Source organism: Xenopus laevis, chromosome 1S (assembly GCF_017654675.1).
Source record: "Xenopus laevis strain J_2021 chromosome 1S, Xenopus_laevis_v10.1, whole genome shotgun sequence".
Classification (NCBI taxonomy): domain Eukaryota; kingdom Metazoa; phylum Chordata; class Amphibia; order Anura; family Pipidae; genus Xenopus; species Xenopus laevis.
In genome coordinates, this window is record NC_054372.1 from 192,997,627 (window position 1) to 193,069,139 (window position 71,513).

General features: G+C 41.6%; 3 protein-coding genes across 4 annotated transcripts; 2 read left to right on the forward strand and 1 right to left on the reverse strand.

The window, feature by feature from the left end:
- The first annotated feature begins 6,837 nt into the window (after positions 1-6,837).
- On the forward strand, positions 6,838-29,489 carry smad4.S (SMAD family member 4, gene 1 S homeolog). Its single transcript, XM_018244594.2, has 12 exons — positions 6,838-7,054; positions 15,086-15,406; positions 16,550-16,724; positions 17,638-17,667; positions 19,063-19,281; positions 20,230-20,346; positions 21,642-21,755; positions 22,930-22,980; positions 23,409-23,592; positions 24,297-24,465; positions 27,322-27,460; positions 29,043-29,489. The coding sequence occupies exons 2-12, from the start codon at positions 15,167-15,169 to the stop codon at positions 29,252-29,254; spliced, it is 1,650 nt and encodes a 549-aa protein (XP_018100083.1). The 5' UTR covers positions 6,838-7,054; positions 15,086-15,166; the 3' UTR covers positions 29,255-29,489.
- Positions 29,490-39,950: 10,461 nt separating this feature from the next.
- lipg.S (lipase, endothelial S homeolog) lies at positions 39,951-49,670 on the forward strand. 2 transcript variants are annotated; one of them, XR_005965129.1, is made up of 11 exons: positions 39,951-40,504; positions 44,053-44,243; positions 44,342-44,521; positions 44,712-44,823; positions 45,378-45,602; positions 45,722-45,964; positions 46,317-46,437; positions 46,575-46,793; positions 46,901-47,005; positions 47,289-47,491; positions 47,549-49,670. XR_005965129.1 is itself a non-coding variant. In XM_018244595.2 (10 exons), the coding sequence occupies exons 1-10, from the start codon at positions 40,411-40,413 to the stop codon at positions 47,299-47,301; spliced, it is 1,503 nt and encodes a 500-aa protein (XP_018100084.1). In that variant the 5' UTR covers positions 39,951-40,410; the 3' UTR covers positions 47,302-49,670. The 2 variants fall into 2 exon arrangements, 1 of the variants encoding a protein (XP_018100084.1); XM_018244595.2 differs by having other exon boundaries at positions 47,289-49,670.
- A 19,306-nt stretch (positions 49,671-68,976) lies between these two features.
- LOC121399543 lies at positions 68,977-70,099 on the reverse strand. Its single transcript, XM_041580636.1, has 3 exons — positions 69,710-70,099; positions 69,373-69,633; positions 68,977-69,283 (listed from the first exon to the last, which is right to left on the reverse strand). The coding sequence occupies exons 1-3, from the start codon at positions 70,074-70,076 to the stop codon at positions 69,042-69,044; spliced, it is 870 nt and encodes a 289-aa protein (XP_041436570.1). The 5' UTR covers positions 70,077-70,099; the 3' UTR covers positions 68,977-69,041.
- Positions 70,100-71,513: the final 1,414 nt, after the last annotated feature.

Consider the following 71,513-nt stretch of genomic DNA (forward strand, 5'->3'; position numbering starts at 1 on the left):
GGGCTGGGCAGGTGGGAGTCTATAAAATAGGAAGCTGGTAGAGAGCAGGCAGAAGAGCTCAACATGAACCAACCCACTAGAGGAGCAGCGAGGTCAACCCCACCCGCAAGTCCCGAGGGTATCGAGCCAACCCGCACATCACTACCACAGTGCCATAAAAGGGCCATGGTACTCTGGGCCAAAGTATATTGTAAAAAAAAAAAAAGATAGCATTGATTAAGGAGCCACCACTAATGCACAATTACAGCACACATCAACTTTTCATTGTGTATTTGTTTGCTATTTCCTACTTAAAATATCTCAAGTTGGTTTAAAGGATAAGTAAACCTTTAAATAAGTGAATGTAAAACTGATGAGGGGGCTATTCTAAGCACTTTTGTCATTTACATTCATTATTTTTTTTTTAATTTCAAGATATTAAGGGATACATGTACTATTAATATGAATGAATTTTGTTACAACAGCACCACCTGCTGGTCAGTTTCCCACCAGCAGTGCCGGGCCAGCCCATTCAGGAGCCCCAGGCAGCCTGGCCGGTACGATCGCCCAACATGGCTAAAAACATGCACGTGAGCGCGCAGAAGAACGCATGCACTAGGGACTAGGGACCGCGCACGCATGCGCAAAACCCCTGATTAGGGGGTAATCAAGGACGGGACAAGTGGGGCAGAGGGGCAATCAGGGACAGGACTAGGGGGTAGGAGAGATAGAGAAGGCGCCCCCTCAGCTTTGCGCCCTAGGCAGGTACCTACTCTGCCTACCCCTAATTCATTCATATTAACAGTACATGTATCCCTTAATTTCTTGGAATTAAAAGAAAATAAATAATGAATGTAAATGACAAAATAGCTAGGAATAGCTCCCTCATCAGTTTTATATTCACTTATTTTAAAGGTTTGCTTAACATTTAACATCTCCTCTGAATAAGAATCACACACTTGTGCTTAAACCATGCTTAGAATTCCAGGGTACACTGTTACATTTGATTCTTATCTTAGAAGGATTATGTTCCTGGCTCCTCTCCCACAGCCTCGCTGACGTTAGAGAATTAATGGTCCATAATCCTAGGAAACAAAATATAAAACCTGACAAGATATTCAAGATTCCTTAACATGCGCAGCTTATTAAAATTGAATGGCCTGCCTATATTTCAGCTGTCTCTGCACAGACCCACATGTGTTGTACTTACAGCAAACTGATGGACTGGCTCTGCTTGCAGCTCATAGTCAGGAAAAAGAAATGGTAGAATGTGAGCCTTGCCAAGCAATATCCTTGAAACTGTCTATATATATATATAAAATATTATTTAAATCTGGTCAGTAAAGGAGTAGTCTATTTTGGAATTCAGTTTTAATATCGTGTAGCCTGATATTCGGAGAGAATTTGCAATGGGTCATCGTTTTTTGTGAATTATTTAGCTTTTTGGTCAGCAACTGTCTGGTTGCTAGGGGCCAGTTTCCCCCAGCAACCAGGCAGTGTTTTAAAGGAGAGACTGGATGATAAATATGAAAAGGCCTGAATAGGAAGATAATAGAAAGTTAATTATTAGTAAAAAGTCATACAGTTGTAGCTCTGTTGGTGAAAATCAAGGCATGAATTAAATAATTATTGAAACCAAAATTGTAGCCTTGCGAAGCAGTATTTTTTTTTGGCTACCGGAGTCACTAACCCCCATTTGAAATCTAAATAGAGCTTCAGAAAGAAGGCACACTGGAAAGTTGCTAGGAATAAGTCATTCCTTAACATCATAAAAGGTACAGTAACTGGCACAGGTTTGACCTTGACTGTCAGAAACCGTACATTTGTCTCTTAAAGTGACATGCACTGCTTTATATTTTGTTGTAACACCTTCCATTTACTCTATGCGCCCAAGTTACTGTGACATTGTTACTGGCTCCCATTGCAGTTTAGGCTTGCCTAGGCAGCCATTGCCTCTCAGGCAGACTGAAAACAGGCTCCTTATCAGGCATCCTATTAGTTTTTATAATTCCACTAAAAGCAGGCAGATGGTCATGGCCTAGTAGTTCAAAGGGCGTTGTGTGATGTAATCAGGAATGGTAAGCTAGGGGACACTGTACTTTCCATAACAAAGAGAACGGAGTAGGTTTAGAGCAGGGGCAGCACATGGGCAGAGATTTAGTCGACCAGCGACTAATCGCCTCTTCTTTGGGGCGACAATCTCCCCGAACTGCCTTCCCCCTGCTAAAACAAAAAATCGCCTGCGGCAATGCACTCGCGGTGCTTCGATTTCCAAAGTCGCCCAAAGTTTCCTCGTGAGGCGACTTCGGAAAATGAAGTGCCGCTAGTGCCATTCAGCAGGCGATTTCGCATTCTAGCAGGCGGAAGCCGTTCAGGGGAGATTAGTCGCCCCAAAGAAGAGGCGATTAGTCGCCGGGCGACTAAATCGCCCCAAATCTCCAGGTGTGCCCTTACCCTAAAGAGAATAGTAGCCCTTTAAGTTTAAAAGGGACTATATTTCCCTTTACTGGACAATTATAGAAAATACTAGATATTTTCTTTGATAAATGCCATGTCAGAGGTCTCCATTGGGTCAGGTTCTTGTGGAATACAAGCGGGTTTCAGGATGGAAATCCTTGACCACTTGAAAGATCCACGGATAACCTGTCAGGGTATCTGAGTAAATTGCAGGCTCTATAACTAATCTCACTCTCACTCCCTTTACATTAAAAAATATATTCCCCCTAACCTGGTTGACTTGCCTCTCTAGAGGCTGGGATGAGGTTTTCCCCCTTCAGATCTGAGGAAACGCTCAAAAAGTGGGTAGGCGGGTCTGGGACTGGCATGGGTCCCAGTCCCAACTGGACCTGCAGAAGTTTCTACAGGGGTGGCCAGACTTTGTCACCTTGTGATCTACTCTTGCCACCTGATGTCCATCATGAGATCTACCTTAAAGGAGAAGGAAACCCACTGGGCCCAAACCCCTCCCCCCTCCCCTGTGTTGCCGGCCTCCCTCCTCCCCCCTGGCCTACCTGTCCCCCTGGGCAAATGCCCCTAACTTGTTACTCACCCCTCTGCGCAGGTCCTGTCCACGGAGTTTACAGTCGCCATCTTCTCCCACGCGAGTCTTCTTACTGCTTTGACCAGCATCTTCTGGCGCAGTAGGAACAGTTACCGGTACGGATCTACTGCGTATGCGCCGAATGTCACAAAGTTTTCCAATTTCACTTTGTTACTGTTCATATCAAAAGACATTAAAGGACTTTGCCTTGTTAGTTAGCTAGACAGCTTTGCGCTAGCAAGTTAGTTAGTGAGGCCCTATTGGTACCTGTTAGGAGTGCTGCATGCACTAATTGGCCATTTATTTTAGATAAACTGTTATTCAGTTTAACCAATAGTGTGTGTGTTATTACTGTATTCATAGTGGGGCCACCCGTAGGTGCGTTACCGGATCCCACTAGGTGGAGGCACTGCGCTAGTAAGTACCAGGTACCCAGTCTCTGCCCAAACCACTGCAGAGTGGCTCAGGTTTGTCCCGTGTCATCAGGTAAGCGCCACACGTGGAGTGTAACACCGACAAAGGGGTGTCGCAAGAGTTACACTTAGGCTGAAAAAAGACACACGTCCATCAAGTCAACATTTTAAGTCTATAGATAACCTGCCTAACTGCCAGTTGATCCAGAGGAAGGCAAATAACCCATCTGAAGCCTCTCCAATTTACCTCAGAGGGGGAAAAATTCCTTCCTGACTTCAAAATGCAATGGGACCAGTCCCTGGATCAACTTGTACTATGAGCTATCTCCCATAACCCTATCCAATCTTTTTAAAGTAATTTTGATGTTACTGGTCCTTTAAGTAAGAAGCCAAAAGTCTATGGGGAGGGGGGTTCTTGTAATCCTTCCAGTCCGCATAAGTGTATCTTGAGTATCATAATTGGTTTCTTGAAATAATGTGTTACCCCTCAAAATTTCTGAGTCATGCTGTATTATGAAATGTATAGGTTGTTAAGTGTCAAAGTGGTTGTGGGAGACTATTGATGTATGTCGTCCATGGAGATGGAGAAAAATTTTTGGTGTGTTGTTCTTTATTTGTAGTGGCTTCCAGCCAGTCCATATGAGATATGTGTTGTATTTTTTGTTTAGTAAGTGTGATTGATGGGGCTTCTATTGGGAGCCATTGGTGAAGTATAGCCTTGCGAGATGCTGCCACAAGTCTTTCTGCCAAATGTTTTTCCCCTTTGTCTGGAGTTGAGAAAGATGTTACAATACTGAACAATGCCCAATCTATATTTGGTTGGATCGGTTTATTCACTATATCCATCCAATAAGAGGAATGTTTGTATTTTCGGGCATCCCCACAGCCAGGGTTGCCACCTGGCCGGTATTTTACTGGCCTGGCCGGTAAAAATAATGGTTGATCCCAATGTTATTAATACAGAAAAAAAGATAAATATATAAGAAGGCCGGTATTTTTTTCCAGAAAAGGTGGCAACCCTACCCACAGCATATGCAGGAGATCTGCTTTTGGGGCCGAGCATCGAGTACATTTATCTGAGGGGAGATTTTGAAACGTTTGTCAGGTGTAAGATAGGAGTTGTGGAAGAGTTATAGGGCCATTTCTTGATTCCTGCTTGTTGGCAATAGTTTCATAATGTGTATGTGAGATTTGAAAATATCTGTTTTCGCTATTTGCGGTGTAATAGACGTCCATTGAAATGGGGAGTCTATCTTTATAGTTGTCCGTATTATGTTGCATATTTGTGCGGTTGTGTGTCGTGTTTGTTATGACTCCTGTATCCTTTATTTTGTAAATTGTATTTCTTGCAAAATGTAGTATTTGCATACAAAGGAAAGTGTGTGGGCTTGTGAAAGGGAATTTTTACTTTAGTTTTGCTAGTGAGAGTAGTTCAAGGCGTTCAAACATTGCATAGCCCTTTTTCTTGCCAGATATGTATAATTCAGTTTGATATTCCTATGGGAAATCCCCTATTTGCTTGCCATGTTAAATATGTAAGTGTTGTAAGGGAAGACAATGTTTAAAGGATAAGTAAACCTTTAAAATAAGCAAATGTTAAATTGATGAGGGGGCTATTCTATGTACTTTTGTCATTTACATTCATTGTTTATTTTCTTTTAATTCCAAGATATTAAGGGATACATGTGCTGTTAATATGAATGAATTTTGTTACAACAGCGCCACCTGCTGGTCAGTTTCCCACCAGTCTGACCACCAAGTAGTCAAGGAAGTTGTCAGGAGAAAGAAAGAGGCTGCTCTGATGTTCTTCTTCTTAGGAATAAAATTATAAAATCTTTCCTAAGCAGAAGAACATCAGAGCAGCCTCTTTCTTTCTCCTGACAACTTCCTTGACTACAGGTGGCACTACAGGTGGCGCTGTTGTAACAAAATTCATTCATATTAAAGGGATACTGTCATGGGAGAAACATTTTTTTTCAAAAATCAGTTAATAGTGCTGCTCCAGCAGAATTCTGCACTGAAATCCATTTCTCAAAAGAGCAAACAGACTTTTTTAAATTCAATTTCAAATCTGACATGGGGCTAGACATATTGTCAATTTCCCAGTTGCCCCAAGTCATGTGACTTGTGCTCTGATAAACTTCAATCACTCTTTACTGCTGTACTGCAAGTTGGAGTGATATCACCCCCCTCCCTTTCCCCCCCCCCCAGCAGCCAAACAAAAGAACAATGGGATGGTAACCAGATAGCAGCTCCCTAACACAAGATAACAGCTGCCTGGTAGATCTAAGAATAACACTCAATAGTTAAATCCAAGTCCCATTGAGACACATTCAGTTACATTGAGAAGGAAAAACAGCAGCCTGCCAGAAAGCTTTTCTCTCCTAAAGTGCAGGCACAAGTCACATGACCAGGGGCAGCTGGGAAATTGACAAAATGTCTAGCCCCATGTCAGTTTTCAAAATTGAATATAAAAAAATCGGTTTGCTCTTTTGAGAAATGGATTTCAGTGCAGAATTCTGCTGGAGTAGCTCTATTAACTGATGTGTTTTGAAAAAACATGTTTTCCGATGACAGGATCACTTTAACAGTACATGTATCCCTTACTGTACGGCATATTCTAGATGGGGCCTTACCAGTGCTCTATACAGTGGGACCCCCTCCTCCCGTGAATCTCTGTCCCATTTAATACAAGTCAAGACCTTATTTGCCCTTGATGCTGCTGACTGGCATTGCTTGCTACAGACAAGTTTATTATCTACAAGGACTCCAAGCTCCGTCTCCATTATGGATTTGCCTAGTGTAGTCCCATTAAGGGTATAAGTGGATATTATTACATCCCAGGTTCATGACCACTACTTTTCAGAAAAGGCGACAATCCATTGTGCGACGCTTGATTTCTCCTCCCTGGCTATCTCCTATAAGGAAGGCAGGGAGGAGGAGGAATCGAGCGCAAAACGATGGATCGCCTTTTCTGAAGAGGAGCGCAAGCGGAGTTTCGGTAAGTTACTTCTTAATAAAGACTTTTATACATTCTAAAGTACTTTTATACATTCTAAAGTTTCAATTGTCTTGGTGTTTCTTTTTCAATGTTTCCTAAGGAATTTTTTTCTTTATGTTACTGGTCCTTTAACGGTGATATGGAGTGGGCGGGATCTGGAGATGAGGCTTGGGGTGGGCCCAGTGATTTCTAATGGCGGCCCAGCCCCGGGTACTAGGGAAAGTCTGGTAACGCTTTAGTGGAAGCCCTGCCTGTATCATTTAGTAAGGAGAGATCCGCTACACTGTCACTTCTCCCACAATGCAGCACTACGTCACTCCTTATGTCCCGCCCATTGACGCACGATTCCTTTAATGCCACGCCTCTTTCTGGTACAGTCACGCCTCTTTCCCAAACCAGCTTTTTCCCTTTCTCCTTGCTGCCTCGCCTCCTACTTCCCGCTACACGTCGGCCCCACCCACCTCAGTGCCCCGGATGTAGGCTCAATCGCTGCTGCTGTTGTTGCTGGTGCGCACGCGCGGCCTGTATCTGGGGCTTCTTGTTGTCCGCGGCCTGGGCCGCTGTGGAGCGGGCAGGGGAGGTTGTCGGAAGCAACGGAGGTTTTACTTCACTTTCAATTCGGTAAGGCAATGGGCGGGAAGAAAGATTATGCTGAGGGTTTAGGCCGCAGTCGCCTGGGAGTGTAGTAGTCGGGCCGTGTGAGGAGTATCTGCCCTGCCGCCTGAGGATGGGGAGCGGACGAGCTCCAGGGACACACACACTCCCCAGTCAGTGCATTTGCCTAGTCTTCCCTCCCGAGAACCCATTCTACTTCCTGCTTCAGAGAGACTGATGGGAGTTGTAGTTGAGCAGCCCCTATACAGGAAGCCGTGATACATGCAGCAGGCTGAGAGAGAGAGACTCATGGGAGTTGTAGTTAGAAGCCACAGCCTCTAGTTATTTTCCATCTCCCGCAGCCTTTGCAGAGTGGCACTTAAATGAATGGAGACTGTTATTGCTTGATTGCAAGCTCCCAGGCCAAGGCTGCTCCTGACTGTGGGGTTCAATTCTTTTTGTTATGGCCATTTAAAATGTGATCTAATGCCTTTATTTTCCTATTCAATAACCTTTCTTGTTTCAGATACTTAAAGTGGTAGTTCACCTCTAATTTGACTTTTAGGGCAGAGACACATGCAGCTATTTCTGGAGATTAATTTCCCAGCAACAAATCGCTTCCTCTTAGGGCGACTAATCTCCCCCAACTGCCTCCCGCCGGCTAGAATCTAAATCACCAGCGGGCTGGCACTCTGATCACTTTGGCTTTCCCAAGTCGCCTGAAGTTTCCGCGTGAGGCAACTTCGGACGACTTTGGAAAATGAAGCGCTCAGAGTGCCATTCTAACGGCGATTTACATTCTAGCCTGTGGGAGGCAGTTCGGGAAGATTAGTCGCCCGAAGAAGAAGTGATTTGTCGCTGGGAGATTAATCTCCCGAAATAGCAGCTGCCCTTCTAGTCTCTGCCCTTCTAAGCAACTTTGTTGCCATAATTTTTTTCTTTGTTTGCCTTTTTCCTCTGACTCTATCCAGCTATTAAAAGGGGTCACTGACCCCCATCTAAAAACAAATGCTCTGTAAGGGCAGAGAAACAAGTAGAGATTCGGGGAGATTAGTCGCCCAGCGGGAAGGCAGTTAGGGGAGATTAATCACCCAAAGAAGAGGCGATATTAAGTGACTGAATCTCCACGTGTGTCTCTGCCCTAAGGCTACTAATGTATTGTTATTTTTACTTTTTAATCACTCCTTTATATTCAGGCTTTCGCCTATTTGTATTCTTCTCTTATTCAAATCAATGCATGGTAGCTGGGGTCATTTAGACCCTAGTAACCAGATTACGGAAATTACAAACTGATGAGCTACTGATTAAAAAGCTAAATAACTTAAAAAAAAACACAAATAATAAAAACCTAATGCAAATAGAATATCAATCTTTACATCATACTAAAAGTTAACGTAAATGTGAAGAACCCCTTTAATCACAGCCAAAAAAAATCAGGCATGGCAACTGCAATCCCCGCTGTGTCACTTTCAGTTTATGTATTGGGGTGCTGGGTGGGTTTGGGAACGGGGTACTGTGCAGGGAATCGATGACTATCATGGTTTTACTTCCCCTTTAAAAATAAATGTGAGAAACATTGGTCCATTTCACTGCTCTTCTCGCATAGGGCGGCTTCCTAGCAACCAGTTATATGTTTTACTGTTAGACTGGATATGGTGAGTAGTTTTTATATGACGTACGAGTTCTCTTGCTACAATGTAACAGTTCATTTCCCTCCAAACTTGTTGCTCTGCTTCTGCTACATTGTTTCAGGGGACAGAGGCAACAGAGAATATAAACAGCCAGACAAATAGTGCTTTTAAAATTTTTCCTGATAACTTCTAATCTAAAGACTGTTTTTTTGTGTTTTAATGCTACAATCTATAGTAAAAGGTAAATTATTACTATGTTTTGTAGTAAAGTTATACGATGGAGTAAGTGCTGAGGCTTTTTAAGACCCTTACTCATGTATTATAAGGGATAATGTACCCCCTACTGTAAATGATAAGGATATTAGAAGTCACTGAGGGGTTGTTCTGTGTCCATATAAAGACACAAGGCTGCAGGCTGAGTTATACAGGGAACTCTGAGTATTACTCATGTATTATAAGGTATAATGTACCCCCTACTGTAAATGATAAGGATATTAGAAGTCACTGAGGGGTTGTTCTGTGACCATATAAAGGCACAAGGCTGCAGGCTGAGTTATACAGGGAACTCTTGAGTATCACTCGTGTATTATAAGGGATAATGTACCCCCTACTGTAAATGATAAGGATATTAGAAGTCACTGAGGGGTTGTTCTGTGTCCATATAAAGACACAAGGCTGCAGGCTGAGTTATACAGGGAACTCTGAGTATCACTTGTGTATTATAAGGGATAATGTACCCCCTACTGTAAATGATAAGGATATTAGAAGTCACTGAGGGGTTGTTCTGTGACCATATAAAGGCACAAGGCTGCAGGCTGAGTTATACAGGGAACTCTTGAGTATCACTCATGTATTATAAGGGATAATGTACCCCCTACTGTAAATGATAAGGATATTAGAAGTCACTGAGTGGTTGTTCTGTGACCATATAAAGGCACAAGGCTGCAGGCTGATTTATACAGGGAACTCTGAGTATCACTCATGTATTATAAGGGATAATTTACCCCCTACTGTAAATGATAAGGATATTAGAAGTCACTGAGGGGTTGTTCTGTGACCATATAAAGGCACAAGGCTGCAGGCTGAGTTATACAGGGAACTCTGAGTATCACTGATGTATTATAAGGGATAATGTACCCCCTACTGTAAACTATATGAACATTAGAAGTTACTGAAGAGTGCCTATGAGGAACAACAGTTGTAGTAGCCGAGTGTCACTGAACCCAAAATCATTCTGTCACAAGGCAAAGATGAAGGGGACTGATGTTTGGATGGCTAGTGGTGAGACCCTTTCTGTGTCCTTAGTATGCAATGCAAGTTGCCAGTGGTAGAGATAAGGTTCAGCTTTTCGTGCACCTTAATATGTCTGCATATGAAGTGATGTTATTAGTTGATCGAATTCCGTACATAATGTTCCTTGCTGGAATTCATGATACGATTCCCCCCTAATGTGAAACATTATAGCTGGTGCACGGATTTAGTGGCGAGGACTAAGCTGTGTCGATTGACAGTAGTTCAGGAAACAGAGACATAGTCAAAGTCATATTAAATACACGCCAGCCTCATTCTTGAGATGCCAGCGGACGGTCTGTTATCTGATCTATTGTGATTAGATAATACACAATTACTATACTTCTAGGGTGGCATTGGAGACTGACTTTTTATGGGCCTTAGTGCTGTACCTTTGTTTCTTCCTTTCAATGGATATGCAAGATATGTGCTGTATCCACTACTACAGATCAAACCTTATAGGGGAACTATCACGGAAATGAAAATTTAATATAAGCTTCAGCATACTGAAATAAGAAACTTTCTAAATACAATCAATTAAATATTCTGTATTGTTTCTGAAATAATCAAGTTTATATTCACTATCCCTCTCTCAGCATCTGTTTCTCTTCATTCTGTCTTCATTCAGCAGTTGGGTGTCAGATATTAATTGACAGTTAGATCCAATATATCTTATAGGGGGGCTCCTTTTGCCTAGAAGATGTATTAGAACTCACTCTATTAAACTCACCAGACATCATGTCTCTCTACATGCAGGATTTGTGCAAAAGGCAGTTATTTTGTTAGATTTTTTTTGTGCTGGAATCAGTTATTTGAGTGAGCTCTAATAAATCTGCTGGGAAAGGAGCCCCCCTATAAGATATATTGGATCTAACTGTTAGTGAATATCTGACACCCAACTGCTGCATGAAGAGAGAATGAAGAGAAACAGATGCTGAGAGAGGGATAGTGAATATAAACTTGATTATTTCAGAAACAGTACAGAATATTTAATTGATTGTATGTATAAAGTTTCTTATATCAGTATGATGAAGCTTATATTACATTTTTATTTTGTGATAGTTCCAATTAAAAAAAAAAAGATAAGCATAAAATGCATGAAAACCATCCGTGCCTTGGCTTGATTAATGGATTCCTTCCTTTTGCTGTCTGTGCAAAGTCATGGTTTTGACAAATCTGGTCTGTAGACGGCTATAGAAAGTGGCATGTGGCTGATGGTCATATCAGACTCCCTTGGGTCCACAATCCATTAATGTATCAGATTCCATGAAAGGTTTATATTTCTTTAGTTCCATGACGCAGAATTCTTCATTAGCGACGATGCGGTATTTATATTGATCTGTATCTGGTGGTGCCAGAAGGGAAATCGTGGCAGCAGATTGTATGGGTATATGGCATCCTCCCCCCGCGGTAAAGAAAGTCTTCTGATCCAGATGAGTCTTCCTTTGCACAATTGCTTTGCCGACTCCAAACAATTTCCTCTTCTGTTATTTTTGGCATAGACCAAGCTGCAGAGTTTTCCATGTGTGTTCTGTTTGTTTACAGATGAAGGGAAGGTGAAGAATCCGCACACTCCTTTGTGAGCTTGTGGTTCTGCCAAGTGGTTGCTCATGGGCATAGCCCTTTGAAGCATCAGTGTACTATTAAAGGGGATGTAAAGGCAAAAAGATAAAATCCAATTTTTACTTTCTTTAATGAAAAAGAAATCCATCTCCAATATACTTTAGTTAAAAAAATGTCTACTGTTTTTATAATAAACCTGACTGTGTGAAGTGAAATTCCCCCTTCGTTTTACTTGCTCTAACAGCTCGGATTGGAAACTTCAGGCGGTCCCTAACTGCTCTGCAGGGAAACGATCATACTTTCAAATGGCAGGGGTGAGCCCCCGCCTTACTTCCCAAAACTCAAGCATCTTTGTTTGTTTCCCTGTAGAGCAGCCTGAAACTGTGTAGAGATTTGTATCCACAGACCCAGTGCAGTCTGTATATTCTGATCATTAATCAGTCTTGCTGTATCGGCTTCTGGCAGATATTATTTGACTTGTGCTGTTTTAAACATTTATGACAATCCCTAAGCTTAACCTGCCAACTGAAGCCCAGACCACACTGAGCATGTGCATAGTCTTGGTCTTGCAAAGATGTTTAATAAAGTTACTCCTTACTCTCCCCCCTCTGAGCAACCGTCTCTCTTCATTCTGTCTTCATACAATAGGCAGAGTCAGGTTTTGATTGACAGCTAGGTCAAGTACATCCTTTGGGGGGGGTTGCACCCTTATCCTAGGTGCTCCCTTTTTAAAATAACCGTCTCCAATGGAAATCCTGTTTCTCTGTGTTTGAGAACACGAGAGTCTGTTATTGTGTTACCTTTTGTGTGTGCTGGAGTTGGTTATTTGAGTTATTCTGCTAAGAGAGGGAGCCCCCCTAGACGTATTAGACCTACCTGTCATTTAAATGTAAAATTTTATTTAAATTTAAATGAGACCCAGACCTCCGCATGAACAGTGACAGGTTGAGGACAGTGAAATACTGAAGAGTAAATTGATTATTCTTTATAAACAGTGCAGAATTTTGAATGAATGAATTCGCTTTACTGTTTAAAGGGGAACTATTGCGAAAATGAAAATTTAATATAAGCTTCAGCATACTAAAATAAGAAGTTTTCTAAATACAAACAATTAAGTATACTGCATTGGTTCTAAAAGTATATATTCCTCTCTCCGCATCTGTTTCTCTTCATTCTCTCTTCATGCAGCAGATGGGTGTCAGATATTCATTGACCGTTAGATCCAATATATCTTATAGGGGGGGCTCTTTTTGCCTAGAAGATGTATTAGAGCTCACTCTATTAAAATCACCAGACATCATGTCTCTCTACATGCAAGGCCGTTATTTTAAATTTTGTTTGTACTGGAATCCGTTAATTTGAGTGATCTCTAATACATCTGCTATATATATCCACCCCTATAAGATATATTGAATCATTTGTCTGACACCCAACTCCTGCATGAAGACAGAAAGAGGAGAAACAGATGCTGAGAGAGGAATAGTGAATATAAACTTGATTATTTCAGAAACAATGCAGAATTTTTAATTGATTGTATTTATAAAATTTCTTATTTCAGTATGAGTATACATTTTCATCTTCATGATAGTTCCCCTTTAATGTTGACGCCAACTATGTTAAATCCTGTCAAGAAGCAGTAGTAGAATTAAAGGGCATAGTGAATAAGTATGAGACAAGCCGTGGGCACATATTGTAATCTGCTAATCTGCTCTTCTCTGGAAGTGCTAATGCTGCATTAGTGGCTAATCTATATATAATCATCTCTTTCATGTGCTTGTCTACTCGCTACCTTTTGTTTACTTCTCGTAACGTAATGGCTACTGAGCCCAGCGCTGCGACTACTGAGCATTGTAGCTGCCAAGTCTGAGGCAGATTGTTGGGGTGGTGGATGGAGCTAGTAAAGACTGCTAATTAAACTTGCTAATTATTAGGGAACAGGTGGGATAAGTGGGGAAATGGTTGAGGTGAGGCTCTTTGGTGGCAACAACTGTTTGATAGAGGAGAAGGGACGGAATGGTTCAATGGATGTGGTGTTATAATTGAGTACAGGCCTTTTACTTAAAGGGGAACTCCACACAAACACAACTTAAGCTTTTTGAAAAGTAAACATAATTTCAAGCAACTTTGCAATAAACATCCATTAAAAAATATGCAGACTTTAAATGATTTTTAATGGTTTCTGACAGTTCCCTAAGCCTAGCCCCCTGCCGCTCTGTCTGACTACTTTGCGGAGCTGTCTGACTACTGTTACTTTGTAAACAGCCATCAGCCTGCATACTCCAAACCCCACAACTCCCTGCACGCGGGTACGGAACGCATTTTAGGACATCCCCCCGCGAAATACCTGTCCTCCATGCGATGTCCTACAGCTTAGGAATGCCGCATGAGGTGCTTTAACCGTCGCTCATCCTCCAAATCTGCAGTCATACCTCCGTCCTCTACCCTCCCTTCTTAGCCTTATGAACTCAGCCCTCCGTCTTCCGCCCTTTTCCCTTAGTCCTCTGCCTTCAGCTCTCGTCCCTCCCTGCTCACCCCTCTACCCTCAGCACTTAGCCTTCCGCTTTACCTCTTCATCCCTCTGCACTTCGCCAGTATTATTATAGAGATGTTTTAAACACATTTCCACATTCTCGGACTGAAAATGCTCGTTCTCCACTTTAGGAGCTTAGAGAGAAGACTGACAGATGAGTTATGATGGGGGAGGGCGAAGTGCGGAGGGATGAACAGGTAAAGCGGAAGGCTGAGGAAAGAGGATAGAAGGCTGAGCAGGGAGGGAGGAAGACGGAGGGCTGAGGGCGGAGTTCGTATGGCTGACGGCTGAGAAGGGAGTGTAGAGGACGGAGGTATGACTGCAGATTTGGAGCATGAGTGACGGTTAAAGCACCCGATGTGGGATCCCTAAGCCGTGGACATCGCATGGAGGACCGGTATTTGGCAAGAGGATGTCCTAAAATGCGTTCCGTACACGGGATTTCAATAAGGAAAGGAACATCCCAGTGCAATGCATTGTGGGTTATGTAGTTCCTGCATGCTGTCTGTAAACTGTGGAGAAGTTGTTACAATTTGTAACATCAGTGTTTAGTCCCTCCTGCCAGGATTTCAAATGATGCAGAAAGAGAAGAAGTTAGAAACCTTTCTTCAAATCTTTCCTAAGCAGAAGAACATCAGAGCAGCCTCTTTCCTTCTCCTGACAACTTCCTTGACTACTTGGTGGTCAGACTGGTGGGAAACTGACCAGCAGGTGGCGCTGTTGTAACTAAATTCATTCATATTAACAGTACATGTATCCCTTAATATCTTGGAATTGAAAAATAAATAAATAATGAATGTAAATGACAAAAGTTCTATAGAATAGCCCCCTCATCAATTTTACATTCACTTATTTTAAAGGTTTACTTATCCTTTAAGGTAGCAATAAAATTCTAATAAAGACTGACCCTGCACTATAGCTTGTTATGGGCAGTATGTCTATTAAACAGTTCAGTAGTGCAAGGAAATAAGCATCTTTTGGGCTATTTAAAGTACAAATATGACTGCAGGAGTAGTGTGTGACAGTCTGTGTTTTATTTTAAAGAGTTGAACAAACGGTTGGAATCGTAGCATTTGTGCCCATTACAGCGTCTCCGTGGGCAGCAAACTGGATCCCACTGACAATATGTCCATCGCAAACACCCCCACGAGTAACGACGCTTGCTTGAGCATCGTGCACAGTCTGATGTGCCATCGGCAAGGAGGGGAGAGCGAGACATTTGCCAAGCGGGCCATTGAGAGCCTGGTGAAAAAGCTGAAGGAGAAGAAGGATGAACTGGATTCATTGATCACAGCCATAACCACCAACGGGGCACACCCCAGTAAATGTGTCACTATTCAGAGGACATTAGATGGGCGGCTGCAGGCAAGTTCATGGATATTAACCTTATTGGGGACGAACACAAGCACTGGGTTGTCACTGGGTGGTGAGACCTTTTCCCTGGCTTTATGTGATCCTTTCTTGGAGAAGGAAATTATAAAATTAAGCTTTATCAGAAAGGTCTATATAAATACACCAGTAAACACTCAAAGTAATGCTGCTCTGAGTCCTCTGTCAAAAGAAACATCACATTTCTTTCCTTCTATTGTGTACTCATGGGCTTCTGTATCAGACTTCCTGTTTTCAGCTTAAACCTCCAGGGCTTGGGCTTGAGCATGCTCAGTTTGCTCCTTTTTCACTCCCTCCTTCCCCCCCCCCCGGGCAGGTGCCCCTAATTTTTTACTCACCCCTCCGTGCAGATTCTCACCTCGGAGTTCACGGCAGCCATCTTCTTTCTTCGGAAGTTTAGGCGCATGCGCAGTTTGAGTAAATTTCTGCTCCCGAACCACTGCGCATTCGCCGAAAGTCCCGAAAATTTCTGAAAATTCTGAAATTTTCAACATTTTCGTGACTTTCGGCGCATACGCAGTTGTTCGGGACCAGAAATTTACTCCAACTGCACATGCACAGAAAATTACGCCAATACAGGAAGATCACCAGAAAAGAAGATGGCTGCCGTGAACTCTGAGACCAGAATCTGCACGGAGGGGTGAGTAAAAAAATTAGGGGCATTTGCCCAGGGGGGGGGGGCAGGTAGGCTGGTGGGGGGGTCTTCCCAGGGTAGGGGGTAGGTTGGTTTTTTTACGGGTTGAATTCTTCTTTAAACCTCTAGGGCTAGGGCTTGAGCAAGCTCAGTTTGATCCTCTCACCTCCTCCCCTCCCTGCTGTAATCTCAGCCCAGAGCTATGAGTGAGCAGGGAAAGACTCAGGCAGGAAGTGATGTCACAGCAAGCTAATATGGCAGCTGCTATCCTAAACAAACAGAGAGTTTCTAAAACTGTTTACTCAGGTATGGTAAAGCATTCTGCAAAATAAATATAGTGTTCTAGCTTTCACTATTGTGGCTTAATCTATTGGCAATACATTGCTTCAGTAGCTTTCCTTCTCTTTTTAATGGAACCCAGTCAGATACTAGTCTAATATCAGATATAGTATGTCCATCTCATGTTTTTTTATCCATGCTTACAGGTTGCCGGTAGAAAAGGCTTCCCGCATGTCATCTATGCACGCCTGTGGAGGTGGCCAGACCTTCACAAGAATGAACTGAAGCATGTGAAGTACTGTCAATATGCTTTTGATCTGAAATGTGACAGTGTCTGTGTGAATCCCTACCACTACGAGCGTGTCGTATCCCCTGGAATAGGTAAGAGCTGTCTTTCTGTTATATAGTACCCATATATTAGAAGTATCTCTTACTAGCCATAGTTCCCTCTGCTTTTTTAAAGGAGCAGAACACTACTTCCTGGTTTTCAGCTCTCTAACTCTGAGTTAGTAAGTGACTATAAGGGGGGCCACATGGGACATAACTGTCCACTGAGTTTGCAATTGATCCTCAGCATTCAGCTCAGATTCAAAAGCAACAGTTATGATCCATGTGGCCCTCCCTCAAGTCTCTGATTGGTTACTGCCTGATAACCAATCCGTGGAGACCAAGAGAGCTGAAAAGCAGGAAGTAGTGTTCTGGCTATTATGTTAGATATCCAGTTACTCCAGCCTTTATACGTTACATTTTTGGCTAACTAACTATATTAGATACATTTTTTATTTTGCACGGCCTATCAATTTACCCAGTTTTTATACTGAACAAGGTTTCTTCTTTTGGTCTATTAGCAAAACTATTCTAAGCACTTTTGTCAATTACATTTGTTTATTTTCTTTTAATTCCAAGATATTAAGGGATACATGTGTAGTTAATATGAATGAATTTTGTTACAACAGCGCCACCTGCTGGTCAGTTTCCCACCAGTCTGACCAATAAGGAAGAGATTTGAGAACAGTTTCTAATGCTTTTTCCTAAGCAGAAGAACATCAGATTCTTTCTCCTGACAACTTCCTTGACTACTTGGTGGTCAGACTGGTGGGAAACTAATCAGCAGGTGACGCTATTGTAACAAAATTCATCCAAATTTGAACTTTCATTTATAAAATATAAGTAAAGTTAGTTTCCTTGACAAATGCAATAGAAATTAATTTGGAATTATTTCTTTACGTGACAAGTCCTCTTTAAGGACTTGGGTAAAGGGATACTGATACTAACCCTTCTGTTTGCTTTGTAGATCTTTCGGGGCTGACGCTGCAGAGTTCTGGTAGGTAATGATTTCAGGGTTTTTTTTTTCTTCTTTTTTAATGATTTTTCTCAGTAATTGTAATTTAAGGAAACTAATGCTATACATCCTTGTTAGTGATCGCTATAATTTGTTGTGATATTTGTAGGACATAAAGAAGTGTGTTATTCTTTTACGATTACACTAGGAAAGAAACTGGATATATATGTGTAACATACTGGGAATAAAGATAGTTTGCAAGTACATGTGGATGTTGGAGGGGGTGCAACCCAAAATAGAAATGTAATGTAAGGGTGCTTATCATTATGATTGCACCGAATCCACTATTTTGGATTCGGCCAAACCCCCGAATCCTTTGCGAAAGATTTGGCCAATAACGAACCGAAATTAAGGGTGGGAACAGGAACATTTTCTGAACCGAATCTTGGATTCGGTGCATCCCTATTTATCAATAGGCCGTCCCAAAGAGCAGATTTGGCTTAGAATACTGGCACTTTTATTTAAAATGTTCTTTCCTTTTTGTTTTCTAATTGAAGCAAAAATAAAATACATTGGAACAGAGTATTTATTTTAACAGTGCTAGCATAGGTATTGTGCTGCGCCTTAAAGGATAAGTAAACCTTTAAAATAAGTGAATGTAAAATTGATGAGCGGGCTGTTCTAAGTGGTTTTGTTATTAGGCATAGAGGCGGGGCAGCTGATTACTTTCACTTTCCATTCAGCAATTCCTACATGTCACTGCTCTCCTCGCATTTCCCCTTCACTTCTCAGGCTTTATAATTGTGTAGGGCACTGCACATGGTCATTGGGTCCCCCATTCTGGTGCATACACAAGATTTTGGTAGTGATACACAATTTGTCTTAATAACAGTATACAACTTTCTCACCAGTGTTGTGCTGATTGGTTCAAGACAATCACATGTCTGTATCGTGTTCCCTGGCCACGGAACTTCCTCACAGCAACATATATGTAAAGTATTCCGACTTGTAAAGATGAATTAAAGCTTCTTTATTTTTCAAAAGTTAACCGTGCATAATGTAAGGACATTATGCACTAACTTTTGAGAAATAAAGAAGCTTTAATTCATCTTCACAAGTCCGAATACTTTACATATATGTTGTCTTAATAACAGTGTCCACAAAATGGTGCCTGCTCGCTGTAATTGTGTAATTCCAAGACTAAAGGAAACACAATTTAAATAACAAATATAGTGTAAGTAAAGTTTATTTTGCTCAACTAAATTGATAGCAAAGAATTTGGAATTATTTCTTAGGGTGACATGTCCCCTTTAATGACTTGATTGGGAGCTAACTCCATGTGTCCATAAAACGTCACACTGTAGATGATCTGTTTGTGGCTGTTAATGTTTGAAGTGTGGGTTTTTATGATTTATTTTGCATTATCCTTTGTTTTAGCCCCATCCAGCTTATTGGTAAAGGATGAATATGGCCATGACTATGCTGAAGTACAGCAGTCCATTTCTGCAGGGGACGGACATTCAATTCAGACCATTCAGCACCCACCAAGCAGCAGGTCCTCCGCTGAAACTTATAACAACCCATCCCTGCTGGCACCCAGTGAACCCAGCACACCCAATCCCACCAGTTTCTCCAGCATTCCAGTTCCATCAACAAGTAAGACCTTCCTCAGTGATGCATGGAGGCCATTGAACTACATGTAGTGTTTTCATAGCCACGTCATCTTTTTATTATTATTTATTATTATTATATATACATGGTGCCTGTGGTAGAGGAGGTCACAGGGGGGTACCAAAGTATTCGTAAAGTACAGGTATGGGACCTGTTATCCAGAAGGCTCGAGACCTGGGGGTTTCCGGATAAGGGATCTTTCTGTAGTTTGGATCTTCATACATTGAATCTACTAGATAATCATATAAACATTAAATAAACCCAATATGGTGGTTTTGCTTCCAATAAGGATTAATTATATCTTAGTTGGGATCAAGTACAGGCTACTGTTTTATTATTACACAGAAAAAGGGATTCATTTAAAAAAAAAATTTGATTATTAGTTATAATGGAGTCTATGGGAAGACGGCCTTTCTTTAATTCGGAGCTTTCGGGATAACGGTTTACTGGATATACCTCTATTATTATTTGACTGCACCAGTGTGTGTGCTATGAGGGACATTCCTCCTTTTTTATGAATAGGAAACCAGATTGAGACAAAGCAAGGTTAGGACTGCCTTGACTCTATGGGCTATATTTATCAAAGAGTGACTTTAGAGATCTCCACAGTCCTCTACAGTGAAATACTGCCACTGCCAAGAGTATTTATCAATGGGTGAAAGTGAAAATTCACCCTTTGATAAATACGCCTTTCAAAATCCCATAGAAATGAATGGAGAGTGGCAGTATTTCACTGTAGAGGACTGTGGAGATCTCTAAAGGACGCTCTTTGATAAATATACACCGTATGTGAGAGCACCATATTGGTCAAGTGTCCATATATTTGTGTTCATTGTATAAGTGCACTTAGACTGTTATACTGAGGAACAATCCATGTCCTGTCATTATGAACTGTGATTGAGTGAATATGCAACAAACATGTGTTTTCCCTAGGCCAATCAGTGAGTTTACTGGCAGCGACTCACAACGATGGACTGCTCTCCATTGCTCCTGTACCTCCACAAGGGACGCAAAATGGCTTCAGCGCTCAGCCAGCAACATATCATCATAGTAAGTGCTCTGATTGTGGTTGGTGAACTTTAAAAGGGATACTGTGATGGGGAAAATTTTCAAAACGTATCCGTTAATAGAGCTGCTCCAGCTTAATTCTGCACTGAAATCCAATTCTCAAAAGAGCAAACTGATTTTTTTTTAAATGTAATTGTGAAATCTGACATGGGGCTAGACATATTGTCAGTTTCCCAGCTGCCCGCCCCCAGTCATGTGACTTGTGCTCTGATAGACTTCAGTCACTCTTTACTGCCTTACTGTAAGTTGGAGTGATATCACCCTCCCTCATCCTCCAGCAGCCTGAACAATGATAAGGTAAGCAGATAACAGCTTGATAAAGGCTCACTTGTTTGACTTGGTAAACACATTACGAATTGGTGGTATGTAAATGCTCAAAAAAATATAATATTTAATATGTTAATATTCTTGATTCAAATTGATTGTATGAAGTAAATCTGTGGATGCATTTATATTACATAAAGAATTTTTTTTAAGAATACCACTGTGAATATGGTAATGATTGCTTTTGGAGTGTGCACGCCATCTATATCTACAATAGCATATCTGTGGCCACTTTTTGGGAGTAGTCTGGGGCTAATGTTGCTCCTCTTTCAAAAAACATTTTAATTGGAGTGCCCTCCACCCATTGTTGTTTATATAACCAGATAGCTGCTCCCTAACACAAGATAACAGCTGCCTGGTAGATCTAAGAACAGCACTCAACAGTAAAATCCAGGTCCCACTGAGACACATTCAGTTACATTGAGTAGGAGAAACAACAGCCTGCCAGAAAGCAGTTCCATCCTAAAGTGCTGGCTCTTTCTGAAAGCACATGACCAGGCAAAATGACCTGAGATGCACCTACACACCAATATTACAACTAAATACACTTGCTGGTTCAGGAATGAAATTTTATATTGTAGAGTGAATTATTTGCAGTGTAATTTTGAAATAACGACATCATAAAAATCATGACAGAATCCCTTTAACCCAATGGATTATGAGAAATCTCGTATCAGTCAGTATTATTTTTGCATTCTATAAACAAACTTGGCTGCATTTACATTTCTCTCTCATGTCGAAACACCTGAACCCACTGGCTGATGTTTTGGTTTAGCCCTATCATGCCATGATACATCGAAGTAGAGCTTTTATCTTCCATTTGTTGCATGGACACCCATCCCAGCATTATGCTGAGAGCCACACCATCTGTGAGACATATTACTTACCTATGGCAAATAGGGCAGCAATAAGCAAGGGCCAGTGTAGTAACCATCTTCTGTCTGACATTATAGACAGTACTACAACCTGGACTGGAAGTAGAACAGCAGCTTACACACCTAATATGTCTCACCATCCGAACGGACATCTTCAGCATCACCCACCCATGCCCCATCCTGGACATTACTGTAAGTTTATTTTCCAATGTTCTTTTGGCACATGAGCCAGACTCATCCACTCTTTAATAATTCTTTTCATTTCTACATTTCTGGTAGGGACCTACAGTCAAAGCAAGTAGTAATAAGTTCTATATAAAATAGTGTTACTACATTGATTAGTATCTGAATAGCTGAACATATAGGATGTGGGGTAATTGAAGAAATTATTATTTTTCACTTTGTTCACCTTTTTAGTATGATGTAGAGAGGGATATTCTGAGATAATTTGCAATTTCATTTTTTATTATTGAAGGTTTGTGAGTTATTTAACATTTTATTCAGCACCTCCTCAATTTGCATTTTAAGCAATCTGGTAACTAGGGCCCAAATTACCCTAGCAACCATGCATTGATTTAAATAAGTAATACATAGTAACAATAACAATACATTTGTAGCTTTACAGAGCATTTGTTTTTAGAAGGGGACAGCGACTCCCATTTGAAAGCTGCAAAAAATCAGAAGAAAAAGACAAATAACTATAAAACCTAAAAAAAATAAAAAAAAATAATGAAAACCAATTAAGTTGCTTAGAATCGATTGTTCTATAACATACTAAAAGTTACTTTAAAGGATAAGTTAACCTTTAAAATAAGTGAATGTAAAATTGATGAGGGTGCTATTCTATGAACTTTTGCAATTTACATTTATTATTTAGTTGTCAGGAGAAAGAAAGAGGCTGCTCTGATGTTCTTCTGCTTAGGAAAGATTTGAGAAAGGTTTCTAATTTTATTCCTAAGCAGAAGAACATCAGAGCAGCCTTTTTCTTTCTCCTGACAACTTCCTTGACTACTTGGTGGTCAGACTGGTGGGAAACTGACCAGCAGGTGGTGCTGTTGTAACAAAATTAATTCATATTAACAGTACATGTATCCCTTAATATCTTGGAATAAAAAAGAAACTAAATAATGAATGTTAATGACAAAAGTGCTTAGAATAGCACTCTCATCAATTTTGCATTCACTTATTTTAAAGGTTTACTTATCCTTCAAAGGTGCTCTTTCTGCTCTTCAGGAAATGGGTTATACCAAGTCCCTGTGCTTGGCAAGCTTATATATCACAGGTTCTTGTTAAAATTTAGAATGTACCCGAAACGTTAACATTCTTTTTTACACCTTCTAACATCCTATCAATGTTTTCTTTGCAGGGCCTGTTCATAATGAACTTGCATTTCAGCCACCAATCTCAAATCACCCCGGTAAGTTTTGTTAACTAATTCTTGTGTTTTTGGGTCAGGAGCACTTTGACAACAGCACACATTTTATTTATTGTTGGGGGGGGGGGGTGAAATTAGGGATGCAATGAATCTAGGATTCAGTTCGGGATTCGACCTTTTCAGCAGGATTCGAATTCGGTCTAATTCTTCTGCCCGGCGGAACTGAATCCTAATTTGCATATGCAAATTAGGGGCGGGAGGTAAATTGTGTGACTTTTTGTCACAAAACAAGGAAGTAAAAATGTTTCCCCTTTCTCACCCGTAATTTGCATATGCAAATTCGGGTTTGGTTCGGTATTCGGCTGAATCTGTAACAAATGATTCGGGGGTTCGGCTGAATCCATAGTGCATCACTATGTGAAATGCCCAGAAATAGGTGCACATATTTAAAGTACTTTTCATTTTGACAGCTCCTGATTATTGGTGCTCCATTGCCTACTTTGAAATGGACGTTCAAGTGGGAGAGACCTTTAAAGTTCCCGCAAGCTGTCCCATCGTCACAGTTGATGGTTATGTGGACCCATCTGGGGGTGATCGGTTTTGTTTAGGCCAGCTTTCCAATGTTCACAGAACAGAAGCCATTGAGAGGGCAAGGTATGTCATCTTTCTTTTGGACAGTATGTGTTGTCATGCTCAGTGATAATTGTCTTTAAAGGGGAACTATCACAAAAATGAAAATTTAATATAAGCTTCATCATAACGAAGTAAAAGTTTTCTAAATATAATCAATTAAATACCCATTTTTGAAATAATCAAGTTATTAATAATAATCCAGGATTCAGTTCGTGATTCGGGCGAATCCTTCTGCCCAGCTGAACCGAATCTTAATTTGCATATGCAAATTAGGAGCGGGGAGGGAAATTTTGTGGGGGTTTTTTGTCACAAAACAAGGATGTAAAAAATGTTTCCCCTTCCCACCCCTAATTTGCATATGCAGGAAGCCGTCTTCACTGACTGTGACTGGGCCGAAACGTTGAATAAACGACAAATTTATTTTCTCACTCAAGTCCTGTGTGTGCGGACTCTTTTTGCTACTTCCTATATATATATATGTGTGTGTGTGTATATATATGTGTATATATAACAATCCGCAAGTGAGTGCACACTGGGAACCAGTCAGTAGGTTATTTAAAAAAACATCATTCTATTTAAGTTAATTAAAAAACAGGCCGATGTTTCGGTCCCCCTTCTAGAACCTTTATCAAGACTTATATATATGAGATTTAAAATGTCATGGCTTTGTATTACTGATTCAGTTTTTTTTTTTTGTTTTTTTGGTCCTTTCCATGGCCCTATAGGTTACATATAGGAAAAGGTGTTCAGCTGGAATGTAAAGGAGAGGGCGATGTCTGGGTTCGCTGTCTCAGTGATCACGCAGTGTTTGTCCAGAGCTACTACCTAGACAGAGAAGCTGGAAGGGCACCAGGGGATGCTGTGCACAAAATTTATCCCAGCGCATATATTAAGGTAATGGGGAAATTGATAAACCACATGCTTTAAAGGGTTGGTTCACTTTTAAGGTAACTTTTAGTATGTTATAGAATGCCCATTTCTAAGCAAATGTTCAATTGGTCTTCACTTTTTTTTTTTTTAATTATTTGCCTTCTTCTGACATTTTCCAGCTCTCAGATGGGGGTCAGTGACCCCATCTGAAAACAAATGCTCTGTAGGGCTGCACATGTATTGTTACTGCTACTTTTTATTACTCTTCTTTCTGTTCAGGTCTCTCCTATTCATTTTCCAGTCTCTTATTCAAATCAGTGCATGGTTGCTTGGGGAATTTGGACCCTAGTAACCAGATTGCTGAAACGGCAAACTGGAGAGCTACTGAATAAAAAGCTAAATAACTCAAAAAACACAAATAATAAAAAATGAAAACCACTTGCAAGTTGTCTCGGAATATCACTCTACATCAAACTAACAGTTAACTCAAAGGTGAACAACCCCTTTAAGGGACACTTTATTGCTCTGTTCTGCTGAATCTACTCTGTCTGTATGCAGGTTGTAGCCTAATGTGTTTAATATGAAGGTAAAAATATCCTTTATTATCCATGAACCTATTCTGAGCAATTTTCAATTGGTTTCATTATTTACTTTGTATTGTTTTTGACTTGTTAGTTTATAAAATTGATGAGGATACTATTCAACTTTTTGTTCCAAAGCACCACCTGCTGGTCAGTTTCCCACCAGTCTGACCACCAAGTAGTCAAGGAAGTTGTCAGGAGAAAGAGGCTGCTCTGATGTTCTTCTGCTTAGGAATAAAATTACATCTTGCCTAAGCAGAAGAACATCAGAGCAGCAACTTGATTTACTTGGTAGTAAGACTGGTGGGAAACTGACCAGCAGGTGGTGCTTTGGAACAAAATTCATTCATATTAATTGTACATGTACCGTATATACTCGAGTATAAGCTGAGTTTTTCAGCCCCCAAAATATGCTGAAAAACTCTACCTCGGCTTATACTCGGGTCAAGCGCAAAAACGGTCGCCGGCGTCTAAGAATAGTCGCCGGAGCCTAAGAATAGTCGCCGGCGTCCAAGAATAGTCTCCAAGAATATTCGCCGGCATCCAAAAACGAGACGCCGGCACCTCCAATGGGAGCAGAAACCCTCAATTTTTTGATTGAAACTTACCAGAAGCTGCTGCATTTCTCACCCTAGGCTTATACTCGAGTCAATAAGCTTTCCCAGTTTTTGGAGGTAAAATTAGGTACCTCGGCTTATACTCGGGACGGCTTATACTCGAGTATATACGGTATCCTTTATTAGAAAGCTTCTTTTGTTTCCACTGGCTGTGGTGCTTATCCCCTCAATTTTTTCTAACCTGTATGGTCTGTTTCTGTACCTCGTCCTTGGTACTAGCGTTCAATTGAAGATATAGTTGGTGAAACAGTCCAAGGTAGACGCAGAACTTTGCTTCAAAAACTCTTTATTCACACAACATGTTTCGAGCAAAATTGCCCCTTGTCAACTTGACAAGGGGCAATTTTGCTCGAAACATGTGTGAATAAAGAGTTTTTGCAGCAAAGTTCTGCGTCTACCTTGGACTGTTTCACCAACTATATCTTCAAGGTATCCTTTATTATCTTGGAATTCAAAGAAAATAAATATTGAATGTAAATGACAAAAGTTCTTAAAATAGCACCCTTATCAATTTTGCATTCTCTTATTTTAAAGGTTTACTTATCCTTTAAAGGGCGTGTAAGGAAAAAAAATAAAATCCCATTTTTACTTTCTTTAATGAAAAAGAAACCCATCTCCAATATATTTAAATTATGAAATATGTACCGTTTTTATAAGAAACCGGACAGTTGCAGTGAAATTCTCCCTTCATTTACTGCTGTGGATAGGAATTGTCAGACGGTCCCTAACTGCTCTGCAGGGAAACAATCATACTTATGAACAGCAGGGGGAGCCCACGCCTTATTTCCCAGCCATGCAGAACTCAAGCAGCTTTGTTTGTTTCCCTGTAGCGCAGTCGGTGACTGTGTAGAGATTTGTATTGGATTTTATTTTTGCCTTTACATCCCATTTACTGTTTCCAACTCCAGCTGCAGGGACAAAGATCATGGAGCCAGATTTAAACAGATAAACTGGGATTCTATTTGGAGGATTATTTTGCTGGAGCCACTGGTTCTGCAGCGTTGGAGAAAGTTTTTATTAAAAAATACAAAAACTATAAAATCCACATTAGATTACATGACAACACAGGACCCAGTGCAGTCTGTATGTTCTGATTATTAATCAGTCTTGCTGTATCGGCTTCTGGCAGATATTATTTCACTTGTGCTGTTTTGATCATTTATGACGATCCCTAAGCAGCCCAGACTACACTGAGCATGTGCACAGTCTTGTTCTTGCAAAGATGTATAACAAAGTTACAAGATGGTGACCCCCTGTGGCCAACTTTGAAAGCATAAATCATTTGTTTGATTAGGCTTGTGGTGCAGTAAGTTTATGTTTAGTATACAAAATACAACATTTCTAGCCTTATTCTATTTTTCACTTTACTTCCCCTTTAAGGAGCTGCAACCCTGTACAGTGCATAAAAGTACAATATATATAAGCGTATACACTGGGAAGACAAATCACATAATTATACACAGAATGCTGGTTCCTAGAGTAAATACCCCTCTAACAACCTGGTAATTGCTGAGCTTGAGTGATGCAGAACAAACACAAACATTTGCAGATTGCCTTAGAATGTTGCCATGTACACCATGTTGTTTACTGGAAAACACGGTGGCAAAAAAACTCGGTGAAAAGGTTGCAACCATTGTCTGCTTTTATGTGACTAATGCTGTGGTTTCTGCTTCCTGTTTCAGGTGTTTGATTTACGCCAGTGCCACCGGCAAATGCAACAACAAGCTGCAACCGCACAAGCAGCAGCTGCAGCGCAAGCAGCCGCCGTGGCAGGCAACATCCCAGGACCCGGGTCTGTGGGGGGAATAGCCCCGGCTATTAGTAAGTATTGCTGAAGTCCAGACTTTTCAGAGGGTGGAGGTGTATTAAAGGAGAACTAAAGCTTAACTAAAGAAGTAGGTAGAAATGTTGTACATGTTTTGTGCTTCTGTACCAGCCCAAGGCAATCACAGCCCTTTAGCAGTAAAGATCTGTGTCTCCAAAGATGCCCCAGTAGCTCCCCATCTTCTTTTTTGCTGATTCACTGCACATGCTCTGTGCTGCTGTCACTAACTGAGCTTAGGGAGCCACTCAGAATATACAGTACATATAGAATAGAAATGTCACAATATAAGGCTGATTAGTAATTAATACACATAATTACTACATGGCAGCACAGAAACCAGTGCAATTAGCATCAGAATTGAATAATCAGCAAACCTGTAGCATTAGCTTATATTACAGCCAGGGAAGCTCATTTTCTGCTGGATAATTACTGACGAGCCCTAAGCTTAGCTTCTCAACAGCCAATCAGAGCCCACTGAGCATGTGAGTGTCACAGACACTTTCCAAGATGGTGACCCCCTGTGACAAGTTTGAAGTCCTGGATCATTGCTGCTATTAAAGGATAATTCAACCCTTAACTAAAAAAAAACCCTACCCTACGTAGACTCCCCTTCCTCCCTCCTCCTCCCAGCCTAGCTGCAAACCCGGGGAAATGCTCCTAACTTTTTACTTACCCCTCTGCAGATTCAGGGATTGCAGTTCACGGCAGCCATCTTCCAGGTCTTCGTGTCTTCTTCCGGCGCTTCGGCAATTTCCGTCTATTTCTTTGCCGGTCTCAGTCCCTGATTACCGAAGACCCGGAAGATAGCTGCAGTGAACTGTGATCCCTGAATCCCTAAAAAGTTAGGGACATTTCCCCAGGTTAGCAGCTAGGCTGGGGGGGTGGAGTGGGGGTCTACTTAGGGTAGGGGGGTAGGATTTTTTTTATTGAATTCTCATTTAATAAGCTGAAACTTTAGGCTGGTGCATTAAGTCCAGTATATAAAATATGGCATTTTAATCATATTCAGTTTTAGGATTTAGTTCTCCTTTAAAGGTATTATAAGAAAGGCCTGAAAGTTAGGGATTAACAGTAACAACATGGGGTCCAGGTGTACATACCTTATGCTTACAGCTTGAGGAGGGAATCTCCATTCTCCAAAGGATGTATGACTGGCACCCTCAGACAAACCACAAACAGGCAAATATTACTGCAAAAACATTGGGTACAAAAATCACTTTGTGCTTCTCACTTAGGGTAGAACTCCATGGTGCGGCTCGAGCTGACAGGTTGACATGCGACAAAACGAATGCGACGTGCCAGATGTTCTGTAGATACAGGAAGTGACTGATGCACGCGTTTTCATCCGACAGTTGGATAAATGTAGTTCTTACCTGTGATTTCTCCTTTACTTCCTGTATCTACAGAACATCTAACACGTCGCATTCGTTTCGTCGCATGTTGAGCAGTCGGCTTGAGTCGCAATGTGGAGTTCTCCCCTTAATTGTAGCCTTTGATATTGAAATACTGATTGTTCCCCCACCTCCTCGCTTTATTTATTCTCTATAAGTGAAACCTGCTTTACTCTCATCTCTTCAGGTCTGTCAGCGGCAGCAGGAATCGGAGTGGATGATTTGCGCAGGCTGTGTATCTTGAGGATGAGTTTTGTTAAAGGCTGGGGACCCGATTACCCGCGGCAGAGCATTAAGGAGACCCCCTGCTGGATAGAAATTCACCTGCACCGCGCTCTGCAGCTGCTGGACGAAGTCCTCCACACAATGCCCATTGCTGATCCACAGCCTCTGGACTGACCAATCACAGCCAGGCACCATTGCTAATGTAACGAGTACATTAATAGGATGGGAGGACTGTCACATGACCTCTGTAACATGAATATATATAAATATATAAATATACGTATCTTCTTCATCTGCTTACTCGCTCCAACCCAGGGTAAAGTAAATACAAATGTATTATTTCCTCTTTTTATTGAGTCGCAATTCTCCTGTTTACACTGCGCTAGTTTACCCCCTGACCTTTACATGATGCTGTGTATTCCAGGGCATACGGACTATGGGGGCTGGGGTAAATAATTGCCAGAATTTATTCCCTTTTTTTATTTATAAGGCCTGGTTTTGTGCCATTACTATGACATTTGGACTACTATCTGGTTGGTAAAGGGGAAAGTTTAGCTTCATGTTAAACCTTTTGAGTTTCTTCTAAAATATCTATTCTTAGCAACTTTCAACTGGTCTTCCTTTTTATAGTTCTTGAATGATTTGTTTTCCAGTCCTGCTTCTTTCTCACTTGCAATTTACAATGCTGTCTAAACCTGGCCATAGATGCAAAGATCCAATCGTACGAATCATCGTACGATCGGACTTCCCTTTCTCCTGACCTGCCACTAACCAATCAGATCAAAGTCTTACCAGTCGGATCAAATAAAGTAGTTAAAGAACAGATCAGCCAATGTTCTGCCCCTGACAGCAATCGTACGATATCTATGTCCGACAAAGCTGGTGACAGTCTCCCTCTGAAAATCGTACGATCGGCAATACACGCAGAGATATTATCGGCAGCCAACAGAAATTTTCTAACGACTGATCTCTGCCGGACGAAAAATGACGGGTCTCTCCACATGGTCCGAAAATCGTACGAATCCTCGATTCGTACAATCGGATCTTTGCGTCTATGGCCAGCTTAAGACTCGATTCGTACAATCGGATCTTTGCGTCTATGGCCAGCTTAAGACTACTGCTTTTGTTGCATGTACTAAAGGAGAAACAAAACCCCTTATTAAAGGGGTTGTTCACCTTTGATATAACTTTTAGTATGATGTGGAGAGGGATATTCTGAGACAATTTGCAGTTGGCCTTCTTTTTTATTATTGAAGGTTTATTATTTAAGGTTTTTGAGTTAGGGAATTTTGTTACAACAGCGCCACCTGCTGGTCAGTTTCCCACCAGTCTGACCACCAAGTAGTCAAGGAAGTTGTCAGGAGAAAGAAAGAGGCTGCTCTGATGTTTTTCTGCTTAGGAAAGATTTGAGAAAAGTTTCTAATTTTATTCCTAAGCAGAAGAACATCAGAGCAGCCTCTTTCTTTCTCCTGACAACTTCCTTGACTACTTGCTGGTCAGACTGGTGGGAAACTGTTGTAACAATTCATTCATATTAACAGCACATGTATCCCTTAATATCTTGGAATAAAAACAAAATAAATAATGAATGTAAATGACAAAAAGTGCTCATCAGTTTTACATTCACTTATTTTAAAGGTTTTACTATCCTTTAAATACAAGGTTAACTCCACAGTGAACTTCCCCTTTAACCTAACCGATGCTCAGTCTCAATGCCACGTTTGGATGTTTTTTTTTCATGAATTGTTAGCGTTACTGAACTCCGCCCCTTACTTGTAAATTGCTGAATGAATTCTGCATTGCCACCAAATGTATTTTTTTTTTTAAGTTGCCAATTTCGTCTTTAAATTCTTCTTAAAATCTTTCTCATTCAGGTGATTCCTGTGTGTGTAAATGTCACTGAGATTGAAATGCCTCGCTGGGTTGTCCCTCTTGTTTTAATGAATGATGATGGTTAAAGCGTTAGGGGTGATATCTCCTCAGGCCTGTGCCCTTGTACAGACTCTAGTCCATGGTTTTAGCTCGGCCCACAGCTGCTATTATTATATACTGTAAATATATATATGTGTCATGCTTTTTATCTCAATGTTATTCCCATTAATAAAGTGGTGCGCCACTCTTGTAGCAACTCGATTGGTCGACATATAAAGCAGGAAGTGACTTGTGTTCTAACAAATTGCTCATTCTCAATAAACAGCCATCGGTTTGTTACAGTTGGCTCCACCCACCGCTTTATTTTGTTTGCATTAAATGAACACATGATTCTAGTTCCTCGATATATGGTTTTCTACGATCGATCTTCACCCTAATTTATTGACTTCATTTCAGTAGCTTTTAAGTTATACGTAAATGTAATTCCTTCTGGTTCTGTCTTGCTGTTTATCTATTACTGCACTGCTGGTTCTGACTCTTGAATTGGTGTAGTAGAGGTTCAGCTGGTTACCAGATCAGCTGTCAAGTATAAATACAGGTATGGGACCTGTTATCCAGAATGCTCAGGACCAGGGGCTTTCCGAATAACGGATCTTTCCATAATTTGGGTCTTCATACCTTAAAGGGGTGGTTCACCTTTGAGGAAAGTCTTCAATATTTATGTATTATCCTTTTTGAGTTATTTGTCTTTTTCTTCGGACCCTTTCCAGCTTTCAACTGACCCATCTAAAAAACAAATGCTCTGTTGGGCTACAAATGTATTGTTATTGCTACTTTTTATTATTTTTATTTATTATATTCAGGTCTCTCTGATTCATATACCAGTCTCTTATTCAAATCAATGAATGGTTGCTAGGGGAATTTGGACCCTAGCAACCAGACGGCTGAAATTACAAACTGGAGAGCTGCTGAATAAAAAGCTAAAAACCACAAATAATAAATTAAAACCAATTGCAAATGGTCTCAGAATATCAATCTGTACATCATACTTACAGTTAATTTAAAGGTGAACAGCCCCTTTAAGTCTACTAGAAAATCATATAAACATGAAATAAACCCAATAGGCTGGTTTTGCTTCCAATAAGGATTAATTATATCTTAGTTGGGATCAAGTACAAGCTACTGTTTTATTATTACAGAGAAAAAGGAAATCATTTTTAAAAATTTGGATTATGTGGATAAAATGGAGTCTCTGGGAGACAGGCTTTCCGTAATTCAGAGCTTTCTGGACAATGGGTTTTCAGATAACAGATCCCAAACCTGTACAAATGTAATTCATGTGATTTAGTTGTATAAACACAATTTGTTGGCGCTCTATAACTACATGTTAATAATAATACAAAGAAAACAGCTTCTGCACTTGCACCAAGTTCCACTAGATGGCGACACACTTCACAGACAAGAATTCTAAATGTAAGGGCAATGGGATACATAGTTTTGACAAATGCAGACCTCCAAACATTTTGAAAATAAAAAGAGGGACAAAAAAGTTGTCCCAAGGGAACTGTTATCTTCTATTGTTACAATTACTTATTTGCTTATTTTGAAATTGTTACAAAAGTATCTTATCTGCTGCTGTGGCTGTTCTGGGCTCTCTGCCAAAGCCAATTAAGTTAGAAACTTTGTTTCTTTTTCTGGCTGTTCAGTGCAGAGAGAGTCGGGACTTTCCAGCACAAAAGAGGGACTGAGGGTTGAGCTGTCAAAAGAGGGACTGTCCCTCTAAAAACGGGACAGTTGGGAGGTATGCAAATGTGCTGCTTTAAGATGGGAATAAGGATTTTCAAAACACTTCATCATCAACAGCTGCTTTCCAAAACCCCTGGAAGTAATGTGTGGGGCGAGAAAAACTCAACCCTGACCCCCACCCCACCCCCTGAGAACCTGCACCTGACCCACGGGAGAGTGGGAGATTTATTTCCCAAGCCACCCATGGCAGCACTTCACCAATATGAGTATTCCCGCCCCACAGGCCACTGGACAGGAAAGGATTAGCCCCAGCAGATTCTAACATCCGCCCTGCGGATATTATAAGTTACTGAGGAGTTTCATGACTTCTAATATTCATATTTTACAACTGGGGGTACTTTATTTATTATAATACACAAGTTTCAGTGAGTCATGTGACCGAAATGACATCAGAACTCACCGTTTATAAGGATATAATTTACAAGATATTCATGGCTTTTGTGTATTATATAGTGAATAAAGTACCCCCTCTTGTAAAATATAAGGATATTATTAGTTACCGAGGAGTTTCATGACCATATAAAAGTACGAGGTTGAAGGCCGAGTGTTTTTATACAGGTCATGGAACTCCGAGGTAACTTCTAATATCCTCATATTTTACAACTGGGGGGACTTTATTCACTATATAATGTGACAGAAATTACATCACTACTCACCGTTTATAAGGATATAATTTACAGGATATTCATGACTTTTATAAGGTGTTATGCCTATTTTAAGAGAGGGGAAGGAGGCTAATTGGATTTATATTTCATTGTAGCCTCTCTGTGTCTGCTGAATTGTCTAAAGCTGAAAGTCGTCCGTCAAGAAAACTTCGACTGAGGCTCAACCTTCTACAGTGATGTTCTTCTGCTTAGGAAAGATTTTAGAAAGGTTTCTAATTTTATTCCTAAGCAGAAGAACATCAGAGCAGCCTCTTTCTTTCTCCTGACAACTTCCTTGACTACTTGGTGGTCAGACTGGTGGGAAACTGACCAGCAGGTGGCACTGTTGTAACAAATTCATTCATATTAACAGCACATGTATCCCTTAATATCTTGGAATTAAAAGAAAATAAATAATGAGTTTACATTACAAAAGTACGTAGAATAGCCCCCCCTCATCCATTTTATATTTACTTATTTTAAAGGTTTACTTATCCTTTAAAATCCTGATGCAGGGCACAGATATTGACTGGATTCACTTTCTATAGAATTGTAGTAGGAGCAAATGCAGCCCTTTGTATTTGTAACTTGCCATGCGTTGCTAATGGAGAAACACCCCAACAGGACAATTGGCCTTTGTCATATGCAAAAGTGGGCAGGGCTTCCTGGGGGCGGGGTTTAGGTGGTAGGGTGATTCAGTAATAAATGACCTCAATAATTCATGGCACCACTACTTGTAGGATAACTACTATTTCTCTATGTTTTCCCTTCTACCCTTGTGGTGTTCAGGAGCCCAAGAACCAGGCAGAGAATCAAGCAGGAACAGTCTGATCATTGGAATGGCTCTGATTTCTCCTGACAGCCATTTTTTAAGGAGGGGACAGGGTGTGATGCATTTTGGTGTGACCACTCTGATCCCTTGCTTTATGTTATGCTTCCCATTTCAAATTTTGGATTGTAAGCTCTTACAGTTTCCTTGATGTTCATTAGATATTCATACCCTTGAGTTTTCCATGCAGGCAGAGCTCATTTACACATGGCAGCCACAAGATAATATTGATGTTTCTGTGAGCCAATGAAACTGCAGAATGAGGGTCTTCACAAGGCACAGGGCTGCCAGAAAAGGGGGGTAAGTTCAAACATGGGTGATTACCCCCAAAGCACAACAGACAGCGGTGATAGATTGCATGTGTCTGGCTGCCGGCACCAATAAAAGGCTCTTTTTTCTGGTAGCCGCATGCTGAGCTGAATAGGCGCTATTCACTGGTGGGAGGTTTCGGCAGAGGGAAGGGGAAATTTCACTTTGTAGGGAGTTGTATAGAGGGGGGGTTCTCACCTGAAATGAACCAATAGGAAAACACAACAATGGCCCTTTAGCTGTTGGTTGGTGCTGAAAGTTGTAGGGCCGCAGGTTGGGAACCATCTCTCTTACTGTCTCCTCTCTTGCCTTACTTTCTCCTCCATTGTCTACTTTACTCTTCCTGCCCTACTATTTCCTCCTTCCCTATTTTTCCATCTTACTTTCTCCATCTTGTCCTACTGTCTCCATCTTGCCCCTCTGTCTCTATCTTACTCTACAGTCTCCATCTTATCCAACCACCTTCATCTTGTCCTACTATCTCCATCTTGCCCTACTGTCTCCATCTTGCTCTACAGTCTTCTTCTTACCCTACTGTTTCCATCTTGCCCTACTATCTCCATCTTTCCCTACTGTCTCCATCTTTCCCTACTGTCTCCATCTTGCTCTACTGTCTCCATCTTGCCCTGTCTCCATCTTACCCAACTGTCTCCATCTTGCCCTACTGTCTCCATCTTGCCCTACTGTCTCCATCTTGCCCAACTGTCTCCATTTTGCCCTACTGTCTCCATCTTGCTCTACTGTCTCCATCTTGACCTGTTTTCATCTTAGTCTACTATAGCAATCTTGCCCTAATGCCTTCCTCTACTGTCTTCATCTTGACCTAATGCCACCATCTTGGTCTTCACCTGCCAGATTTTGTCTCCATCTTGCCCTACTGTTTCCATCTTACTCTGCAGTCTCCATCTTTCTCCACTGTCTCCATCTTGCCCTACCATCTCTATCTTTCTCTACAGTCTTCATCTTGTCCTACTGTCTCCATCTTTCTCTACTGTCTCTATCTTTATCTACAGTCTCCATCTTGCCCTACTATCATCTTGCCCTACTGTCATCATCTTGCCCTACAGTCTTCATCTTTACCTACTGTCTCCATCTTGCCTTACTCTCAGCCTTTTGCCCTACTGTCACATCATTTTCTTTTTTTGCCCTATTGCCCTACTGTTTCCATCTTACTCTACAGTCTCCATCTTACTCTACAGTCTCCATCTTTCTCTACAGTCTCCATCTTGCCCTACTATCTTCATCTTGACTTACTGTCTCCATCTTGCCTTACTCCCTGTCTCTTGCCCTACTGTCACATCTTTTTCAGTTGTTGCCCTACTGTTTCCATGTTGTTCTGTTTTCTTCATCCTTAGTATCATCATCTTACTCTACAATTGTCATATTATCTCCTCCTTCCCTGTCACCATCTTGGCTTTCTGTCATCAAGTTGCCCTTTAATGCCCATGTTGTCCTAATGATATCCCTACTCTTTCTACACGTTCAGCAGTGGGTCAGTGAGTAGTTACCCAAGCTTTACTCCCTACAGGAAAGTATCTAATATAATGCCACATGTTCCCCGGCAGGGAGTCATTTGTGAGCTCATTAAGGAGTAGCTAGTTAGCTAATCACATTCACTGGTCACCTGTTTGAAAGCAAAGGTCTGATTGGTTGTTATGGGACATAGTGCAGGTTTTGTAAGTTAAGACAATAATAGAAAGGCTCCTGTGCAACCGGTAACATAAAGCAACGTGTCCTTTAGCCGCAATTCCTTTATGCGTCATATTTTCCGGTCCTTTTCATCTAAAGATCAACAATTCCTGTTTGTTTTTTTTGTATAGGGAGGGGCAGTCAGGGAACCAGGCGATTGGCATTAACCCTTTCATTCCAAATATGTAATCCCTGTAATTTATATTGTGCTGACACATTTCTGCAGCAGGCGCCCTTTTTTAACACAGTAAGCAGCAGATCCTATCTGAATAACATTGTAAGCAGCAGTCCTGCCCTGCTTTATGGCAGCTGAGATTCTAGCTATCTGTATAACAGAACATTCTGTCCCAGTGGCTGCACAGATCCTATCTGATCCCCATTGTAAGCAGCAGTCCTGCCCTGCTTTATGGCAGCTGAGATTCTAGCTATCTGTATAACAGAGCATTCTGTCCCAGTGGCTGCACAGATCCTATCTGATCCCCATTGTAAGCAGCAGTCCTGCCCTGCTTTATGGCAGTTGAGATTCTAGCTATCTGTATAACAGAACATTCTGTCCCAGTGGCTGCACAGATCCTATCTGATCCCCATTGTAAGCAGCAGTCCTGCCCTGCTTTATGGCAGCTGAGATTCTAGCTATCTGTATAACAGAACATTCTGTCCCAGTCGCTGCACAGATCCTATCTGATCCCCATTGTAAGCAGCAGTCCTGTCCTGCTTTATGGCAGCTGAGATTCTAGCTAGGTACCCGGCCGGGGTACCCACTGCCGGGTGGGTACCCCGGCAGTGGGGTCGGGTTCGCCCCGAGAGAGGGGCCCGCGCATTGGAAAGCGTCGCGGTTCTGGCGGCGTCCGGTGAGCTCTCGCTGGCCCTTGAAAATCCGGGGGAGAGGGTGTAAATCTCGCGCCGGGCCGTACCCATATCCGCAGCAGGTCTCCAAGGTGAACAGCCTCTGGCATGTTAGAACAATGTAGGTAAGGGAAGTCGGCAAGTCAGATCCGTAACTTCGGGATAAGGATTGGCTCTAAGGGCTGGGTCGGTCGGGCTGGGGCACGAGCATTCTGTCCCAGTGGCTGCACAGATCCTATCTGATCCCCATTGGAAGCAGCAGTCCTGTCCTGCTTTATGGCAGCTGAGATTCTAGCTATCTGTATAACAGAGCATTCTGGATCTGACTTGAATTAAGAAATTTTGAAATATTTTGAGGTGGTGGGAACTTACAAAGAAAATAAAGGTGTGGGGGGGGGGGTGGTGAGAGCAAATGAGGAAACAGCCAGAAGTCCCTCCTCACAGAGTGGCCTGATGTCAATTTTCATTGAGGAGGGGTGAAGTCCACGCCCCCTGCCTGGGGGTTACTGCCGGTCATAAGATGCCATTCATTTCCATCATCTTTATATATTTCTATACACACACACCAGACTGGGGTTGTGCTTCTCTCCCTGATATGTTCTCAATTTCCATTCAAATTCCCAATTGAATTATTCTACATTGTGTGAAAATGCTGAGGGAAGTTGATACAATAGACTCGCCCTTTAATTAGTCAGGATCCTATTAATACAATTAGCTGCAAAGGGGCAGCAGTCTAGTAACCCATAGCAACCAGTTATAGATCTGCTTTTATGCTTTGCCATTGGCATTTATCTTTAGGGAACAAAACAGGCTTTGTGGGTTCCCATTATTTAAATAAAATAGGGCTATGGAACTTGAACTGTTATTAACTGGAGGGCCGACACCTCTGCTCCAAACATTTTGTCATTAGGATAAAGGGAGGGTGAAGTTGGAGGTGGGGTAGAATTCTGGGGTAAAGGACAAGCCAACCTGTCCCAAAACTGCATTTTTACCATTAATTTTGTGCATGCAAAATCGACATTTTTCAAGTAACCTGATAACAAAGTTATGGTTTCACTCAGAGCCAAATGATTGCAAGCTTCAGGTCCAGTTCTTCTTACCACTGCCTGCTCCGCTATATGACATTGTACAACTCCAGTGTCCCAGCATGCTTAGCGTGCCAATGACATCTCCCCCAATGCCTCAATAAATTCTTAGCGGTCACAAGAAAATCATATTGTGATTATTATTCACAAAGAGTCAGCTGAGTGTTTGCACACAGTCAAGAACAAGATTGTCCCTGTAAATTCAGGCTTTTCAACTGCCCCTAGGAATTGTGGGAGGTGCAGGAACCTGTTATTATTAAACAAAAAAAAAAAATAGAGATTCCTTAAGTCTATGTGTTGTACAGAACTTGCAGCATTAATGAAATATTTCCCTGTTGGGGGAGGAATTAGTGCAGCACAAGGACAATCTTACAGACCCCTAAGGGGTTAATGGTTTGAATAGATACATGTCACATTCAATCAGGGAACCCAAACTGATGGCTAAATCTTCTATTGCCCCGGGTTGGGAGGTTTTATTCCAAAAAACCTTTGGGAAAACAATATTGCCTTTTAATCTGATAAAACAGAATTGCGTGTTGGATACAGGAGCAGGTGCCTGACTGGATTGGGGGCAGACACAGGGGGATAAAGCAATCAGGAAAGAGAGACTGCTGGGGGTCATTTATAAAGTTTGTGCAGCGCATATTTATTCGCAAATGGTTTCCTGAGCGCTAATGTATTGCCCTGCTCTGCCCGTCTTTCAGGTTTTTGCAAATTCGCATTGTGAATAAATTTTGGCAAATAACTCGCAAATGAGACGGGTGTTTGCGCGAGTGCGCCCACAGTGCGACGTTGTCGTGCCTGAAAATAGCGTTGAGAGTAACTTCAATTTGCAATTCGCGAAACTGTTTGGCGAATATTTTCTTCCGCCATCAAAGTTGTGGCGTAATTCAAACGCAGAGCATGCGCATAAATATTCGCAATTTGTGATTTTTAACATATTTAAAAGACATTGACAGTGTGAAAGTGTGAAAAAAAAATCTCAATTCTGTTTGCACACTTTTATTCAGCTTTAGGGCTCTTATACATGGGCGATTGTTTGCGCGCTCCCCTGCGTAGACGCACTCATTTATTGTCAATGGGGCTGTACTCACACAGACGCATGTAAGCGTCAGACCTGGTTGGGACGCAGCATGTTGCATTTTACCTGCGTTTGGCGCTTATATGCGTCTGTGTGAGTACAGCCCCATTGACAATAAATGAGTGCGTCTACTCCTGCGGCTGAACGGAAGAAAGCGCAACACAGGGGAGCTCGCAAACAAGCGCCCGTGTGTAAGAGCCCTAAAGCTGAATAAGAGTGTGCAAACAGAATTGCGATTTTTTTTTCCACAATGCGAATGTCTATAAGAGCTTTTTAAATAAAAAAAATTCGCAAATTGTGGATATTTATGCCCTGCGCAAGGTTTATAAATGAGCCCCATAAGTAGCAATTTCCAAGGCAGAGAGTAATGTTGTTAATAATATAAAAGCTCTCAATGTCCTTATTTCTGTTCATATAAAGTTCATACAAAACATTCAGGCAAGTTAAATTTGAATATGTTATAAAACGGGTATTTCTAAGCAACTTTTCAATTGGTCTTCTAGCTTCCAAATGGGGGGAGGGGTCATTTGACTCCCACAATCGACATCATACATTCATTATTAGGGGAACAACCCCTTTAACTGTTAACTGTTAACTACCTATTGAGTGTATATATATATATATATATATATATATATATATATGCGCTAGGGACCTTAGACTGTAAGCTCTGCTGGTGCAGGGGCTGCTGGTTAATCTGAGAAGCTCTGCCTATGCTGTGGGATCCCCCAGTTGTACCAATTACCAGGCAGGGCAGCGACCCCTGTGTATGAGCAGTGCCAATCTACTTCTGCTCCTGAGTGCAAGCTCTGCTGCTACACGGGATTCCGCCTGCAGCTCTGCACTTTCCATTCATTCATTGTAGCAGGGCGTGTTGGAGGTGTGACCAATCAGCATCCAGACTCCCCCCATCTGCTGATGTATCACATGACCCTACACATGCCTTTTAATCTACTGCCACCTTACAACTACTCATTCAATCGCTGCATCTCCCCGACCAGCAATCGCTTTTATCCATCTTGTGACCCTGCTGCTTTTATTTATTGAGCCTCTCAAGTCCTTGTCCTTTTTACATTCACTTTTAGCCCAGAAAAAAGTATTTTATAACTGCGTCTCCGCTAATAGAATCGCCGTCGGTCGTTGCTTTGCGTTTGGGGGGTGGGCAAGAAATGAGCATCTCGTTTGGATTGTTGTGGATATGTTTAGTGTCCGTGGTGAGATTGGGGCAGACGTCGCAGCTTGCTGAGGAGGGACTCCTGAAAGGTGAGAAAAACTGATTTTAACATTGATTTTATTTTTTTATTTATTGATCCTACTGCTTTAAAGGGGTTTGTTCATCTCTGTGATGTAGAGAGGGATATTCCGAGACAACTTGGAATTGGTTTTCATTTTTTATTATTTGTGGTTTTTGACTTATTTAGCTTTTTATTCAGCAGCTCTCCAGTTTGCAGTGTCAGCCATCTGGTTGCTGGGGTCCAAATTACCTTAGCAACCGTGCACCGATTTCAATGAGAATATGAACTATTAATAGAGGAGGGTCGGAACAGAAAGATAAGTAATAAAAAGTAGCAATAATAATAGATTTGTAGCTTTTATAGAGCATTTGTTTTTAGACGGGGTCAGTGACCCCCTTTTGAAAGCTGGAAAGAGTCAGGAGAAGAAGGCAAATAATTCATAAAGTATAAAAAATAAATAATGAAGACCAATTGAAAAGTTGCTTAGAATTGGCCATTCTATAACATACTAAACATTAATCTGAAGGTGAACCACCCCTTTAACTTAATTTTCCTTTTACCCTCCCTCCTTATACTGATTTGTGACCCCACTGATTGCCCTGAACATGAGTGGAAGTGTTTCTTATTCTCAGTGATACAATGGAACACCTTCTCATTTCTCTATCCTGATTGGTCGCTTCCTCTAATGAATGGGATGTAGGTGTGACTTTCCCACTAATTATATCCAGGGTTCTCTTATTATGGGAACTTCAATTAACTAGTTCCCCACGTGTGAAATACAAGTCACAGCATCCTCAGCTAGTCATGCATTCATTTGGAGAAAAACCTTAGAAAACTAGGGTTGAATTTATTATATATATCTCTCTCTCTCTCTCTCTATATCTATATCTATATCTATATCTATATCTATATCTATATCTATATATATATATATATCCGATACAATCTAAATATAACTCATATTGGAGGCAGTTTTGCTGAATGAGTCTCTGCCCTGGGATAAATCTTGAGACTAAGTGAGAGACTGGCAATTTACTGTTATATTTACTAAAATGTGGCACTTGCTGGGAGTACAGAAGGGACTTGGAATTTGGGATCTTACTGTACGACTCTGTGGATAAGATTCAGGGCAGGGTTGAAGGGCGAAGCACAGAGATGAATTTAAAATAAACTGCCTGGAAGGAATTCACCCCAGCGGTAACCTGAGTCCTTCTAATTACAGGTTAAGTAACTGGCTCAGCCTATAGGAAACTTCCCCTTGGCCTTGGCAATGTTTCTCTTGTCCGCCCTGGAGAGAAGAGCTGGAAGGGAGGCTTCTTCTACCAACTATGGTTATGGCTCTCCTTAAAGGAGTGGGATAAACTATTAATATTAGTATTTATGCAAAGCTATACTTTACTTTGCCCAACAGACTTGTAAAGTTGTTGCAGGACCACAACTCCCAGCATCTGCAACAGAAAACTTCTAGCAGGTGGAGCAGGTTCAAGATCAGGGGGTGTGGCCTGAGGACAGGGGGAGGAGTTGCTGAATCGTTCCCTGAGATGCGCTATCACTTGGGGTTCGGTTCCTTTACTGTAGAATTGGGTTCTCCCTCTGATGCTGAACTGGGTTTCCCAGAATGTAAAGAAAGGGATGATTGGAGTTGTATTGCAGAGACAGGTGGGCAGATTCTGTTCATTTGTGGTCTGTCGTTAGACTTCCAATCTGCTTAGTGGGTCTGGCACTGTGCATCAGCAACACCTTAAAGGAGAACTAAACCCCCTTGCTTATAAAAACCCCTACCCTCCATAGTCCCTCCACCCTGCACATGTGTTAACATCGGTAAATGCTCCTAAGCCGGTAATTACCCCTTGTTGCAGCACAGAGGAGCTCACAGGCGACATCTTCCGGCGTTTCGGTAATTTTCAGCGCATGCACAGCTATCACCAAGTGGAAAATTGCTCCAACTGCACTGATACTTAACGAAGATTACCGAAGTGCCGGAAGATGGCTGCGGAGATTTTTGCATGCACTTTTAAAGGAATGAGTTGACAACCCTTACTCTACTTCTCCTCCACCCCAAAAAGAAAAAATTAAATAAACCTCCACTTTTTGTGTGTGACATCCATTGTGATTACCTTTTCTCTATGCATTTTGGCCCTTGTTCCTTTTCATAACCTTGCAGCTCTGCACTTGGGCACTTTTCTGGTCCTTTTGGAGATGAATATTTGCACATTAGCCCCCCTACAATCCCTCCTGAGCTTAATGAGCAGCCTGGAGACAAAGCCTGTAAGATTTGAAAATAAGAGGGGAATCAAGGCCATCTGCGTCCCCCATTCATCCAAGCAAAGCCCTATCTGGCAGATGTTCTGCATTCGAGTCGGGTCAGCAGCCTGTAATTTTTGATATTGCTGCTCATGTTCCACTAAAACAAAAAATCCAGCCCTGTATAATGGGACATCTGTCTCCCAACTGTTCTTCATACCCAAGAGTCTGTGCACGTGGCACTCTCTGAGCTGGGTCGGTGCGAATAGAGAGGTTATGTGGGAACCCTGCCAAGGGCAAATCTGCATTAATTAAACGTTTCTGCTTTTTTTCCCTTGATATGCTGAAATTCTCCGCTTTATGCATGCTTCCCTTCCCAACACCCTCCCATCACTTTCAGACCTGATGCATCCTAGATGGCTAATTTGCAACTAATTGCCACGTGCCAGCTTTTGTGCAGCCATGTAATATGCGGAAAAAAGCTGCTTATTAGTTATTCAGCTTATTACTTGCATGACTTTTTTTTTTTTATTTGGTGGGTGGAGGGGCAGTATGTCTTGAAGGACATGATTACCCAGTGTCGGACTGGCCCCCCGGGATACCAGGAAAACTCCAGACGGGCCCCTATTGCTTCTAGTCATTTAGACTGTTTCTTGGTCATTCCCTATTTCTTTATGGGAATAAAAATACTTAATAATGGAAGAATATAGGAAGTAGATATAAAAGTGTAGGAGAATAAAGAGGTTGAGTGAGAAAAGGAGGGATAATAGTTTGAAAAGTGGGCCCACGGTCTATCTAAGGTTTTCTGGTGGCCTCTGGCATCCCAACACTGTTTATACCAACAGGGGCATCTACACTGGGCCTTACAGAAAAATCTCAGCCTGTGGGGGGGGGGATATAGGGAACTAGTGATGTGTGGGTCGGGTTTTTCCCGACCCTAACCCGCCCAAGCCCTACTTCCAACTTCCCTTTATAGACCCGCGCTGACCCGCCATTGGCGTCACAAAAGGGTTGGGACGAGCAGGTGTGCATCTACAAAGCCAGAATCCGGCAGTTGAAGGTGGCATTTGCCCACCACCCACACAGGGGGTGCAAGGTCGGGCCGAACCTGACCGACCCGCGGGTATCGGGCCAGCCCGCACATCACTATAGGGAACTGTATGTAATTGGCAGCTGGGGAGGAGGCAGGGAACATTAGGCTTGATGATACTTTGCATTTGTAACCGACATATAAAGGGCACATAGTCCTTCAAGTTCCTGAATGCAGGAAGAAGGGTTATAGTCTTTTTGTTGCTGTGAACTTAAGTTGATGGGTTTTATTTGTGCCTACAGATGACACCATTGCAAACTTGCTTTCGGACGAGAATGATGTTGCGCCAGACCCACACCCCCACGTTAAGTTTAACTCCCATTTCTCCAAACATGACAGTGGGTGCTTTCTTATTCCTGGCCAGGACGAATGCTTGGGCAACTGCAGCTATAACACGACTGCAAAGACCTTCATTGTTATCCATGGATGGAGTGTAAGTATCTAGAAGCTTTGGATCAGGGTGTAGACCAGTGTGTGGTTGATCTCCCAGGCATTGACCCTATTAACTTGAATGTTTATTCCTCTTCTCAGATGAGTGGCCTGTTCGAGAACTGGTTGCACCAGCTTGTAGAAGCCCTGCAGGAGAGAGAGCAGTATGCCAATGTCATTGTTGTGGATTGGATGAATCTGGCGCATCAACTCTATCCTGATGCTGTGAATAACACCATGCTGGTTGGAAAGGACATTGCTGTGCTTATCGACTGGTTACAGGTATGTACTTGCTGCTTGTAAAGGTATCAGAACCCTTGGACGATTATTTAGTCCTTATGTTTTTGTGGAGTCCACTTAATATCTTCTCATTCTGTTGTGTAGTCTCTTACTCTAACTCAGGTTTTATTAATGTCCCACCAAAACCTCCCTTGAATGACTTTACCAATATTTGTTAAATCTCTTTTCCCAGGACAAGGCAAACCTCTCCCTTGAAAACGTTCATCTCATTGGCTACAGTCTCGGTGCGCACGTTGCTGGCTACGCGGGGAACTTTGTCACTGGAAGAATCGGCCGTATAACAGGTCAGTATCTACAAGACCACCCCATCACCTTGACATGAACCAGCTAATCAAGGGGCCCTCAACCTTTTTACCCGTGAGCCACATTCAAATATAAAAAATGTTGGAGAGAAACCTCAGCATGCAAAAAGTTCCTGGGGATGCCAAATAAGGGCTGTGATTGACTATTTGTTAACCCCTATGAGGACTGGTAGCTTACAGGAGACTTTTGGCAGTACATCTGGTTTTCATCCAACCAAAACTTGCCTACAAGCCTGGAATTCAAAAATAAGCACCTGTTTTGAGTTCACTGGGAGCAACATCCAAGGGGTTGGCGAGCAACATGTTGCTCGCGAGCTACTTGTTGGGGATCACTGATCTGATCACACCATCCTTGTTTCTTATCACACCCTCACTTACAGTGATCATTCAGCTGAATTACACATCAATCATGGCAGAACTCACTAAGATATGAAAGGTCCCTTATAAACTACTATTTATGAGGCCCACCAACATATCCATAAGGGTGTTTGGTCCTGTCTTACAGGGACTCTGTTATATTACCTGTTCCATTGTAGGTCTGGATCCAGCAGGACCCATGTTTGAAGGAGCAGAGGCCCACAAGCGTCTTTCTCCAGATGATGCAGATTTTGTAGATGTTCTCCATACTTACACAAGGGAAGCTCTATGGGTCAGCATTGGAATTCAGATGCCTATTGGGCACATTGATATCTATCCCAATGGTGGAGACTTTCAACCCGGCTGTGGACTGAGTGATGTTCTTGGGGCAATCGCATATGGCAGTAAGTTGTTTTTTGTCTCGCAATCTATACCTTCCTTTTTTTATTTTTTTAAATATTTAATTTTTTTTTGATTGGAGCCTAAATTTCTTTTATAATCTTGCATTTTTACTTTGTCTCAGGCATCGGCGAAGCAGTAAAGTGTGAACATGAGAGATCCGTGCACTTGTTTGTGGATTCCCTCATTCATAAGGACCAAGAGAGCTTCGCTTTCCAGTGCACCGACTCCGACCGCTTCAAGAAGGGCATTTGCCTCAGCTGTCGCAAGAACAGATGCAACGCCATTGGTTATAATTCTAAAAGAATGAGGAGCAAACGCAACAGCAAGATGTTCCTGAAAACCCGGGCACAGATGCCATACAAAGGTGAGCTACCTGGGGTTGGGTCTACAGACCTTTTCATGCATCTTCTTTTCTATATATATTATATTCACACATACATAGTGATAGACTACTAAAAGTTTTTGACCTCATGAAATACTGTTCTTGCCCTTGATGCCCTGCCTCATAGCTTGAACTTAATCTGGAGCTTACACAGTAGTACTACAATGGTTTCCACATCTTTTACAGGTCTAAGCAACAGTAAATAGTTTGAATATTGGGATTCCCCTATAAATCCCATGACCATGGACCTGATTGTTTCTACAACCAAGCTCCGTCTATTGACTTGCCCAACAAAACCTCTGTCTCTAACTCTTGTGTCTAATCTCTCTTACAGTTTTCCATTATCAGATGAAAATGCATATTTTCAATTACAAAAGTGCACTGGAATCCGAGCCCACCTTCTCTGTGAATCTTATGGGAACCTTGAATGATTCTGCCCCTCTACCTCTTGCAGTGTGAGTACCAATTAAAATCTTTGTCTCCAAATAACTGTTGGGTCTCTGCTATGTAATGTCCTATGCGTTTTAGGGTTTGTTGGCATTTAAAGCAGGTGGAGACTTGACTTAATGATTGATCTGTTTTGTTTTGACAGTCCTGGGGAGATCGGATACAATTTTACAAACACATTCCTGGTTTATACAGAAGAAAACATTGGGGATCTCTTAAAGATCCATCTGAAGTGGGAAGGAACCAAACAGTCCTGGTATTCATTTTGGAACTCGTTCCAGAGCTATTGGGCCAAGAATGACGTTATTGACAAAGAACTCCATATCCGCCGCATCCGAGTGAAATCCGGGGAGACCCAGCAAAAGTAAGTAGCAGTAATTAGATGTGAGTTGGATCAGTGGAAGAAGCGACCATGCTACTCTTAAGGACATTCTCGATGAAATCCAACATTTTTTTTTTTTTCTTTAATAGGTTTACGTTCTGTCTTGAAAATCCGGAATCAACCCTTCTAACGCCTGGCAGTGAACTTGTGTTTGTCAAGTGTAGAGACGGTTGGGAAGTCAAACCACGTAAGCGGTAAGAATTCCTTGTCACAGGCCTGACAACTTCTCTGTAAGGGAAAAACAAACTTAGACAGTCAACTTGTAGCAGCTGTTGACCTGCAACCCCAGCATCTGCCTGCTGATTGGTTCTGGGAACTGTAGCTCAACTATAGGTGACAGTAATGATTCTATGATAACAAAGGGCTGGATGGCAATGCTAATATGCCTTGTGTGTGTGCTTGCTGAAGGAAGTATATTTGTCTTTAGTCAAGGTAACCAACCTTTTTTATAACTAGCTTCCTTTTTTTTTCCTCCAGGGTGAACCTGTAACATAACCAGCAAGGGCGCGGTGTCTCCTGCTCCTGACGTGTCTCCTGCTCCTGACATGTCTCCTGCAGCCTTGGTGAAAATGCTTAGGGCAAATACTTGAGAATAAAGCAAGGAAAGGTTCTGTGTATTGCACTGAAGATATTGCTGCTGGGTAGTAGCAGAAGCAAACAAGGTCAGACTGCTGCAGTGGGTCACCTTCAACCAATGAATGACTCGACTGGGCTCTGACTTGCAGCCAAAACCGTAGCACAAACTCCTCGGTGGGGGGTTAAAAGGTTGAAGTCTTGTTGCACAATTTTGTATTCATTAAAAAAAATAAGTTATGGTGGCCCGCCATGTTAACACGTAGCCCTCCAACAGTCCCACCCCCCACACATCTTCAAGAACTGCTGGACCTGGTCTATTGAACTCCTCACCCTCTGTCTATTGCAGATTCCTGCTCTTTTTAAGTGAAGGTAGGGTGGTGGGTGTGCTGGTTGGAGCTAGAGAAGTCTACATGACGCCACCACTGAGGTCAAGTAAAGCCTGTTTACCTACTTTACTCTTCCAATGTCCATTTTTAAAAGAGCAGTAACGTTATGAAACTGTCTTCTATGAAGTACAGTGCAGCAACATATTTGGATGCTTCCAGAGTAGGTCAACAAGTTGCTTTTGTTTTGAAAGAGCGTATGCGATCTCTGGAGCAAAATATGCAAGATGTGCATGTAGTAGTAGTATACTTGATGCTCTATTGCATCTATTACATTGGCCACACCATGTGTTTTTAGTCTGACACACAGAGTTTCCTATAATTATTCTCTGCAAAAAAAAAGCACTTTGTTTTCAACATTACTGTCCCTTTAAAATGCCCCAATCATAATTATGCCAGCCATCTCAACACTTGGTGCTCTTAAGGCTTATACTACGATCAAAGGCAAATTTAGACTGTGGCATTGTAGAAATTCTCATGCTGCTATTTTTTTTTCTTTTTGGTTTGGTTTGAGAAACAAACTACTACTATTCTTGGCTTTAAAGCCAACCACCGCACCTACCCCCCTAAAACCACCGCTCAACCCAAGCATATCCTCTTCTTCCTGCGATTGATTGTAAATATTTGTCATCACCGATGACCAACGAACCTTCTGCTTGGACATCCTTGACTTACATCTAAACACTTATTTCTTCCAGACAAGTTTTCCTTAACCACGTGAGGGTTTCTCTGAAGGTAGACTGTTACACACTGTGTGGTATATTTCTTGCTGTAGACAGTTTCTACTTTAACATAGTTGTTGGTATTGTAATGCTGAAGGCCCTCTGATGTTCTTCCAGTTGGTAAAAGACATTATTTATTGAGACCGGTGTTGCTGCTGCTTGTTTTCTGCCGCTACCATGTCAATACTATCTTGGACACCTTTCCATTTTATCTTAAGGGCTATGATTGGTGTTCTACATGAGAATTGCACAATGATTGACTTGGTGTGGGTCATTTTTAGACATTCACTCATGATCTCAAATCTGTTTTCAGAACCCTGATTGGGTGTTACAGCCCCACGCATTGCCCCATCAACCATGCAGAGATAAAACCATGCAGAGATAAAGCTTCTCCATGATGGCACTTGTAGAATGTTGGCTTTGGCCTTTCTGTCCTTTCTAATTCTTATCTCAAACCTGGTTTAAGTCATGTCATCTGGACCTGTCTGGAATACTCAACATTTGGGAGATGAGTTCCATCTACGTTACTGTATTTAATGGTCATAACCTCTTTAGATCCACCTAGTTTGTGTGTGTCAACTTGAAGTTTACCTGCAACTGAAGAAGACCGGTGTATTTATTGACCTAGATAACATTACATGCAGTATTAAAGAGACGCCGGCAGTTGAAGTTACTTAGTCAAGGAATACCATTCCTATAGTAGAAGATGGCTAATGTTTTACTGTTTTTTGAAAGACGTAGCTGATCAGGGCTGTATGGTCCATGATGTAGCCTCTGCGAAGGTTACTTTTTGGTCATGGGGATGGTAACTGATATGAAACTATGTCTTACTTGTAAAATTAGATTTCAGAGAGTTGTAATATTTGTGCATATTTATATATATATTTGATGCCAACCAAGATGCAGCCTTTTCTGACACCTATAAAGAGAAGAAGCCTCCATTCTTGTCCAGACCATGCTCCTGTTCTACCAGCAAGATTATAAAGGCTGCCCCTGTTTCTCTGTGATGCCTCGATGACATATTTATGAATTTGTACATAACTGCCTTTTGTAAAATGGATATTTATATATGTATATCATGTCGGTGTATTTGTTCATGGCTTAACACTGTTTTCTAGGATATTTAAAAAAGAAAGAGAGCTTTGTAATGTCTTATTTAAATAAAATTAATTTGTGTATGTTTGTTTGTATGCTTCTTTAATGTAACATCCTTAATGAGTTCACTCTGGGTCTTGCATAAACAGCAGGGAAAATAAGTATTGAAAAGTCAATGTTTTTCTCAGTAAATCTATTTCTAATGGGGCTGTCACATGAGATTTACACTAGTGATTGGCAAAATTATTTTTTTTTTTTGATGACGATGATAATTCTGACGCCGGTGACAATTTAATGCACGCCCATTGACTTTAATACAATTGGACAAAACAGGCACACGTCAAATTGTTGCCGGTGTCGGAATTGTCGCCTGAATTTATTTTGACACCCACAAATTGACGCCACCATCAAAAGTCGCATTTCGAAAATTCGCCCATCACTAGTTTACACCATCTGTTGGTGACAACCCAAGTAATCTACATGTACAAAGAATTTAAAACAAATCCATCCATAAATGAAGTTATGTGCAGGTTAGTAACTATAGAAGAAGCAGACTGAAGGGGGCCCAGGAGGTATAGGGGCCCCATGAGGCACTAATTCATATACAGTTTCAATAAATTTTGGTAAAATAATATAAAATTTCATTCCTGCACCAACAAGTGTTTTTTTGTTGTTGTAATATTGGTGTGTAGGTGCATCTCAGGTCATTTTGCCTGGTCATGTGATTTCAGAAAGAGCCAGCACTTTAGGATGGAACTGCTTTCTGGCAGGCTGTTGTTTCTCCTACTCAATGTAACTGAATGTGTCTCAATGGGACCTGGATTTTATTATTGAGTGTTGTTCTTAGATCTACCAGGCAGCTGTTATCTTAGGGAGCTGATATCTGGACTGAAGTTTATCAGAGCACAAGTCACATGACTGGGGGCAGCTGGGAAACTGACAATATGTCTAGCCCTTTGTCAGATTTCAAAATAAGAAATAAAAAAAACTTTGTTTGCTCTTCTGAGAAACGGATTTCAGTGCAGAATTCTGCTGGAGCAGCACTATTAACTGATGTGTTTTGAAAAAAAAACATGTTTTTTACTTAGGTCTCATTAGAAATGTAAGCCTGGCTCAGCTATCTGGGGTGTCTGACCTGTGTTTCCACATTGGGGGCCAGATGGAAGGGAGGGTAACAACCTTCCTACTGAAATGTGGTGGAGTTGGGTTTAATAGTGGTCGGCAATCATTGAAAGGAGGTTTTGGAATTCTGCTAACAGAGCCTTGTACTTTATAACCTCAACAACTCCTTTCAGTTTAGTTCCAGGGTATCCTTGTAAGGTGAGCCCTGACCAGTAAAGGGGGTGACTTAAAAGGGTAGTTCAACTTTAAGTTAACTTTATGGCTAATTCTAAGCAACTTTTCAATTGGCCTTCATTTTTTTTATTTTTTATAGTTTTTGAATGAATTGCTGACCCCATCTAAAAAAAAAGACAAATGCTCTGTAAGGCTACAAATGTATTGTTATTGCTGCTCCTCTTAGTATTCAGGCCCTTGTCGATGCATAATCCAGCCTCTTATTCAAACCACTGCATGGTTTCTGCGGCAATTTTGAACCCTAGCAACCAGATTATTGAAACTGCAAACTGGAGAGCTGCTGAATTAAAAAAGCTAAATAACTCAAAGAACGCAAACAATAAAAAAATTAAACGAATTGCAAAACGTCTCAGAATATCACTCTCTTCATCCTATTAATAGTTAATTTAAAGGTGAACAAACCCTTTAAAAACAAAAGATGCTTTTCTAACAACCAGGGATTATTTTTCTGTACACAGTAAATACAGCAGGTTTAATGCTTCAGCCTTTCTCCCCGCCCTGCTGATCCAAAGGGGAGTGGTTGGTAAATTAACCCTATAGAACTGTTTGTGCTCCAAAATCAGGAAAATCCCCTCTCTCTATTTGCACAAACGTGTTACCGCTCTAAGGGGCAGATTTACTAAAGGGTGAAGTGGTCGTTGCTAGTGAAAATTAGCCAAATCGACACTTCTCAGGGATATTACCAATTTACACCTAACTGGCATAGAGGACAATTCACTAGCGAAAGAGTACATTGCTTACGAAGTTTCGTGCCCTTTCGCCAGGCGAATGATCATTACTCCTTCACCAGGTTATTCCTGATAGTTACATAGTTAGTTATAGATAAATTGGGTTGAAAAAAGACAAAGTCCATCAAGTTCAACCCCTCCAAATGAAAACCCAGCCCCATACACACACCCCTCCCTACTTTTAATTAAATTCTATATACCCATACCTATACTAACTATAGAGTTTAGTATCACAATAGCCTTTGATATTATGTCTGTCCAAAAAATCATCCAAGCCATTCTTAAAGGCATTAACTGAATCAGCATCACAACATCACCCGGCAGTGCATTCCACAACCTCACTGTCCTGACTGTGAAGAACCCCCTACGTTGCTTCAAATGAAAGTTCTTTTCTTCTAGTCTAAAGGGGAGGCCTCTGGTACGGTGATCCACTTTATGGGTAAAAAGGTCCCCTGCTATTTGTCTATAATGTCCTCTAATGTACTTGTAAAGTCTAATCATGTCCCCTCACAAGCGCCTTTTTTCCAGAGAAAACAACCCCAACCTTGTCAGTCTCCCCTCATAATTTAACTCTTCCCTCCCTCTAACCAGTTTAGTTGCACTTAGTCTCTGCACTCTCTCCAGCTCATTTATATCCCTCTTAAGGACTGGAGTCCAAAACTGCCCCCCATACTCCAGATGAGGCCTCACCAGGGACCTATAAAGAGACACAATTATGTTTCATCCCTTGAGTTAATGCCCTTTTTTATACAAGACAGAACTTTATTTGCTTTAGTAGCCACAGAATGACACTGCCCAGAATTAGACAACTTGTTATCTACAAAGACCCCAAGATCCTTCTCATTTAAGGAAACTCCCAACACACTGCCATTTAGTGTATAACTTGCATTTTTATTATATTTGCCAAAAAACATAACCTGCATTTATCAACATTGAACCTCATTTTCCAGTTTGCTGCCCAGTTTTCCAGTTTAGACAAATCACTGTGCAAAGTGTCAGCATCCTGCATGGAACCTATAGTTCTGCACAATTTAGTCTCATCTGCACAAATAGAAACAGTACTTTCAATGGCCACCTCCAGGTCATTAATATACAAGTAAAAAAGCAAGGGACCTAGTACAGAGCCCTGCGGTACTCCACTAATAAGATAAAGTTGAATCCTCCTCAATCTTATGTCAGTGACATTATATCCTTTATCAGGGTGGGAATGGGGCGCACTCGTTTGTGGGTGTGGCAAGTGGAGTGGAGCGGGCGGGGCAAGAGGAAGAGTGGGTGGGGCAAGAGGCGGAGCCAGGCAACCAGGCGGAGGTCAGGAGCGGAGGGAGAGGAGGTCTCACTCTGTGGGGTTTTTTTCCGGAATCCTGCTGGTCCAATCCGATGCTGTCCGTTATGCCGAAAAGTCTTAAAAAAGACAAAAACTTGTTTTTTTCATAATTTCAAGTGGGATTATTTTTAAAAGTTGTAACTGTTAAATATAGTGAATACAGTACCCCTTGTTGTAAATTATATAGTGAATAAAGTACCCCCTCTTGTAAAATATAAGGATATTATAAGTTACCGAGGAGTTTCATGACCATATAAAAGCACGAGGCCAAAGGCCGAGTGTTTTTATACCGGTCATGGAACTCCGAGGTGACTTCTAATATCCTCATATTTTACAACTGGGGGTACTTTATTAATTATAATACACAAATTTTAGTGAGTCATGTGACAGAAATTACATCACTACTCACCGTTTATAACTGATGACATCGGAACTCACCGTTTATAAGGATATAATTTACAGGATATTCGTGGCTTTTGTGTTTTATATATATATATATATATAATACACAAAAGCTATGAATATCTTGTAAATTATATCCTTATAAACGGTGAGTTCCGATGTCATCAGTTATAAACGGTGAGTAGTGATGTAATTTCTGTCACATGACTCACTAAAATTTGTGTATTATAATTAATAAAGTACCCCCAGTTGTAAAATATGAGGATATTAGAAGTTACCTTCGGCTTCGTGTTTTTATATGTACATGAAACTCCTCGGTAACTTGTAATATCCTTATATTTTACAAGAGGGGGTACTTAATTCACTTTATTATTTTTTTTAACCATTTGAGGGGTATGCCACATTTGTTTTAGGGTGGGCTCATGTCTAGGACATTAAAGGATCTATTTTGTCTTTATTTTGCTTCCTTGGACATGTGTAATAATAAGTGGCCACTTCAAGCATTTGCACCAACATCTCTAATAAAGACGTATATATGACCTATATGTACCTGCCCTGTTCCAATTGACCTAAGTGTAAAAGTACTAATGAAGCTTCACTAGGCAGAAACGAACGTTACTGAAAGTTCGCTAGGAAATGCTTGCGCTGACGAATTTACACTAGCGTTCGTATGCCGAGAAGTGTGGCAAAGCGTTCCGAGTAGGGTTGCCACGTTTTAGCTTGATAGAGACCGGGCAGGGGGCGGGTCGTGATGAGGATGGGGCGGGGTCGTGCTGTAAAGGGGTGGAGCTATGACTTGGTGATTGGCCGATCGCCGTGTCAATCATAGGGAATCCTGCCCGGTTTTACTAATTTGACCTGTGCAGTTTTGAGTCCTTCAAAATACCGGGCTGTCCGGGTCAAAACCAGACAGATGACAACCCTAGTTCCGAGGACAAAATACTCACCTAAGTAAATCTGCCCCTAAGTTCCTAAGAGCAGCTCAGGATGTTGTCCTTGCCCGGTGTCCAGCACCAACATATTGTCCTCTCATCCTGGTGCACCTTCTGATGTTCATAAAAAGGACAAAACAGCTTTTTACAGGTCTTTTTCATTATAAAAAAATAAAAACTCACAGCTGCAGTGGAACAAGTCTGGGTTCTGAGCGTTGGGGGCGGCTCTGAAACCTCAGACACGTGGGTTGGAGAGGAAAGTGACTCGAAATGATTTGGGTTTTTACTTTGTTTTGGCAAATCGAACTCGTCATGGGGCAGTAACTGATTGTTTTTCACCAGACCAACATTTAAATGTAGCTGCCATACAGCCCTGTAGCTTAGTTACAATGATTTCCTATGATAACCAGTTATGGTCTGGTGTAGACACGTGTTTTTTTTTAAATACTTTGCTCCACTTAGTTCACTTGCATCCGGGTAAATGAATGTCGGCTTTATCCTACAGCTGCCTTGCCCGGGGCCTGAGGGTTAATTTAAAGGGGTCGTTCACCCTTGAATTAACCTTTAGTAGGATTTAGAGAGTGATATTCTGAGAAAATTTGATTTTGGTTTTAATTTTTTATGCTTTGCGGTTATTTAGCTTTTTATTCAGCAGCTCTCCAGTTTACCGTTTCCGCCGTCTGGTTGCTAGGGTCCAAATTCTCCTAGCAACCATGCATCGATTTGAATAAGAGACTGGAATATGAATAGGAGAGGCCCTGAATAGAAAGAGGAGTAATAAAAAGTAGCAATAACAATATATTTGTAACCGTATCGAGCATTGTTTTTTTTTTTAGATGGGGTCAGTGACCCCCATTTGAAAGCTGGAAAGAGTCTGAAGAAGAAGGCAAATAATTGAAAAACTATAAAAAAGAAAAAATGAAGGCCAATTGAAAACTTGCTTAGAATAAGCCATTCTATAACATACTAAAAATGATCTTAAAGGTGAACTACTACTTTAGACGTACAGGCACCAGTAAGACGCCACTCTGTATAACTCTTAGAACTGCAATGACAGCTGAAGGGGGTGAAGGGGTTTTCCCATCAGCCTAAGCTCAGCTTTGTTTATTAGCATTTAGCAAAGCAAATATCCTGTTTCTCTTCCGATGTTTATACTGGAGCATATATACGCTTCTGTGATTGTTGTTGGCAACTCATAGACTCAGTAGGCGCAGCTTTGTTTGGCCAGGCAGTACTATAACAATGGCTGACAGTTTTGGTTGAGCTCTTACACCTAAGACTTTGCATGTGTCGCCATAGTAACAGTGCTGTTTTCTTTGCAAGTGATTTCTAACACACGATATAAGGAAAAAGCCTAGAAAAAATGTCCCATTACATCCCCAAGGCTACAGCTCTCTCCTCCAGTGAACTAAACAATTAAATATCTTACACTTTCAGGAATGCATGTCTCTTAATTTAAATGTAAGTGCTGTAATATGGGTCATTTTATATACAGTTATAAGGAGCCCCATGAACTATAGCAGGGTGACACCCCAATGTTTCTATATATCTGTAACATTGTTATGAGCTAAGGGGGCCCAGCCTGAAGGTCAGTTAGGGGGAGATTTGGGGTGAGGGCTTATTTGTACCCTGGGTACCCCTGGAACTATAGCAGGGTGACTGTTACCCCAATGTTTCTATATATCTGTAACCTTGTTATGAGCTAAGGGGGCCCAGTCTGAAGGCCAGTTAGGGGGAGATTTGGGGTGAGTGATTATTTGTGCCCTGGGTACCCCTGGAACTATAGCAGGGTGACTGTTACCCCAATGTTTCTATATATCTGTAACCTTGTTATAAGCTAAGGGGGCCCAGTCTGAAGGTCAATTAGGGGGAGATTTGGGGTGAGTGATTATTTGTGCCCTGGGTACCCCTGGAACTATAGCAGGGTGACACCCCAATGTTTCTATATATCTGTAACCTTGTTATGAGCTAAGGGGGCCCAGTCTGAAGGTCAATTAGGGGGAGATTTGGGGTGAGTGATTATTTGTGCCCTGGGTACCCCTGGAACTATAGCAGGGTGACTGTTACCCCAATGTTTCTATATATCTGTAACCTTGTTATGAGCTAAGGGGGCCCAGCCTGAAGGCCAGTTAGGGGGAGATTTGGGGTGAGTGCTTATTTGTAACCTGGCTACCCCTGGAACTATAGCAGAGTGACTGTTACCCCAATGTTTCTATATATCTGTAACCTTGTTATGAGCTAAGGGGGCCCAGCCTGAAGGCTAGTTAAGAGGAGATTTGGGGTGAGTGATTATTTGTACCCTGGGTACCCCTGGAACTATAGCAGGGTGACTGTTACCCCAATGTTTCTATATATCTGTAACCTTGTTATGAGCTAAGGGGGCCCAGTCTGAAGGTCAGTTAGGGGGAGATTTGGGGTGAGTGATTATTTGTACCCTGGGTACCCCTGGAACTATAGCAGGGTGACACCCCAATGTTTCTATATATCTGTAACCTTGTTATGAGCTAAGGGGGCCCAGTCTGAAGGCCAGTTAGGGGGAGATTTGGAGTGAGAGCTTATTTGTGCCCTGGGTATAGATGCCAGACTGAAAATCACAAACTTTATTCAAGAAGTAGGTGAGAAGCCGCACTCAGTTATTTAGGCAGAAACCCAGGAAGTCTCTGTCTCCTCGAACATTCGCATGAAGTCATTGGACATTAACCAAGGTATTTCACTTCACATATTTACAGGAGCTCAGCCCCATTCCCTTTGTCCTGAAATATTAAACTAATTACTAAGAGGGCATGATGGATTCTGATTGGCTCGGCCTACCAAGGAGCGCAGATTTGTTTTCTCTGGCTCAAACCTGACTTGGATGGAGATCAGAGAGAATCAGAGAGAACAAGAGACCAGGCAGGTTTAGTCTGTACCGACACTTACTAGTGTTTTTTTATCAGAAAAACCTCAACAAAGAAACAAAAAGAGACCAGTTTAAAGTCACTTTTATCTCATTCAACCCGTTAGCCATCTGGATAATGGATCTTGCTATAATTTGGATCTTCATATCTTAAGTCTACTAGAAAATCATGTAAACATTAAATAAAGCCAATAGGCTGGTGTTGCCTCCAATAAGGATTAATTATATCTTAGTTGGGATCAATTACAAGCGACTGTTTTATTATTACACAGAGAATAAGAAAATCATTAACAAAAAAAAGAATTATTTGATTAAAATGGAGTCTATGTGAGCTGATCTTTCTGTAATTCTGACCTTTCTGGATAATAGGTTTACAGATAATGCATATATCAGACATGAATGATAACAGGCTGTACAATACAGTGCAATATACAGTAGAGCAATATAGTGAGCAATTGATGAACATTGTTAGTAAACATTTGGCTTTAAAGTGACACAGCCGTATTTGCAGGAAATAAGATTCCCCCTATATGACAGTATATAGAAGGATAATGATCAGTTAAAAATGATCACAGTTATTCAGAGACAAACTCTGTTTCACTTTACTCAATTTCTGCACAGAGTAGGAGATGTACAAAGTACAAAAAGTGGGGGGATAGCAGTATAGGGGAGCAGGTGACAGTAGTGCAACATGGCAACTAGACCAGGCCTTGGGGAGTGTGGCGTGTGCAGCTCATATAGGGTTATATTTATAACTCCCTCAACACAATTTTCACACTAGGTACAATTAACCCTAATTAGGCTGACCCTAATGGTATTACAATTGGCAGCACCCTCCTACAAACTCCTGGCCCCTATATTCATGCTGAGAAAATGTAGAATGGGCACAGGTTACATAATACATAACAGGGGTAACAACTCTTGGCCACCCCCTTTCAGGGCAACTTCGGAAAACGAGTGCCAGCCTGCTGGCGATTTTCATTCTAGCTGGCGGGAAGGCAGTTCGGGTATATTAGTCGCCCCAAAGAAAAGGAGATTTGTTTCCAGGTAATCTCCCTGATTCTCACCCGGCAGTGCATTCCCGTATATTCCGTATATTTCTGCCCTAAATGTTTGTTTTAATCTTTTAATAACACTTTATCTGATTTGATTAAAGGGAATTCCCTGCAGTTTGTGTAATGGGAATGGGATCTTCTGCTAAACCTTCACCTGTTCATTGCGAAACCACATGAAAGGCACCGGCATCCGCCAGCCGGGAAATAGTGACTTATAAAAGCGGCTGCCGTCTGATACACAGGGAGATGCTCCTCTTCTCATACCCACAGGAACATTGTATTTTATCCGGCACTGCATTTGGACTGTCCAAGAGAAACAATATGGCACATCCCAACCACAAACCCAGATAGATTGTTCTGTGCGCACAGTTTTCATTTAATTCTACTCATTAACGGCTGAAACCCTTATTTGTGCCTGGTGTCAGTGTGTCTGTCCCGTCTCCTGTTATAAATTGCTTGTATGTGCTCCTATTGTATTCATGAATAAACCCTAATGTTTCTTCTACAGGAACTCATGGGAATCTGTTTGGGGCAATTATTTCCCTTTAATAAGTTGCACTAGTGCCCTATTTATCACTTTTTTTGACTGTAATTGGAAGAGGCTCTACTGAACTGGCACAAGAAAGTCATTTTCTCCAACCTTTGACTCTTCCAGCCACTTATATATTTAGAAGAACCCCCCCCCCCCAGAAGTACATATTAACAGCAAGTGCTGAGGAAACAGTAAATAGGCCAATATGTTTTTTTATTATGGAAAAATAATGTTCCACTTTGCCTTTTGGTGCTTTGCTGCAAATGAAAGTCAGAGGTGACAGTTTCACTATGAGGCATTTAACCCTTACCGCAAGCTGTAGGATGTAGACTACGTTCTTACTTTTACTCATCACCCAGTCATTCATATACAGACATATATATATATATATATGTAGAGTCACTTTATTATGTAAGCTGATTGGGATTGGGTTTATAGGCAAGAGCAAGTGTAAGTAAATATTATATAACAGAGAAATCATCCCACTCACAGGAAGAGCACTGGTAGTTACACGATTTCTACATTGATGTAACATCTCGTCAGTCACTTTTCCATCCTTCTTGTCTGCTTCTTATTGCCCCTTTACCCTGCTGCTTTACTCACTGCTGCCCTTGTCTATTACACTCCTCTCTCCTTGTCTGAATATTCCATTATTGTTCATTTGCACACAGAGTTGGAGCACAGAAATACTCCCCCCCCGTGCAAGAATGACAGAAAGGAAAACTAGATTTCACTATTTTGCATAATATCGTAAATTTTTCAGACATAAGAAATCATGCAATAATATCACTTAAAGAAGAAGGAAAGCTATGGAGGCATTTTATTACCAATAGATTAGCTGCAATAGTGCAAGCTAGAATGCTATATTTATTCTGTAGAGTGTTTGACCATACCTGAGTAACCAGCTCTAGAAGTTCTCTTTTTGTTAAGGATAGCAGCTGCCATATTAGCTTGGTGTGACATCACTTCCTGCCTGAGTCTCTCCATGCTCACTCATAGCTCTGGGCTCAGATTACAGCAGGGAGGAGGGAGGGAGAGAGGAGCAAACTGAGCATGCTCAAGCCCAAGCCCTGGAGGTTTAAGATGAAAACAGGAAGTCTGATACAGAAGCCCATGAGTACACAATAGAAGGAAAGAAATGTGGTGTTTCTTTTGACAGAGGAGCATTACTTTGAGGGGTTACTGGTGTATTTATATAGACCTTTCTAATAAAGCTTACTTACTTTTAGTCTTCCTTCTCCTTTAAACAATATATATTTGTTGCTGTACAGCTGCACAGAAAAAATTCTAGCTGTTGGGACAATTATAGTGTAGGGACCCCTACTGGGTAATCTGTCTGCAGCTTTAAGGCCCCCACCTTTTTTCTTAGAGTGATCTGCCAGGAGAGAATGACACTCCCCTGCTACACTGCTATATAGTGTGTGTAGGGAGTGGCCACTTCCTCTTTGGCCTGTGGATGGTGATCCAGCTGGGTGTGCTCAGGGGAGCCTGGGTACAGCTAGGCCCAGAAAGGCCCATGTGCTTTGGAAGAAGAAGTCGGGGACCAGGTAACCCCGTGAATGAGGAATAGTTGCACTAGGGCAGACTTGTTATAGTCTCTCTAGGAGAGAAAGGCAGAGAGGTGAGAGAGAAAGAGCAGCTGAAGCTCCAACAAGGATTTGCAGTAAGGGAGTGGCTTCCCAGAGGCTTTATGTGTTGCCTCCAGTCAGGGACCTCAGTGAAGAGGGACTGTAGGGTAGAAGCTGCTTTCCTGACAACTTCCAGGAGGGAATGTGTGTGAATACTGCAAATGCCTAATGGAGACCTTTCCTCTGTGAGAAATGCCTAATGCCTGCAGCTCTGTGTGAGAAATGTGCTATTGCCTCAGCTCCTGTGTGAGTACTAAACCTGTGGTCACTTGCCTCGTGCATAGTTAAACCGTTTTCTGTTTTACTGCAAGAACCTCCTGGCGCCCATCTTTTGTTGTATGCACAGTAGCCTGGGGGGATGTAGTTGCACTACACCATAGAGGGAACACTTCCACATGGCGAAGGCCCTGACCCTGTTGTGTGAAGTCGCGTGTAACCCATGCTTCTACTGCTAGCTGGACAGTTTAACTATTTGTGTGCTATGCAGCCCAAATAGGTGTTACATTTGGCGCCCAACGTGGGGCTCGATTCCCTAAAACCAGGCTGTGCATTGTTTTGTTCGAATCGTACGAATGGATGTACGAATTTGTCGGAGTGTACGAATGGATCGTATGAATTTTTCGAAGTGGATAAACGGAACGTACGAATTCTTCGAATCGTATGGATTTCCTTCGAAGTATTTGGCCGTGGGTTCGGGCTTGGAGGTTCGCCCCGAATTTCACGAAGGCCTGCGGATGTCAGTTGGATGGGAGGAAGATGGATGTCCCGGATGGAGCCATTTCCTGCTCATGTGTGATCCCGGATCATGGATCTGGAAGAGGAGAACCTGGAGGATGGATTCTTCTGATGTTTGCTACAGCTCTTCTATGGACTCCTGCAGAGTGAGATGCCTAGAGTGCTGCTTGCTTGTTTTTTGTGGCTGGAAGGACTGCTGGACTAAGTGGGTTCTAATTCAGGACTATTGATCCCCACCACCATTTCTTCTGCCTTCACCTACTCACTGAGTAGTGTTTCTGCACCCAAGGACTGGCCTGTGTGGACCCTTGGGAGGGGGAGAAGTATTTTTGCTGATGTGTAATAAAGTTGACCAACTGCAATGTTTATTATGCAATTGAAAATGTTTGATACAGTATTGTGCATGCTGTGTTTCCTTTACAGTGACCATTGTTACCAGGTATGCCTTAGGAGAGGATACCAGAAGTGGATGTGATGGTACTGTAAGTTGATATATGTTGGGGATGTTTAAACCATTTTCGGGACGAAATGGGTTTTCCCCCCGGGTGTATGTAGGGACCCCTACTGGGTAATCTGCCCTGCAGCTTTAAGGCCCCCACCTTTTTTCTTAGAGTGATCTGCCAGGAGAGAATGACACTCCCCTGCTACACTGCTATATAGTGTGTGTAGGGAGTGGCCACTTCCTCTTTGGCCTGTGGATGGTGATCCAGCTGGGTGAGCTCAGGGGAGCCTGGGTACAGCTAGGCCCAGAAAGGCCCATGTGCTTTGGAAGAAGAAGTCGGGGACCAGGTAACCCCGTGAATGAGGAATAGTTGCACTAGGGCAGACTTGTTATAGTCTCTCTAGGAGAGAAAGGCAGAGAGGTGAGAGAGAAAGAGCAGCTGAAGCTCCAACAAGGATTTGCAGTAAGGGAGGAGCTTCCCAGAGGCTCTGTGTGTTGCCTCCAGTCAGGGACCTCAGTGAAGAGGGACTGTAGGGTACAAGCTGCTTTCCTGACAACTTCTAGGAGGGAATGTGTGTGAATACTGCAAATGCCTAATGGAGACCTTTCCTCTGTGAGAAATGCCTAATGGCTGCAGCTCTGTGTGAGAAATGTGCTATTGCCTCAGCTCCTGCGTGAGTACTAAACCTGTGGTCACTTGCCTCGTGCATAGTTAAATAAACCGTTTTCTGTTTTACTGCAAGAACCTCCTGGCGCCCATCTTTTGTTGTATGCACAGTAGCCTGGGGGATGTAGTTGCACTACACCATAGAGGGAACACTTCCACATGGCGAAGGCCCTGACCCTGTTGTGTAAGTCGCAGTGTAACCCATGCTTCTACTGCTAGCTGGACAGTTTAACTATTTGTGTGCTATGCAGCCCAAATAGGTGTTACAATAGGAATGCTTGGGAAAATGGCGGCACCCCGACTTGGGGATACAGAATGGCAGTTTTTACTTATTGTGGTTCATAGCAACCTTTTCTGCTTTCTAGAATGATTAATCACCTTGGGGCAGATTTACTAAAGAGTGAAGTGGCCGTCGCTAGCGATAATTTGCCAGAAATCCCATCCGCAGGGAGATCAATTTACTAAGAGGAAAATTCGCTAGCGAAAGATGACATCGCTAACGAAGTTTCATGCCCTTTCATCAAGAGGATTTTTCTTTCGCCAAATAATTTTACTGAAAATCACTAAAATGTGAATATTCCATTACGTTAACTCTTTCGCCAGAGTTTCCTTCGTCAGCTTAGACCTGGAGAACTGATAAGATGACGTTTTTTTAACCATTTGAGGGTCATGTCACGTTTATTTTGGGGTGGGCTCATGTCTAGGACATTAGAGGATCTCTTTTGTCTTTATTTTGCTTCCTTGGACATGTGTAATAATAAGTGGCCACTTCAAACATAAAGACATATATATGATCTATTCAAATTGACCTAAGCGTAAGAGTACTAACAAAGTTTCGCTAGGCAGAAATGAGCGCTAGCGAATGTTCGCGCTGACAAATTAACGTGAGTAAAACTTCGCCAGCATTTAGCTGCCAAGATGTAACCTCGCATTTTAGTGAATTCATGTAGTGGTAACAAATTAGCGGCTGGTGAACTGACACGAAGTGTAGATGTGAATTTACCCCATGGATGTTTGTCCAACGCGGGGTTAACAGATCCACCTGAGGCATGAGCCCCATTTTCATAACTGGGGGCAATTGCGTTTTCATACGCACACACTAGGGGGCCGGTGTGGAGCAAGGTTGCTGACTGAGTTGCCTAGAACATGGTCCGGCCCTGGTGGGCATTGCTGAAACTGGATTAAAAAGGACATAGACTTTCTATAACACCACCCAAATTCCAGCATACTGGGTTAAAGCAAACTGAGAGGTGTAGTCCCGCAACACTAGTTGATGAAATGTGGATGGTAAGGCTCAAAATAAGAAAGGAATCATGGGGATTTTCTATGGCAGGGCCAGATCTTCTGGTTCTATTTCAGTCCAGTCCAACTGCTTTAGAATTTAATTTAGACTTACTTTGTAAAGGCCCAGGATGCAAACGCTAGAGCGTTAATGGGTACAAAATCACTTATCCACTAAACACTTGTATCCATATGCCTACTTGTTATGCTTTGCACATGGATATGATATGAAGTGCTGGAAGGTGCTCCCTAAATTGTGCATTTAAAATGATGGGATAAAGGCCTGCTCCTCATGAATACAGCACAGCTGAGTGCCAGCAGCAATGTATTCATGGGGAAAGTACAGGTCTTATCTTCGCATTCTGGAGCTGAAAGACCAATGCTGGGGGTGCAAAGGTTGGGACAGGGTGCAAATGTGCAAAAAACATGGCGGTTTTGCATTTGGCACCCTGCACGTCCATTAATAAATGAGGCCCCCTTTGTTAAGTATCAGCAAGATGGCTGACAGCACTGCTAAGCAGAGTTCTCATTGGACAATACACTTGTAGCTATGTGGGCTTGTATTCCATTTAAATCTTGCTTAGCCCCACCCTACATCTCTGAACTCATCTCTATATACTCACCCACGCGCTTACTACGCTCCTCTACTGACCTGCTCCTCAGCTCTTCTCTCATTACCTCCTCACATGCTCACATTCAAGACTTTGCAAGGGCTGCACCCCTCCTCTGGAATTCTCTCCCATGGTCTGTCCCACTTTCTCCCAACCTTTCTGTGTCACATTCGGCTCCTTAAATCCAGAACCAGTTCTAGGCTCCCTGGTCTCGGCTCTTGCTTCTGTCTTTAACAGCCGCCTTTCACCTCGGGAGGAGCCCTCGGCTAATTGGATGCTGCCAGGTCTTACTAAGAGAGGAGCAAAGCTAAAAGTTCTGGACGAGCAAAGGGGCACGATCGTCTCACCAAGGATACTGGATGGAAGAACACCACTAGGAAGGCAGGCAGGCCAGACAACCCAAGCGGAGGTAGAATAATGAGACAGGCTGGAATCAGGATTGGAGAAGAGGTCAGAATAAACAGGCAGGCAAGGGTCAGGATACAGAGTTCAGAATAGGCAGGCAAGACAAGAGTCAATAACCAGAAGATCAATAAGATTCAGTAGAAAATAGCACCAGCAACAAATTAATTGAACCTAACAACGGGCAATGAGTTTTCAGACAAAGTCCCTTTAAATACTTTGAATTTTGCGCCATTGCGCGTGATGACGTCATCACGCAGGTGCATAAACCCAGAAGCGTGCGGCCTAGCACGCCATGGGAGACCTGCCGCTGGATGGGACAGGAGGAATGCCGTGGGCTCCCCCACCTGCCTTACGGTGAGTCACTAGACCACCAGGGTAACTATTCATCACTTTTCAAAACATCTCTTAAACACCCTTATTTAGAGAAGCCTCCCCTCACTCTGTTTAGCTTCCAAATGCAATACCACATACTACATCTCTCACCTGCTTATTTATGGTCTTGCTTATTCCCACCTTGTGTCTCAAATCCTTCCCCTTTTAGATTGTAAGCTCTTTTGCACAAGACCTTCTTCACCTTTTGTATCTGTGATGTTAGCTTTCGGAGACTTGTCAGCAGATTGCTGCTTTCTTTATTAGTCTTTTTCCCGTTCACCAACCAGAGTCAATCGTTTCTTGGTTGCTATGGGACACATGCATAGATCCTGTAGCGTGCAGTATAAATGGATTCCCACACCGAGGGAGCAGCACAACCAAGTGACAAGCCTTAATATTTACATTTCCTCTTATTATGCCTTGGGGGGAAAAATGAAATATTTCTCGTCTTTTAAATCATTATTTTACTTAAGTAACCCAATATCCTTTCATGCAACACAAGTGTAACTCGCCCAACAGCTTTCTGTTACTTAAAGAGACAAGAATGTCCAGAATTGGCCTGTAATATTGTGTAATGTAGAGCAGTGTCAGACAGAAATGTTCTTTTCATTGCACTGCTGCAGAACTTACAGGCACCTTTTATGTTTGCAGGGGGGAATCCATTTCCCGGTACTCGTGTGACTATTTCTGTTTCCTTTCCAGAACCAGCTTCCCACAGTACAAAGCAGGATAAGTTACCCTTTATTACCCTGAATTCCTGCCTGTCAAATCATATTCATCATCAATGCTTGGGCAAAAACCTATATTTTATCTGATGTAAAAAACTGAAACTTGAAGAATGTAAAGGAGGCAGCAGGTTCTGGTTGTCCTAAACTGCCCAGTGCTGGTTGCTGTAAGGTTACCATTAAAGGGTAGTTCACCTTTGATTTAACTTTTAGTATGTTATAGAAGAATGGCTAATTCTATATTCAGGCCACCAGCCCAGGCTTCTCTTTGGGACAATGGATCATTTTGGCAACGCAGTGTTCTCCCCAAATTACAAACTTGGAACATCATTTTATTTTAAGCCAACTAATGATCATCATATATACAGAATCTGGCCAAAGAGATACGGAGATACAGGGAATATATTCAGTGTCGGACTGAGGGGTGCGGGGCCCACTGGGACTGCTGCCTTGTGGCCCCCCACACCCTCAGCTACAAAGCCCCCCAGCCCCCTTGCCCTAGTCGAAATCCCCTCCGACACCCCTGCCAACATATTTTGCAGAGCTGTAAAATAAATGTATATTATACAGGCATGGGACCTGTTATCCAGATTGCTTGGGAACTGGAGCTTTTTGCATAACAGATCATTCTGTAATTTAGAACTTCATATATTGTCTACTAGAAAATTATATAAACATTAAACAAACCCAAAAGGCTGGTTTTTTTGATGGGTCCCAAGGATAATTTATAAATATAGAGACCGCATCTCTGATTTATTACGACCAGTTACCTCGTCCGTATATTATTTGGGCCACTCAGTTTCCACCAAGATATCCTCCGGACTTGGGTTATCCTCTTATATAAAATAGACTTTTCATGAATCTATGGACAGAAACAGGGGCAGGATGGTGACATTATTAGTATAATTGAAGTGCAGCTCTCATAAACCACCAATAGCCAAACAGGGGGCTGTGTCACACCATTTACATTTTGTCTTTTTTTTTTTACCCAAATATGTGTTGTCTTAAATAGGATACATTATTCAAAGTACAAGAAAAAAGCCATTTCTTAATGAAATAAAATATATTTTTTTCAATTTCATTGTTAGCAAATAGGTCCTATAGTGTTGTAATGTGTTGTAAGGATTGCTCTTTTTCATTTTATAGGTTCACAGCACCAGGATTATAATAAGCACCTACTTTATAACTGACTGGCAAGTCCAGGGGTGCTTATCTGTATAGAATCTAAAGCCCCCTCCTGTGTCCAGGCTTAGAGCATGAATAGAAGATCTATGAGCTTCACATAACTGCAGGTATATTGCTATTCACACTGCATATAATGCCACATTAACAGGGTTATTTATCTATGGATTTGATTAAGTGGGAAAAAAACTCGAATTTTTCGTGATTAATTTTAGCCCGAGGATGCAAGTCAGAATCTGAAAATCCGGCATCTCAGTTCTCCCGAGGTTTTATATAATTAAGTGGGAGAGGTCCCTATCCTATTTGGAAGTTTCTATGGTCTGCGCTGGAATTAGTCCAAAAAAGGAGAAAACACTTTTACTTCCTTTTCTGTGACAAAAAGTCACACAATTTCCCTCCCCGCCCATAATTTGCATATGCAAATTAGGATTCGGATTCAGTTTGCAGAATCAGGCAGCAGAATCCTGGCCGAATCCCGAACCGAATCCTGGATTCGGTGCATCCCTACCAAAAATCCAACTATTTTGGGCTTTTTGGGCAAAAAGCCAGAAAAAAATCGTACAATTCTGGAATAAACTTGTACAATTCTGTTTTCACTCGATTTTATCAAGTTTTTCCCTGATCCAATTAAATCGAGCTTTTTTTTAATAATAAATAAGGTCAAATGGTGGATTCTAGTAGGACTTTTTTTTAATAAAGTATCAGAAAAATTCAGATTTTGATAAATAACCCTCAAAGTTTTTATAAGGCCAAAAATGCAACTCCAGGGATAGAGAATCCATTGCACACAGGTAGGGATGCACCGAATCCACTATTTTGGATTTGGCCGAACCCCCGAATCCTTCACGAAAGATTCGGCTGAATCACGAACCGAATCCGAAAACATTTTTTACTTCCTTGTTTTGTGACAAAAAGTCACGCGATTTCCCTCTACACCCCTAATTTGCATAGGCAAATTAGGTTTTGGATCCGGTTCTGCCAGTCAGAAGGATTTGGCCGAATCCTGCTGAAAAAGGCTCAATCCTGGCCGAATCCTGAACCGAATCCTGGATTCGGTGCAACTCTACAAACAGGTAACAAATTCAGGTCAGGACAGGAGTGGCTATGAAGTAAATGCTTTGACCTTTGGAAGAACTGACTTAAGGTGGCCATACACAGGCAGATTTTTTACTTCCAAACGACCAATCTCAGAACGTTCCGATAATATCGGTAAGTTTTCGGATAGTTGATGGTGTACGAACGATCGTCGGACGAACGATCGTCTCAACATTATCGTTCGCAAAATTGATCGGATGAGTTGAAAAATTTTAGTCGTTCAGGAATAAAATCGGCCAGTGAGTGTGAAATACAGACATTTGTCGTAGAACGATCGTTCTTTGCGCATGTCAGGATTGTAGCACAAGCCAACGAAAATATACAGAAGGACCAGAACGTTCTTTGCTTAAGCTTCATTAACCATATGAAGCTATGTAAAGAAAATAAATTGGTGCTCACTACAGAAATATCATCCTATAACCTCATATGTGATAGTTTATTTATAAATTTATATGTCTGCATGGGGCATGGAAGGAGAAACTGACTATATCCTACAGACAATGACACAATGCTGGCACCACTCCTACTGTCTGATGAGGTGAAAACACTGCTACAAGTGTGAAAGTGCAGGGTATACAGTCTGTGTCTGATTGTTAAAAATGCATTTACAACTTTAATCTCAGGTAATCTCTTTATAGATACTGATTTTATCAGATACACAAAAACCAGACAGGTGCTGGACAACAATATCAACCAATACACAACTACACAAAGCAGTCACAGCAGCCAGACAGATGGTGGGCAAGACAAGAGGGGCTGCCACTTGTACAGCACAGACATAAAAACATTATAAACCACATAAAAATCTCTATATGTATTAAAAGCCATATGTATGCAACAGGTAATAGAAATAAAAGCAAGACCAATACTTTTTTTTTTTTTAAAAAAAAAAAATTATTTAAGCTGCACATGCAGCAAGCAACGTGCTATAGCATATTATGTTCATACACTATGCAGCAATTTTTTATAGCATTCAACACTATTAAAAGAATAAAGAATAAAAGATTGGTTGCATTTGAAACACATGCAAAATATTATGTGATAAACATACTTGGGGAAAAAAATGCACAAGATTTTTACAGCAAATTATTCATCAGCATAAGAAACTTTTTTGCATATGTTCTCAAGTGTTGTTTCTAATGAATTTACAGATTTTTTAATGTTTGCCAAGATTTGCTTGCATTTTTCAATATCCCCTAAGATATTTTGTTCTTTTTTTGGATCAGAGTTCTTGGTTGCTGCTGCAATGGAAAACTCTTCTGAAATTTGAACATCTGGCTGTCCCTCTGTATAAAGATACAGTAGTTTTTGTGGTGCAATGTATTCTTCTGTGAAATAAAGTGGAAAATTGTTTTAATATTTTTTTTCTTTTTTTTTTAACAGTGGTGGCTGCTTAGAACTATAATGTGTAACCTACCTGTACTGGTTAATAGAATGCATGGGCTGCTAGGAGATGTGTCACTCAACTCTTCCACTGGATTTTCTGTTGCATCAGAGGTTGCATAGGTTTTGGACTGCTCAAGTGGATCAATGGTCACAGTGTCATCCGAGTCATTATTCTCCTCCCTGTCATCCTTCTCACAATCCTCTGACTCTGGTGGATCAGGCTTGCCCACAGAAGAAGAGGCACTTCCTCTAGAATATTTTCTGGTCCAAAGCAACTTTTTACGCTTTTGTTCTGTAAAAAAAAAAAGAGTAAATAACACGTTTTAGAAACTTAGAACTTCGATATAGTGAAGTACAAAAATACTCACTTTTTTTAATTATCCTTCTAATGCTTAGAAGTTGTTCTCGCTCTCTCAACTTCAAATCTGACCATCTTTTACGAAGCTGGTCTTTTGATCTGGTTACTCCAAACTTCTTGTGAAGCCCTTGGATGACTATGTCCAAGATATTATTTTTCCTTGTATTCGGCCTTGAATACTCTGCCTCTTTGCAGTCATATTCTTTTTTTTCCAGGATGGACACCATGTACACCATCTCCTGTTTGGACATAGCAGTAGCCTTTCTCCTTGCACTGTCTTCCTCAGCAGTAAACTTTCTCCTTGCACTGTCTTCCTCCTTTCTCCTTCCACTGTCTTCCTCATAGATAGGCTTTCTTGTGCTACTGTGTTCCTCCATGGCTTCTCCACTGTGCTGCTGCATCAGAGGAACCTGTGTGATGTCACAACCGGAAGTAGGAGGAGCCAGTGAAATCTACGATAAATACGTTCGTTCATTCGTTTGTTGCGCAGTTTGTGGGACCGAACGAGCTGATCTAGATCGTAGAATTATCCCTTCGTCTTTCTACGAATTTTCTTGCTGCTGTCTACTAACATAATTTGGTAAGTATGCCTTTTATGACATAGTCAATGCAATTACCTGTACACCAGTAGTTATTACTATTAATCATTGTTTTGATTGTTTCCTCAGCTACATTATCAACATGCCAGCAGAAAAATTTACCAACCCAGAATTCCTGAGAGAATTTATTGAATTGTACCGGGCCCTTCCTTGTCTCTGGAAAGTGAAATCGGGAGATTACATGAATAAAATGAAACGAGAAAAGGCATATGAAGAATTGGCAAACCTTTGCAAATCAGTGTGCCCCAAAGCTGATGTTCAATTTGTGAAGACAAAAATTTCCAATGTAAGGACTGTTTTTAAAAAAGAATTAAACAAAGTGCAAGCTTCAAAAAAATCAGGTGCCTCAGCTGATGACTTGTATGTTCCGAAACTATGGTACTATGATCTGCTACTGTTTACAGTGGATCAGGAGGTGGCAAGGGACTCCAGGTCCAACTTTTCAAGTCATGTTGAATCCGAACTGACTCAGGCAAGCCAATCAGAGGATGTAACAGCCGTACAAGCGCATGACATCACAGCTGAACAAGTACTTGAAGAACAAGGGGACCACACAGAACATATGTCCCAGGTAAGTTCATAAAAAACACAATGTATACATTTTAAAGATTATGTTTACTTTATTTTAAAATGAATGCTGACACAATTTAGGTACACATTAACTGCTGAAGCATAAAACCATAGCTGATAGCATTTTAAAACCATAGCTGATAGCATTTTAAAACCATAGCTGATTGCCAATCTACTGCGCCAGTGCCATTGAAGAAATCAACATATTTCTCTCTGCTTAATTTGGCCTCAATAGTAGCATTTCGTGATGTAGCAGCTTGCAGTTCCAAAAGTCCATTTGGCTCACTTCCCCACTCGGCTGATATAACAGTTTGTTGATCGATGTCCTCTCTGTCCACCATATTTCCTGGCATGTAGGAAGCACTGCTTGTGCGGCGTAGAAAGTTATGTAGCACACAGCAGGCCAAAACAACACTATCAATTTTTATTGGGGATAGATTTATGGCTGAATGGAAAATGCGAAATCGATTAGCTAGTATGCCAAAAGCATTTTCTACAACCCTTCTAGCTCGAGAAAGTCGATAATTGTAAATTCTTCTTTCACGTGACAAATTTTTTTGTGGGAAAGGCTTTAAAACTTGTTTATGTAATACAAAAGCTTCATCTGCAACAAAAACATAATTCATCCCTTCTCTTGAATCAGAA

What these genes read in the sequence shown, in the direction of transcription:
- lipg.S (XM_018244595.2), top strand. Translation starts at nt 40,411, where the DNA reads ATGAGCATCTCGTTTGGATTGTTGTGGATATGTTTAGTGTCCGTGGTG. An exon ending in AAGAATCGGCCGTATAACAG is followed by an intron (nt 44,824 to 45,377) that starts GTCAGTATCTAC and finishes GTTCCATTGTAG; the next exon opens with GTCTGGATCCAGCAGGACCC. An exon ending in TGGGGCAATCGCATATGGCA is followed by an intron (nt 45,603 to 45,721) that starts GTAAGTTGTTTT and finishes ACTTTGTCTCAG; the next exon opens with GCATCGGCGAAGCAGTAAAG.
- smad4.S (XM_018244594.2), top strand. Translation starts at nt 15,167, where the DNA reads ATGTCCATCGCAAACACCCCCACGAGTAACGACGCTTGCTTGAGCATC. An exon ending in TGTCGTATCCCCTGGAATAG is followed by an intron (nt 16,725 to 17,637) that starts GTAAGAGCTGTC and finishes TTTGCTTTGTAG; the next exon opens with ATCTTTCGGGGCTGACGCTG. An exon ending in ATCCCAGCGCATATATTAAG is followed by an intron (nt 24,466 to 27,321) that starts GTAATGGGGAAA and finishes TTCCTGTTTCAG; the next exon opens with GTGTTTGATTTACGCCAGTG.
- LOC121399543 (XM_041580636.1), bottom strand. Translation starts at nt 70,076, where the DNA reads ATGGAGGAACACAGTAGCACAAGAAAGCCTATCTATGAGGAAGACAGT. An exon ending in TAGAAGGATAATTAAAAAAA is followed by an intron (nt 69,634 to 69,709) that starts GTGAGTATTTTT and finishes TTTTTTTTACAG; the next exon opens with AACAAAAGCGTAAAAAGTTG. An exon ending in CATTCTATTAACCAGTACAG is followed by an intron (nt 69,284 to 69,372) that starts GTAGGTTACACA and finishes TTTATTTCACAG; the next exon opens with AAGAATACATTGCACCACAA.